At 39.3% G+C, this 67805-nt stretch overlaps 1 protein-coding gene and 1 long non-coding RNA gene across 10 annotated transcripts; both read right to left on the bottom strand.

Annotated features, from left to right (window-relative positions):
* Positions 1-11835: 11835 nt before the first annotated feature.
* LOC122553628 lies at positions 11836-19215 on the bottom strand. Of its 4 annotated transcripts, none has more exons than XR_006312777.1 (4): positions 17716-19215; positions 16672-16936; positions 13988-16010; positions 11836-13918 (listed from the first exon to the last, which is right to left on the bottom strand). It is a non-coding gene; the product is annotated as an uncharacterized LOC122553628 (long non-coding RNA). The 4 variants fall into 4 exon arrangements; XR_006312773.1 differs by having other exon boundaries at positions 11836-16010; positions 17716-17986; positions 18547-19198; XR_006312776.1 differs by adding an exon at positions 17548-17605 and having other exon boundaries at positions 11836-16010; positions 17716-19197.
* A 153-nt stretch (positions 19216-19368) lies between these two features.
* Positions 19369-38102, bottom strand: pitx2 (paired-like homeodomain 2). Of its 6 annotated transcripts, none has more exons than XM_043697683.1 (5): positions 37890-38102; positions 35280-35339; positions 33964-34098; positions 23432-23637; positions 19369-21594 (listed from the first exon to the last, which is right to left on the bottom strand). In XM_043697683.1, the coding sequence occupies exons 2-5, from the start codon at positions 35314-35316 to the stop codon at positions 21031-21033; spliced, it is 942 nt and encodes a 313-aa protein (XP_043553618.1). In that variant the 5' UTR covers positions 35317-35339; positions 37890-38102; the 3' UTR covers positions 19369-21030. The 6 variants fall into 6 exon arrangements, with proteins under 6 accessions (XP_043553618.1, XP_043553627.1, XP_043553638.1 ...); XM_043697692.1 differs by lacking the exon at positions 37890-38102 and adding an exon at positions 36815-36846; XM_043697703.1 differs by lacking the exon at positions 37890-38102 and adding an exon at positions 35774-35784.
* Between the last annotated feature and the right edge of the window lie 29703 nt (positions 38103-67805).

Genomic DNA, 67805 nt, shown 5'->3' with positions numbered 1-67805 from the left:
TCCTACCTATGTCATTGGTGCCAATGTGGACCACGACGCCTGGCTGCTCCCCCTCCCCCTTAAGGACCCGGAAAACACGATCAGAGACGTCACATACCCTTGCACCTGGGAGGCAACATACCAAACGTGAGTCTCTCTCGCCCCCACAAAACCATCTATCTGTGCCCCGAACTCCTCTCTGACCTATCACCTCCATCCCCACCCCCATTCACCTATTGTACTCCATGCTACTTTCTCCCCACCCTCACCCTCCTCTCATTTATCTCTTCACTCTACAGGCACCCTGCTTCTATTCCTGATGAAGGGCTTTTGCCCGAAACATCAATTTTCCTGCTCCTTGGATGCTGCCTGACCTGCTGTGCTTTTCCAGCACCACTCTAATCTACACCATGCTGCCAGATAACTTCAGTTATGAGGATATATTGGAGACACCGGAGCTGTTTTCCTTGGAAAGAACAAGGCTAGGACGAGACCTGATTGAAGTTTTCAAAATCATGAGTAGTTTGGACTGAATAGATAAAAAGAAACTGGTTCCTACCTTTGGGCAAATTGTAAACCAGGGCACACAGATGTAAAGTATTGGACAAAAGAAGCAAATGTGAGATGAGCAAAAACCTTTTTTTGCCAAGGAATCAATAGGATCTAGAATGCAAAGCCTGAGACTGTGGCAGAGGCAGGTTCAATTGAAGCATTCGAGAGGGCATTAGATGATTATTTAAATAGAAACAACACGCAGAGTTACAGGGAAAAAGCAGGAGCTGGCAGTAAGCCAAAATACGCAGAGAGCTGGTGCAGATATAATGGCCCAAGTGGTCTCTGCATCATAACAATTCCGAAATTCTGTGAAAAATTAAAAAGAATTCATATTTAATCGATGCTTAATTCTACACTTCAATATTATTTTGGTTTTACAGAAAATAACTGAATTTAACAGGAATAATTTTTGTATCTTTGCATGTGTCCATTTCTTTTCTCCCCCAGAGTTGTAGTATTCCCTCAGCATCTTTTCTTCACATCTGCTTTGTGGTTTAACCTAAGAAAAAGATGTCTTAATTAGTTCATGACTAGTTTCAAGCATTTGTGGTTTTATCCTACCACATTACTCTACCAGCTGTTTACTATGCTGAAACAAAGCGAGGAATAAAGTGATACATTAATGAGGTTTATTATTCTAGTCAGTATGAGTGTGTGGCAAATGAATTGAGCCAAGATCATTTCAGTACCTGGTGGATATATGCCCCCAGCAGGAACTGTCCCTAAATTCAGTTCTCCTTGGTACACAGGGCCTGAAATTGTGTTTAAGATATTACAGAGGGAGTGGGATTTCTGGAATTGTATCCTTATGCAGGCTTTGGACCAGTGTGAGTTTTGCATTGTGGCTGTGCTGGGGAGCAAGATGTTTGCACTGTACATAGCACAAGGATCATAAAATATATTTAATTTGAGGGTTCTATGAGTAAATGCAGCAATTTGTGTAATTGGCACTGAGTCATTTTGGGAAAACAAAAGAAAACATCTGTAATCAGGGGCTGTCCAAAGGTGAACATGTGATGCCCCCACTTTGCAGATGTGAAACAAGTGACTATGTGTCTAATATGGCAGATGATGACAGAGACACTAAAACAACACTATTCACCATAATGATACGAATACAAAGAGGCATCTGGATAAAGCCTGAAACAGACACTGGACGCTTTATATAAGCATATGTCCAATCCATTCCTTTTCCCAAAGTTAGGTGGCCTTGCCATCACTGGCTCTGGGCTAGGATAAGGTAAAGATAATCATGACTCAATGTGACGTATTGATCAATCTTTAAAGAGGTCAATGAAAGCCTCCATGAAAAAGATAAAATTTTCAAAAAACACTTGCCTGAGTTTATAGCTGGGAAGAGCAGGGCCATTCCTCTTAGCTCCACAGCAGATCTTAAGGCTGCTTTAGGTCTCTTTCTCCATATTTCCTCCCTCCCTAATATCCTTCTCACTTTGAACCAACTCCCAGCATTTCTCCTGATGTATTTCTTCCAAAACCCACTGAAGTATGCTAACAGAAGCAGCCAGCTCAACTATGCCCTCATTAAATTCTTGAGCTTCTACAGACGTCTATTTGGCTTGCAGTTTACAGACATGAACCTCAGGCCTGTGGATGTTATTTTCTTCCCCCAATTTCATAATTGAATTACAGTTCAAATTGCACATTACTGAAAGTGCAAAACAGTTCAATATAATTTCATACAAGATGTGGCACTCTGAGATGCCTCAACAAATTTACAATTAAATACGATGTTTTAAATTTACATTCCACAGTAATGATATTACCCAAATGGTTTCAAGCAGTTTCCAATCCCTATGCATACTATGGCTGACAGGCATTAAACAGTGTTCTTTCCCTTTTAAAACCTTTGCAGTAATTTGCCTAAGCTTTAATTCTTCCTACATCACATGGTCCTGACTTTGAAATGTGTCAGTCTGCAATACTTGGTTACTTACAACCCTTTGATTTGGAAGATCAGTAAGCTATGGGCAGACCAACAACTGTCTATCATCAAGTTAATGGTCCTCCAACACTTGTCTCAGAGTGTGTCCCTTCGAACAACTTCTAGAGCATCAAGTCCTGTTTTATAGAGCTGCTTGGGATGAAACTTGACAAAAACCGCTCAGTGTCACTTACTAAACATTCTTCGCATTCCAGAAGGAGATGAATAACTGTCCCCTTCCCATTGCTGCCACTTTAAGAGCAGCTTGCTAAAGGGTAAGACCTTTGATGTGTAGGATGGATCAGACACAAAGGGCCTTTCTCACTATTAGGCAAGCTACGTGTTGGTCACGTTTGGAACTTCTGATGATGAGGCATTTTTCAAAATAACTTTGACAGTCTGTTCAGGGAATCATCCAAAATGATCCACCATCTTCTTTTTCCATGTCTGGATTATTGTCAAATGGGTTTATGATCAAGATATTTTTCTGCATAAACTTCTTCACAAGGGACAACCTCTGGCTTCTGACTCTTTGCAGGTTGCAAATCTCAGGCCTGTAAAAAAGCCCATGTAAATTTGAATCCCATTATTCTCATGACCCTCTTTGGTAAAGTTACTAGCATTGGCAAGCTGCTTTTGTTTTGTTAAAGTAGCTTTTTAAAGGGCCTTTCAAGTAAATTTGTATGGTGCTTTACCATGAAGAGTGACGCAGTCATTAGTTGACAATTGCTTGGAAACATGATTTTTTCAATCATGATAAGAAAGCAAATGCCTTTGCTAAATTAGTTTATTTAATCCAAACCAATAATATCCTTCTTGATGTACAGCTGCCACTTTAGAATATTCCAATATTGCTGGGTGGTTCCCTGATCTCACACTACAACTTATCCAGACAATTTGCTGTTTCCTCCATTTCTCTAGTGTTTTTGCAAATTTCCTGTTTGAAATAAAGTATGTCAGAGAACACTCCTTGGAAATATTTGCCCAAAGAAAGGATGACTGAAGAAGTGAATTTAACACCTTATTTTCTCTTAGAGCAAATGAGGCTCAGGTTTCTTTATTCAAACATGCATGGGAGCTGTACACATTAAGAAAATGACATATTGCACAAATCTTTGTTACAAAACAGAGGTTTTATACTATTTTTACAGGTAGCAAACTTTCAGTTGACTTTTCCTACAAATAATAATTTCCAAGCAAAATGTTACTGTTTTCTCATCACTATCTCCACCCAGTTGTGTTCATATCATTCAAGTTCCAAGTTAGTACACATGATGGGTGGCACGGTGGCACAGCAGTTAGCACTGCTGCCTCACAGTCCCAGAGACCTGGGTTCAATTCCCACCTCAGGCGACTGACTGTGTGGAGTTTGCACATTCTCCCCGTGGGTTTCCTCCGGGTGCTCCGGTTTCCTCCCACAGTTCAAAGAAGTGCAGGTCAGGTGAATTGGCTACGCTAAATTGCCTGTAGTGTTAGGTGTAAATGTATGGTGGGTTGCGCTTCGGCAGGTTGGTGTGGAAGGGCCTGTTTCCACACTGTAAATTATCTAATCTAATCTAATCTAAAAACTATATTACCTGATTCACACACATTTCATGACATATTCATATGTACTTTGTAATCATCAGTAACCCAACACTTTCAATGGGCCAGCAACAAATGGGTGTCCAAAATCTGTTAGTTCAGAAGGAACAGATCTCAAGATCAACAAGAGAAAAGTGAATTAGGACCCCAATTTAATCAAAAGTCTCAAACACAGATGGCTATGATCACTCTGGTAAAGACAGAGAGTTTAATGTGAATGGATAAGAGGTAAAGAATGTGTGAATTTAAGAAAAATTTCCAGGTGAGTGTGCAGTTGACAAAGATGAAAGTGTGTTGTTACCATGATGACTTTTCCAACAAATGCAAGCTAAGAAGTAGAACAAGCAAGTTGCAACTCCCAAGTATCATCCAGCTCCTTAGTTAATTAGATGACTCTACTGACAACTGTGCAATTTTAGAAAATGTAGTTGTCATTACAATTATCAAATTGAGAACACATTAATTGTTAGCAACTCCCAAGCATGTCTTGCATCCAGACTAATGCCAAATTTTGCTTTTGAAGTATCCTGTTTCATAATAGATGTCTCACAATGATTTTATTTCAAATATAACTTCCATCAAGACACCGTTGCAAATGTTTCAGTTCAGTTATTGATAATTAGAATAGTCATGCATGCAATTTTAGCACATCATTTAAATTTCATTAAAAATATGTGAGGACACATTGTCTCTGTTTAATAGCAATCAAAATTTGATGACTTTACACTTTTTGTAAGAAACAGCTTTAAAAATCTTTTTTTTCTGGGCAATGCCAAAATTAGCATCTTCTGTGCTTGTGCAGCATAGCTAGTATCAGGAATGCTTCCAATACTAAATGCAATACACTTCTTTGGTTTCCATGACCAAAGTGATAGATGCCATTGTTTGCATTACATAAAAGATGGTCTTTGAAATGGTAATTTTATCATTATAAAATTCAAAATGTTTGCACAAGGGGCATGTTCCTGTAGTTTATGGCTTAAAGAGATGTGAACAAAAATATTATTGTATTGACTTTGAAGCCAATTTGATTCAATTGCAATACATCACTCAGTTTGTCCAGGGAGAGATGGAGTTCTGAAAGAGCTGGAAACTTGATCTGATGGGCATTCATTCATCACAAGAGATTGTTAGAAGCCTATTAATTATATTTAAGTTATCTTATTACAGAATAAGGATGTAATTTGCACAATGATGCACCAATGACACCAGTGCAATTAACAAAAGGAAAATGTTTTCATTCTTCAAGGGAGGTCAGCATAAATGTGACTCAGGGAACCGATATTGGATCAACTATGTTTATTACTACAGAAGAAGAGTGGTACATAACAAAATCCACAAACTCTTTCAGTCAGTGCTCACAAGCTACTGGAATTTCAGTTGTGCTAGTAGACACACTAAGATTAATCAGAGCTCATGCATGATTAATGGAAATTACTTCCAATAGTCGTCATGTACTTTCTAATACAAATTAGAATTTTTGAAAAAATATATTTTCGTTGAATAGTTACTATTCTATGTGCTTTTAGAGTAAAAATTTTGGAGTCCTGCAATTTCCATCTTCCTCAAACATTATCTCAATTAAATCAGTTTGTTACCCTATTATCTTCATGGATCCCTAACAGAAGTTGTAAGTATACAGTCCAACCTTCAAAAAGTCCACTTGGTAGCACGAATCACCTTTATTTTTCTCCCTATTTCAAGTCATTAAACATTTGAGGCCTCATTGACATCTTTATCACCTCCAAATAGAATTAAGGCATCATTCTCCTGATTGACCATTCATTCTCCACCTCCATATATACTTTGCCTAGTCCAAACCCCATTGCTATCCAAAGGAGAAAGTGAGGAGTGCAGATGCTGGAGACCAGAGTTGAAAAATGTGATGCTGGAAAAATACAGCAGGTCAGGCAGCATCCAAGGAGCAGGAGAATTGACGTTTCGGGCATGAGCCCTTCTTCACGAATCCAAATCCTGTTACACACTAGATCTCACTTGTTCATTATCTCTGCCCTGCCTGTACTATGGCAATTTCCACTTGTCCAATGCCTTAAGTCCAAAACTCCCATTCTTATATTTAAACCCCATCATAATCTCATGTCTTTCCACTTCTGTGCTCCAGCACATCAACTGCTCTGGTCAAAGAAAAAGCTTGATCCATGGAGAGGGTTCTCTGACTGCTTATTTATCTTTCATGGCCTTCTGTTATCTAGATGCCCATAGAAAGCAATTATATGATGCCTGTCTGTACATCTGAGTTATTCCACAATTAGTTAGAACCTGGTTGTAAATTCATTATTAATGCAACAAAGCTGATAAGAGAAAAAGTGAAGGAATGCAAAATCTATTTTTTTTAAGAATATGATCTTTCACCTTTAAGTTGAGAAAGATTATTTAGCTTTCTACAGCAATATTATTACTCCTGGATTATGGTTCAGCCTGCAAACTTGGGTAAAAGCCAAAAGGAGAATAATTATCACAAGCCCATATCTCATTCAGCCTTGAAACGCTAAGTACTATTATCACTTACAACAGATGTTCCCAGTCTTTCTATATTGCAAATTTCCAAGTTTCATATTTACATGACAAGTTTAGACAGATATAATTTTCTTCTAACATATCTATGTAATTAAGACACAATGATGATCCTAGAGAACCTCATTTGTACAACCAAAATGACATTGCCCAGTCTTCTCTGACTAAGTGGAAATTACTAGCCATGATTCTTTCTTTAAATCAAAAAAAGGCAAAATGTGTTAAAATACTAAATATGGGCCACAGTTTGCTGCATTGGGACATCTAAGAGCACCTATTATTAGTTAAACTTGCCCTCACATGTTCAGGTTTTCATTCTTTTGCAGAGTCAGTGCCTGAAAGTGCAGGCTGAGAACATCACAGCAAGAGAAATCGGACAATGGAGAACTTCATGGCCTGTTGTATCTCTCCTTTACTAGTCAAGTTGAAGGCTTTTGAAAGTAATAGGCCAACAGTATGAAATATTTATTAATGTTCAATAATTAAAGCCCAATGAAGTAATATGCAATATTTGTGAAAGCTCATTTTCAGTGGCAGAGAAGCTGATTGTCAGTAATTAACATGGATCACATCATCAAAATGGTACTTATACATGTAATAACTTGACTTTGTTTTCTGTTGTAAATTGAACTTATATGCATTGCACTAATGTGGCAACCCCATGCCATTCAATATGAACTTGAATTTGATGCTAAGACAGTTAAAGGCACAGTTTCTAACAGTGAGATGAAGGAAGGGAGGAATGCACTCAAAAACAAACTTAGATAACTCTGTGAGTTGGAGGAAAGAGGTTGTAGAATTGTAGGACATTACAGAATAAGAAAGTCATAAGGCCATGAATAGAGGTATGCACAAAAAATGATAAGTTTATCCTTCCAGCAATGGGAGCCATGAAGCAATATAAGTTTGTGAGGTTGGAGATGATGAAATGAGAGATGAAATGGACAGCAGGGTTATTTGTATAGGGTAAAAACAATGACTGCAGATGCTGGAAACCAGATTCTGGATCAGTGGTGCTGGAAGAGCACAGCAATTCAGGCAGCATCCGAGGACAGGCAAAATCGACGTTTCGGGCAAAAGCCCTTCATCAGGAATAAAGGCAGAGAGCCTGAAGCGTGTATCTCTCCACGCTTCAGGCTCTCTGCCTTTATTCCTGATGAAGGGCTTTTGCCCGAAACGTCGATTTTGCCTGTCCTCGGATGCTGCCTGAATTGCTGTGCTCTTCCAGGGTTATTTGTATGTTAAAGTTTGCAAAGGCTGGTGATGAAATGTCAACCAATCATTATTTCATTTAATGAGACCATAACTGATAGAAAAGGATGGCAACTTCATCAGAAAATGTGTGGAGGCAATGTTCCACCATATGGGTGAATAAGATGCTTTGAGAATTCAAAGTGCTGTGGGGAAAATCACCGGTCTCAGTCAGAGTCGAGATTCAACAACTGAGTTCATTACACAAGGAAATACCGGAGCTCCGGGAAGTGAAAGACACCAACAGAGCAGAAGTCAGCTGCGAGTCTTCTCTCGACCCGGAGCACATGTCGAGAAATTTTTATACAGTTTATGATACAACAGGTCAGTGATGAGATTATTGTCTTTGTACATGGTTTGTATATAGTAAGCGTTACAGAATCATTGATAGTTTCGATACAGTCATCGTCAGTTTCAGGGTGGACAATGTCAGTTTCAACGTCTGCACAGAATTCCATTGCTGCAGTAATGGGCGCTAATTGCTCATCTTGAGAAGGGCGGATTATTACAGCCCAGTTCATTAACATTTTGTATTGAGTCAAGTTGTTAGCATTTCTATAAGAGGTGCTGGTTGGATCCAGACACTTCAGCGGGCAGTGTTCGTTGCTCATGTGTATTCTCTTCCCCACCCGCCTTAAAGTAAATAATTGTATTGTGCTGGCATTCTGGTGGCCTCAGGCAGTGTCTGTATCTGCTCTGCTGTTTCTCTACATGCTGTGATCCGGCAGCCATCTTATGTGTCAAGTTGGCTAACTGATGGCTCAGTAGCCATCTTGTGTGTCCATGTGCTTAGTGTCACCCTGTCCCATGCCACCTCCCTCTTCAAAAGCATGTGGTTAACTTGAAACATTAGCTATAGAAGTTAAAGAAACCAATGGAGTTTGATCATTTAACAGGAGGAAATGTCAGTTCAGTTGGCTGTTACTCAGTTTGACACTATTGAAAACTACTAGCATTGAGAGTGGAGGGCTGGCAGAATTCATTGTAGGTCATTCTACACAGGGAAACTGATGATGTTTCTTTTCATAATATGGAAGGATTTGGATGAGAAAGGAGAGGGAGCCAGGAATAGAAATGAGCACATGGAAGGCACTAGAAAAGATTTACAAGAATGTTGCCAGGGTTGAAGGATTTGAGCTTTCCGGAGAGGCTGAACAGGCTGGGGCTGCTTTCCTTGGAGTGTCGGAGGCTGAGGGGTGACCTTATAGAGGTTTACAAAATCATGAGTGTCATGAATAGTCAAAGTATTTTCCCTGGAGCGGGGAGTCCAGAACTAGAGGGCATAGGCTGTAGAGGTGAGAGGGGAAAGATATAATAGAGACCTAAGGGGCAACATTTTCACGCAGAGGGTGGTACATGTATGAAATGAGCTGCCAGAGGAAGTGGTGGAGGCTAGTAGAATTGCAACATTTAAAAGGCATTTGGATGGGTATACGATTAGGAAGGCTTTGGATGGAAATGGGCTGGGTGCTGGCAGGTGGGATTAGATTGGGTTGGGATATCTGGTTGGCATGGATGGTTGGACCAAAGGGTCTGTTTCTGTGCTGTACATCTCTATGACTCTATTTTGCTCCTTCTTTCTTTTCAGAGTGAGTATTGAAAGGAAAATTGAAAGCCAAATCATAACTTGAACATTTGATTAAATTTGACTTCTCTATTATTTAACTACTGATAAAAGGTCTCACCTTCACTAGTCATATGCCTGTAGCACCATCTTCGTTATTTAATGAAAATCTTATGAAATTCTGTTTTAGCGCAAACCCAGAATTATTGCTTTTTTATGTTGCCAGATTAATGTCTTATGTATTGATATGGCATTTCTCTGTCCTCTATTTTAGTGACAAACAATTATGTTTTAAATAGGTTGATGCATCCAACACATTTGCATGCGAGCGTTGTACAATTTTACTGAACACTTGCCTATAAATGTTGTTGATGGAAATTTGTAGACACAAGTGAACCCTAGATCAGAAATTGGCTAGCTGAAAGAAGACAGAGGGTGGTGGTTGATGGGAAATGTTCATCCTAGAGCTCAGTTACCAGTGGTGTGCTGCAAGGATCTGTTTTGGGGCCACTGCTGTTTGTCATTTTTATAAGTGATCTGGATGAGGGTGTAGAAAGATGGGTTAGTAAATTTGCAGATAACACTAAGGTAGGCAGAGTTATGAATTGTGCCGAAGCATGTTGTGGGTTACAGAGGGACATAGATAAGATACAGAGCTGGGCTGAGAAGTGGCAAATGGAGTATAATGCGGAAAAGTGTGAGGTAGTTCACTTCAGAAGAAATAACAGGAATGCAGACTACTAGGCTAATGGTAAAATTCTTGGCATGTAGATGAACAGAGAGATCTTGGTGCCCTGGTGCACAAATTCCTGAAAGTTGCCACCCAGGTTGATAGGGTTGATAAGAAGGCATATGGTGTGTTGACATTTATTGGTAGAGGGATTGAGTTTCGGAGCCACGAGGTCATGCTTCAGCTGTACAAGACACTGGTAAGGCTGCACCTGGACCATTGCATGCAGTTCTGGTCACAGCATGATAGGAAGGATGTGGAAGATTTGGAAAGGGCTCGGAGTAGAATTACTAGGAAGTTGCCTGGCAAGGAAGGAATGTCTTATGAGGAAAGGCTGAGGGTACTGAGGCTGTTTTCATTGGAGAGAAGGTTGAGAGGTGACTTAATCAAGATGTATAAGGTAATCAGAAGGTTAGATGGGGGGACAGTGAGAACCTTTTCCCTCGGATGGTGATGGCTAGCATGAGGGAACTTAGCTTTAAATGGAGGGGTGATAGATTTAGGACAGACATTAGAGGTAGTTTCTTCACTCTGAGTAGTAAGAGTATGGAACAGCCTGCCTGAACAGTAATACACTTGCCGACATTAAGGGCATTGGACATTCATATGGATAATAATGGAACGGTATAGGTTAGATGGGCTTCAGATTATTTTCACAGGCCGGCACAACATCGAGGGCCAAAGGGCCTGTACTGTGCTGTAACTTTCAATGTTCTATATGCTGAATGACATTGAATTTAACAAATAGGAAATCATTTAGAAATTATGTACACCTTTTGCAAACTTACTATCATGTTCTAGAGTAAATACAGGAGCAATATGCAAAATATTATGTCTTTATTCTGGGGCAATGTCCAGACCTTAATAACTAACAGAAACAATATTTGTATTGTGTGCCACACTCCTCCAATATCCTGTTACAAGCAAGGATTAATTATCATCTCCATCGAAGCATATCTATACTACCAACAATAAACTGAGTGAATGATTTTCACTAATCTCAAAACTGCTATAATCACTCACTTCATTGAAAATATCCTTTGAAATATGTTCTCAATATGCAAATAAAGTACAGCACTAAATATGACTGCAGACCAATGGATACACACATTAGAAGGTCAATTAAGTAATGTATGTGTGAAACTGAAAGGTATGAATCTCAAGTGTCTGATTTTGAATCTTGTCTTCACTAGATTCAGTAGAGTGGCAGTTGAGAAAATTAGACCAGTCCAAATGAAAAAGATAGTCATCCTAGATCACCAGCTATGTTTAGTACCCATTGGTCCCTGTGGAGAAACAAATGTCAGTTGAAGACAGGATTTGGCTTAGTGATGATGCTTTCTGCAGTCAAATAGCCTTCAAATATTAGTAATTTGTAATCACACTGAAAATAAAGACTCTGTGGGGATTCACTTTGGGGTCATAGAATGGACATATAAACTGAAATTGTCAAGGAAAAAGAGACAAAATGAATGAATAAGGGTTGTTTATGTTTTTGCTTTAGAGTCGTATAATCCTTTTCTAATATTTTCCTGGCTGCCCTAAGCCTGAAAAAGAATGAAACAGAAAAAGTACTATTTAGCTTGAGATGTACATATCATCAATACTGAAACTTTACAAAGAGAAAGAAGTATGGATAAAAAATAATTTGTTACAAAAACAATGAAAGGTTAAGACTGATCAATTAATGTGATTTTATTTGTTGCACGAGGTGAGTTACAGAAATGAAAAGTATGAATGACTTACAGATAGGCTGGGTTTTCACAACTCCAGGGATGAACAACTATGAAAACAAACACAATTTCTTAAAATCTTGTTTGGATGGCATAAATTTGGCAATTTTAACTTCAATTTCATACCCGGACAAAGTTAGAGAAAAATTAGTTTATCATTAGTAACAGATTTGTCTAAATTATTGCTGACTTTATACCCACATTAATTCTGAACAGCCTGCTATCCATTATTTTACAAAATATCTAATCTGTGGCTGGGATACATTAATTCAACATTTGATTTTGCATGCTTACATCTGCCATATCAGCACTGCACTTAAGTAGGCATTTATCACGCATCCATGTGCACACACATTTATACACATATTAAAATCATGTTGTTGAAAGCCAACAATATAAACCAATCGCTCCACTAAAAGTGAACATACCTAAGTAAATTATATAGTAGATTTAGTGCATTACATAATACTATCTAAATTGACCCTTGTACAACCTATTCCACATCTAGCTGATAGGATTGCTTCTTTGACACCATCATGGAATTCAAACCTTTAATCTGGTCATTAGATTGTATAGGGAAAATTCATTGCAATGAATTGGCAGTCCTGCACTGACATTGCCTGTTGTATGGGAACAAATACTATGAGATATAATAGATAAAAGAAAGAAGATCCTGCTGTCATTCAGCAATCTCAGTCTATAATTGTTATTTTTGTTTTGGCCACCTAGATCCTATAGTAATTCCATTTATTTTAATTTAGAAAAACTACAGATTACAGTTTGGTTAGATTCAGAATCATGTGCCCTTCTATATACAATATAACTTAAATAAATAAAAGCTAAATAATGTGGATGCCGGTTGATCTACAATACATATAGAAACTGTTGGAAATACTCAGCAAGTCTGGCTACATCTGTGAAGATAAAAACACAGTGCTTTACATGATATTTCTTCAGAGCTGTTTAGTTTTCTTACAATATACCTGAAGTTAGTTTTCTTACAATATACCTGAAGTGTAAGGGACTTTGGACACATAACAATATGAAAGCTATAAAAGAGGGAACGGAGATTGTGTGCCAAATAATGTAGAGTTCAAATTACATTCCAATAGTCTATTTGCATTATAAAATGTGATTCCATTATAGGCTGAGAAAATCTAGAATATCAATTCAATGTAAAATCACCATTGGTTATGAACTTGATGTTCATGCTGGCAGAAGTCTTTGGATGCTGGAGAAAAAGAACTTTGATACCACTGTATGTCTGTAAGTAACAACAAGGCACTCGATGTATTGTCTCTGTGACCATGTGGTTCTGTATATGATCTTATAATGTAAAGCTAGCATCTCATTAATCACAGGGTAGCAAATGCAGAACTTAAATCTTTATAGGATCTACTGCAAAACAAATACTCATGGGATAAAGTGTTGAGAATCATTAATCTTTAGAGTTTAGCAAGAAAATTGCACAAGATTCAAGTACCCATTCTTGTTTTTCTACAAACCATTGGAACAAACTTTATTTGGCTACAAGCAGGCAATAATTGATACGAATTGATTCGATGTTCTAATTTATCATTACTGACAATAAATAATATGGAATATCTTTCCACTGGAATGTTTTTCTGTAGATTTATATTATGGAAATAATACATACAGGCAGTCTTGAAATGCATCAATTATTTAGCACCAATGTATTGTACACATAATTATCTACAAATATTTTGCAAAAAAAGTTATTAAAGGGGTCATAAAGTGTTATATTTATGAAACGAAAACTTAAAATTTATACAGTAACATTATGACTCAGTTCAAGAACAATTACATCAATCTTGCAACAACTTGCCACATTCTGCAAAGATTTGCTGTACACCAAACATTGCAAACATTGATAACACTCGCGAGAGCATTTCAACGTACAAAGACTCAGAAGATATCCTTAGCGTTTTGATGGAAGTTTCGACTTTAGTCAATGTTCACTCAGACTGTTAACACCAATTCGTTAACATTTTCGGTGAGAATGGAAAAGACAGGAAAAGGAAGATCTTCAATTTCACAAATTGTGGAGATCTGAATATTGTCCATCATGGGGTTCCAGTCTTAACCAAAGTCACCAAATGAAAACTGAAAACAGCATACTTTCCAGGCACTTTAATATCATTATTTTCTTGAAAAGGAGGATTTTTCAATTGTGTACCAACTACATCCTTTTAAGACATCCATGAGCATTCGCTAATTGATCTATATTAGGAATAATTGAACCTCATAAGAAGCTACAATAACACAGCTAGAAATGGAAAGGTTACTGAAAAGGACAAAATTGCTCAAAAATCATTAGTAGCTCTGTTGTGATAATCATTTTTGGTGTCACTTGTACTATAAGCCCAATCAGTTCTTAGCAATTAAAATTATTGATTGTCCATTTCGAAGTTGTGTTTTATTAATTGTGTAGGTCCTCCTGCTAATATCTGGATGCTGAGATCTTTCGGTTTCCGCAAAAGTTAGGTTGGGCACTGATATATATGGGCCGCCAGCCGATTATGTTGCGCGTATTGAAGAGTCAGGCGGACAAAATAGAGCAAGACGTGTTTAATTTATTCTGTAAACTCGCTCATTCACGAAATACTTGTCCGAACATTACGGCAAAACCCATTTAAGCATGTTCCAAAGCGCAATTTGTGTGTTAAGAGCAACGGTTAGAGATACGTTCATCTGTACCATGTACCCTTATCCTTTCGCTGAAAAATAAAGTTTTGATATCACTGACTCAACAGCAATAAAAACACACACACAATTAGTGGTTACGCTTTCGTAAATCATAATACAACAATCTTTTTTCATGTTAGAATAGACAGCGAGAAAAGAAGCCACTTCTGAAATGTTTTATTCTTGCCCAGAATGTATTTGTTTACAATATATCACTGCACAACAAAAGGGTGGATTGTTGACCCTTCCACAATGAAAGCTCGCCCTTATCTGTCATCTGACTCCATTATCCAATATTACGATCATTTGATATAACCTGAGCCAGTGGGTTCAAGCAGAACACAGCGACTATAAACTGTCACCCTATTTCCTCTTCGGACTTTTACATTTCCTGTGAAGATGATTTGCTAAACTGGCAATCTTATCAGAATTACAGTTCTCATTCAGTGCATGCAGCAGTTGTGTATAACGGCAATTTTACACACGCTCCGTTTTCCGATCAGGAATTTGTTGCTCTGTATTACTGGATGGCAGTGTATAGAGAAGGCCCCAGTTCACAGACTACGCGGACAAACGTTCGACAGCTTCAGCGACCTCAAGCACTGAGGCTGGAGTGTGTAACCCGACTCCTTGTTTCTTTCACTAAAGGTTACAAATTGTAACCTCAAGTAACAGCGGTACTCGTCGACTTTGCGGTTCGGACTGGGATCTCCGCTAATACTAATAAACAGCCAACAGTCCCTTCACAATGAGAGCCACCGACCGGTTTAAAGAGAGGTCAAATCACTCACAGGGCAGTGTCTGTCCGAATGTCGGTTACATAAAGGCAAAGAAGCAAGTGAGGATGCAATTCTTTCCAAAACCACGTTACCACCAAGAATAATGACGGTATACTGGTTTAGAGGGAATGGGACTCAGTCAGGCCTCGATTCCTCGGCTATCTACAAACACTTGATATAAAAAAAACCAAAAACGATCTTCTTTGGGTTCACTTTGCCTGTCCCAAGCTTCCTAAAATATGTAAGAACCTCTGGGGGAAAAAAAATATTGCTTCGATCTGATAAAGGACCGCCATTTTTTAAATGAAAAAGCTTCAATAATTTCAGAAAACAATTGCATTTATTCAAATTTGACCAGACCACGATCTCGAAAGTGAAATCGGTGCCATTCTCTTTTAAATAGAACCCTATCTCCAGTCTTCTTCAAAATTTCTAATACTGTCGTGCATTTCAAAGCGAAAGTGTTCAGGCTCCACGCTGCCCGAGCTCTTTTAAATCGATTTATTTATAAAAAAAAGAAATACAAACCGCAGGCTGTAAATATTTATCTGACTGTGGCATTAATATAAACTGCATAAGTACTGTTTGCGAGCTGGCAACATCAAGGGTATTACTGTATCAACGGTACATTCGCTCCATAACTGACGGGGCCCTGCAATACAAACACACAGATGTGTTAACAAAGGCAAGAACACCAGGAGGAATATCGCTCGCTTATTTCTGCAAACAGCGGGTAAGCATATGCTTGTGAATACCAAATGAGGAGCCGTGACGTTAAAGCACCCAGGAGTAGAACCACTTGCCGAAAGTTTATCGAAACCTCCCCCCAGCAAGAGCTTACTCTGGTTCGGCCCACTGTAATTAGCAATCTGCAACATCTTAACCTACAGCAGCTTTTTTCTTTAAATTGCGAGGCAGACAATCAATAAGCAAGAGATGCTCAAGTGGTCCTGGCGCAAAGGTGAGCCGCGAACACGGCCGCCACCAACATTGCCGCATCCGAGTGGAGAGACCCCCGAAGTCCCAATCAGACAGAGACACGTGTAGTGGCCGATAGTTCTTCAGAGGGGACACCCAACTCCTGAGCATGCCGACCATAAGGTCACTTTTGCAGTCATCAAAAGCCAGGGTTTGGGTCCCCTCACAGAAACTAAAGCACTTAAAGCAGAATTAAACCACAGAGGCCGCAAAGAATTTAATTATACCTCGCAAATCGCTCAACGTGTTTCTATCAATTCAAAATCGAATGGCAGAATCAGTCCTCGAGGAATATCTATATATTGCTGGTATCGATCACAAGAATATATGCGTACCTCTACAAAAGGATTTCTGAGTCTGCCCAGCGTGTCCTTTTGCTGAGCCACTATGTGTGTCTGTTTGACCTGTTCTCATCCTCACCGTTGTAAAGAGTTCTAATGGAATAGGCGATTGTATTCCGACGCTTTCAGTTTTTTCGACTGTTCTGCATTTTTGCAGTTGGTCCGGCTGTCGACCAGATTAGGGGAGAGGTTTTGTTTCACCTCGGAGCAAGCGGTTGCCTAACATAGTCCCGTTTCCTTGAATTGCAGTAAGCGCATCCTGAAATGAAACCGGTTTAATCACATTTTCCTAATTAAATAATATTGGCAAATTTCTCAGTGGCCTGCGGTGTGGTGGTGGGGAGGGGGGGGGGGTGGTGGTGGAGTTAGGGGAGAGGCTGCTCACTGGTTGAGAGCCAAGAACAAGGTTAACCCTTTTTAAAAATATTGATAACTACCCCAATCCCACTAAAATAAACCTCCAAATCTTTATTCTTATTAATTAGATCAAATCAAAACAAAGCTGGCGGACGGGTCTTGGACCACGCTCACACCTTGTTTGATGATCAGAATCGATAGAAATCCACAGGCGTCTCGAATTGTTCTGGATTTTTTTTTGGAACACTATTAGCAAAAGAACTGATGTGTTGAACGCTGTGCTAGAATTGATGCAGTGGCTACGATGACACAAGGAGTCAAACAGTCACTCCTGGAAGGTTACATAAAAGGCCTACTCGTACAAAACCGAGCCCTCTTTCTCCTTCGGCTTTTCCAGGAAGATGTAACATTTTATACGCCACGCGGTGTCCTGCATTTCATTAAACAAATGAACCGTTGCAATAGTCAACAAACACACACACGCACATATACACAAAATAAATTTGACCCTACCGGCTATCCAGACTGGTGCAGAGAGCAAAGCACGGTACTCCCGTTCTCGAATATTTACCTACAGGTGAACGAATTGTTATGTTCCTACAGCTAATACTAAACCAAAAGCATTTTTCCCGCAGAAACTAAATTAAAACGAACCACAACCGACGGCTTTCCTCGCACTACCTCAAAATCGTCGATGGAAAGGAGTCGGATCAAAGGTAAAAAGAATCCAGATCGAGGACACAACTTCTGCCAGTAAAGTCTCTGAGTCTCGTTTGCTGAGTGCTGTGAGCAGCAGATTGACGGCAGTGTGCTCAGTCAGACACAGCTCGGCTTGATGTGGATTGGGATGTGTATTGGATGTCCCGAAAAGCCAGACACCATTGTTCGTTCCCCACTGAGATCTCCAACTGGCGTTTCAGCGTCGGCCCTCAGTTACCGGCAGATCCCAAACCTGAATAACCGAACAAGAGAGAATGGCGAAGTAACAAGCTGTGCAAATCGACTGGATAGCAGCAGAAAAGGGGGGAAAGGCCAAATTAGCGCGCTCTGCATTCTTCCAATTTGAAACCTGACCAAACGGGTACGAATTGCAGGATGGGATCAACGAGATAAATAGAACAGAGATATGTGAAGAGAATGCTATTTTCAACTTGTGTAGGGTTTGGACAAAAAAGGGGGATCTATTTGAAATCGTCGTTTAGTAAAAATCGACTTATGTTATTCTGTGATTGTTATAATCAACACGTTTATCGATTATGCTCACAGAAGTAACCGGGAAACAGTTCGTTCGCTTCAGAATGATCTGGAAGATGCCCGCATTGTTAGCGCGTTCAAACCAGAAACGCCTGGCGATCTCCCCCGACATACTTCCAAAGGATTTTACATTTCTCTTACCCAAGGAAGGACAGCCATTGGCAGGAAAACCTTGCCTGAATCACATAGGCTGTTCAGAAAACCTTCCAAATCGCTCGTGATAGACATAATTTGGGAAACGTAATTGAATTTACTTACACCCAAAGCCTTAAAAAGTCAAAAGCCCCACAGCGAGCTCCGTTCGACTTGAACGCACACGTTTCTGATCTCGACGTAAACTGGTTTAGGCGACGTGGCGCCAAAAATAGAAACGATATTCTAAACTTCCCAGATTTCTCTTCAAACTTTTATTTCATCCATCTTGTTTTTTTTTCATCCTTTTGTTTTCCAGTGGAATTAGTGCCGGGTTTTGCCTTTTTTTTATTAACTCTGCTCACAAACTTTGAACTGTTGAAACTAAAGCTTCGGTCTGTCTGCCATTTTAATGTGTTACTGACTTCGATGTTATGTGTGTGTGTGTACGATACAAACACTTGCGATCTGACCAAAGCTGAGGTAGACAAACCTGCAAGCGGGCTTTTGGTTCGTTTCTGGGTCTCAATAGTTTGTGGTATGTCCAAAGGCACCTCATAAAAAGCGCATGTTGATTTTTTGGAGCACTTCAGTAAATTGGCGTTGTATTAATCATCCCCAAGGGTTTGAATGGCAAAGCTCTCTCAATCCACAAAACTGTCTGCGTCAGTGCTGATGAAAACTAAGCTGGAAGGTGTACTCGTCTCTTTGTCTTTGCTCTCATGAATGTCATGCTGCTTTGGAGAGTTCATATACCGTGTCTCATAAAATGTTAAAATTATCTTTGATCTCAGTCTTAAGTGGTGTCATAAAGTTCACACCTCTAACAAGGAGAGGTTGCTGTTTTAATGCAAACTTTAAAAGAAAGCTATTCGTTTTTTAAACCAAAACTTTTTAATTTTGCAGATCATATTTTCTTGCATGTTTTCAATAAAAAAACACTTCCTTTGTCGCTCTTTATGCCTGTTCTTTTATTTAACAAAAACATGCATTGTCTTTTCATGTTTCACACAGCGCACCCCCATCCGAATCAAATCATGTCATGGGCATACTACTGTATAATTTATCTTCATTTGCTCTCTCATTATAGACTCTACACGACATAATCCTGTATGATTTAATGTGCAAACAGGCCTCGCACATGAGGATGCTAGATCAACATTATTAATAACCAAACACAAACTGTCTGACCTTTAATAAGCCTAATAAAGTCGTCGAAAATGTAATCTGACCTTTGAACCCGTGATTCTGAGAAATGCATTCTGCTCAAAATGTATTACAAAACAAAAAGAAACACAATCTCGATTGTTGATTATGGACAAAACAAAAGATTTTAGGGCAGCAATTATTCTGGTTTAGACCGAATGTAAATTTCAGTAATATCTTCACAATCTTTCATCGAACTAACTTCATTGCGCTGATCATCATTATAATTTTATGTCAGCGATATTTTGGAATGTATCCATTTATTTCATTTGGTCATTAATGCATTAATTCCTAAAATATTCCTTGACAGCACATTGATCATTCGACTTTACTTAAAGTTATGATTTGAAAGTACCGGTCTTGGACTGGGTGGACAAAGTTAAAAATCCCATAAACCTTTGACTCTATAAGTTGGTTGCTTTTTTGAAACAATATGGGGGCTCCGTGAATTCAGCACATTGCTTGCAGTCGTCGGCACTAACACCCCAGCGTTGGCAATGAGCTACATGGACTGGTGTTAGTGATGAGTGTGTTACAATGTTAACTCATGATCCGATTTCCGTGACAGCGTAGAGTGGAGGCTAGTTAAAGACAACATTGTTTGTGTGTCCGATACACCATACCCTTCCCCCCAAAGTTGTACTTAACATGGATTAAACACGTCAACATAAAAACAATCCATTTAGACAAAATGGTTTTACGGTATATTTTTTCGTTTTTGGATGAGCACAACGCTTCATTTCTTTTTAGATGCAAAAGAAACACTTAAATGCTGTTTCCCATTGTATACACAGGATAAGTCGTACATGATTGCATTTTTTCGGAACATCACTGAATCTTACAACCAGAGCTACTAGATTCAAAACTGATATCCACACAGACTTTTAATAATAATATTAATTAATAATAGACAGTGTTAGAAACATACAAGGGTTGCAGTTAGTATATACATTCCCTCGCTTTTAAGCGGAAAAATCCTTCAAGCTTCCGCGTGACATGCTTTTTTTTATGTAACTTCAAAAACACTGGCGTGATATTACTAACAATTGCTTTTATAAAATTAATTTGACATTTCGATATATACACATCCGTTCCCCCAAACGTTTCCTTTTTATTATCACAATGCTGAACTTAAAAAAAACAAGCTTATATAGTGTATTAATAAAGGTGATATCCAGTCAAATAGTCGAGAATATTTTTAACGGCCAAGCGTCCCTTTATCTGATGAAAAATATTTGCAAACAGGGTGTCAAGGGAGGAAATAATACTTGCGCGTTTCCCTTAAATGGGAAAGGCGGCTCTGTGGGGTTTAGCTACACAGGTTTAGTGGTTTCGTCGGTAGTGCCCATTATATTTTAAATTATTTCTTGGAGTTCATCAGTCTGAGAAGTTTCATTTGATTCCTCACACAGGCCTGTCTACGGCATACTGGCAGGCGCTCAAATTAGACGCTGGGTTCTGAACACTGGCGTATCCGAAACTTGAATGCTGCTTGGCTTTGAGTCTAAGGCTGGCCAAGCTGGAATTGCAAGTGTCTCTATAGACGTAGGGTGGGGTTGGCGGAGCATAGGGGCAGGTTGCTGATGGGACGGCGGAGTTCAGGGACGGGTTGCTTAGGTTGTTCAAGTTATTGAGACTGTTGAGGCCAGAGCCTGGGACCCCGGTCACTGCAGAAGGGACCATGCTAGATGACATGCTCATGGAGGAGATGGAATTGGGAGAGGAGAACATGGCCTGAGAGGAGAGAGGGTTCACGTTCATTGAGTTGAAGAACGGAAAGCTCTTGGTGGAGAGCGAAGCCGATGTCAAGCCCTTGGCGGCCCAGTTGTTGTAGGAGTAGCCAGTGTACATATCATCGTAGGGTTGCATCAGGCCATTGAACTGAGGACCAAAGCCGCTCTTGCAAAGTTCCGCTTGTTGGTTGCGTTCCCTCTTCCTCCACTTGGCCCTGCGGTTTTTAAACCAAACCTGAGGAGAAAACAACAAGCAATGTTTTGAGAAATTTGCAAAGAAAGCGAAGACTCGGAACCACACATCTGAAAAATTCGTGCGCATTTATAGATTAAGTTAAAGCGCATATGAACTGGATCGAATTATTTTACCACTTCGGCAGCGAACATAGTTTATCCTTTTGGGGGCTAATAAATCAGTCAGCTACATCTGTGGTTTCTCAATCACTAGAAGTCACAAGCATTTGGTGTAACGGATATTTAAAAACTTAATGGGTACTTAATAAAAATTCACCTCATAACTAACCCATTGAGCGCTTAAATAGGAAACACAACTGCTGCAAATATGAAAAACACCACGAATGATGATGGGGGTATTTAATCGCCGAATGAATAAACCAGCGATTTCAGATGTTCTTAAGAAACACCTTCAAGCTGACCACTTAGAGATTGCAGGTAAGGGTTAAGAATAACACCATGTCCAAGTTTACCAAAATATCCAATTGATCAGCACATAGGATCAGGAAAGGGGGCGAGAAAAGCTACCCGACATTGTATTGAGAAACGGATCCTTTAGAGTGTGTTATACTGTTATAGATACTTTTTTTGTGTGTGTGAGGGGAGGAACACGCTGTGGGAGTAAACTAAGCAGTGTGACACACACGAATCCAGAATATGGTGAGCTGAAATAATTGTATAAATCTGTTTAAGCTCTATGATTGTGATATAATCGATTATGAATGCTGTGATCCTAGGGCCTGCTGTTTCTCACATTGTTTGTCATTTGAAAGGGTTTGCAGATTAATAATTCAGACATAAGGGTAGCAAGAACAGAAAGTACAGTGCGAAAGTAACAGCTAAAATTCCTTTCGCTGTGTGTTGAATGATGCAATAATGCCCTCGGAAACATATGCCAAACGGAAAACACATTACTCTTCAGTGGTGTGCCCTTTCCAAGATAGAATTTAGAAAAAAGACACCGGTGTAAATGTATTCTGAACTGATCATAGTCCAATACATTACTTAAAGATACACATGGGGTCTGTTCCTATTTTACATAGCATAGCCAGATGGCCAACTGCGCAATACATAACTTGTTTCGCTGTCACATATACAGGAATTCCACTCTTACTTCGTTGATAATGATGCCCCGCTGACACGCGACGTTCACGGGCTTCTACGGTGGTGCGCATCTATCTATCTATCTATCTATCTATCTATCTGTCTGTCTGTCTGTCTGTCTATCTATCTATCTATCTATCTATCTATCTATCTATCTATCTATCTATCTATCCAACTATCCCCGTGGAGGGGTTAACTGAAGCTTCATGAACCAGGTCAAGCATAAGGAAACCCCCTTTTGTTCCACAGTCTTTGGAATCCACATTCAGCACAGGGAGAGTCCTCAGCCGCAGTGACATTTGTGTATTGGGATGTGAAGTCAGACAAATATCACAATGGTCTGTTACCCGACTTTGTTTACACAACTGGTGTTCTACATTGACAAACTGATGTCAAACGCTATTTAGCAAGCGGCATTGTATTTTAGTGTAAAATAAACCGCGCTTTCGTTTCGAAAGAACATTACACGGTTTTTTGTACACTTAGCAATACTACAAGATAGGGTTCGAACTTTGCCTATCTCCCTAATTAATGGACGCTTTCCAGGGATGGCGGGAGGATTTGGCTGTGACAAGCTATTGTACAGTCTGTCTTGCTTCAGTCAAGATTGTATTCAGATAAGATTAAAGTTTGGTTCAGAATTCTCTTTCAAAAATTGCAAAGATGCAAAATACAGTAATTTGTTTGCTAATAGGTAAGGGAATGTAATGGGAAAGTACTGTACATTAACCTACCCGTACTCTAGCTTCAGTTAAATTGGTCCAAACTGCAATCTCTTCTCTCGTAGACATGTCTGGGTAGCGATTTCTCTGGAAAGTTGCCTCCAGTTCTTGTAGCTGCTGGCTGGTGAAATGAGTTCTCTGGCGCCTTTGTCTCTTTTTCTTTGAGGGATCGTCTGTATTTGTGTCATCATTTTTACTTTGCTGATTTTTTTCTTTTTCTGTGGGCAAAAGCAAATGGTTTCATTGGGAGTTAAACAAATAGTAGTTTACCTGAGAAAGGTAGGCGCTAATGAGAAACAGTATTCAACTTTTCGACATTTGCAAATTTAAATTGCAATTACTCATAATGAGGTAGCTACATTAAATACAACTATTTCATGCCTAAAGGATAATCGTTTATTTGTGCTCATTGCTTCATACATTTTAATTTGGACATTTGTAGAATTATTAAATATCTACTCTAAAGAAACCTGTGCAATTTATTTCCGTGTCTGAATTTATAGCCAGTCAATAGCGTGTTTTCGCAGAGTCAACAATACATAAACAAGCTGTTCACTTCATTGGTAAATGTAAATCATCTTTCCTTGTACATAACGATTAAGATACGAAGACCCCATTTAGATTGAAATATGTAAATTAGTATTTGATACGCCTACTGATAAATATATAAACAATAATTGACATACAATTTTATTGCTTGCATAGAAATCGGAAACGGAGCAATTTGTAAATATAGTATTTGCATATTTTATACATTGTCTCGTACAGAATGGCGAATAAAATAATTGGTGATGCCAAAACGCACTGCACGTTAATTTCTCTCGAAGACGCAATAAGGCAAGGCATAAAAAAGTGGCACAATGTCGATTGGGAATGATATCGAATGCGGCGTTAAGTGGGTGAAGAAGGCCTTACCTCCTACGTCAGGGCTGGAGGTGTCCGATAAAGTGTGAATCTCGAGCCGGTGCTTCGGCTCGCTCGTTCGTACCGGTTGCAAACCCGAAGCCATAGCTAATGCAGTTTGTTCCCGCACCAATTTATTGCCGCTGCTGCTGTTTCTAAGGTGGTCCAAAGTCAACGGATCTTTTGCACTGTTCATCTATAAACAAATATATGCAGCCGGGCGACGTTTCCAAGGAGGATTAAATTTCCTTGCAGCCCACCTCACACTAAAATAAAGTCCAAAGGGGAATATAATGATCAAGAGGTGTGGTGATCCAGGAACTGTTGTGCACAAACCTTCAATAAATTGTTGTACAGCTGTTCTTTAAATTGCGCTTTCAAGCTGCTGTCTTCATTAAATCAAAAATGTACCAGAGGAGAAGAAAATGGGGTTGCAATGAATGAATGGTTCCGGGCTGACACTTTGTGTATGTGTGTGTCTGACTGACAGGGATAGGTGACTGCAGATAAGGATCCCCAGGCTGCCGCTGCTCCTGCCGCAAACGCGCTCCCTGTTCACCAGTGGCTTTAAGAGCGGAGCCGCCTCTGATAACCTCGAGCGTTCCTCCTCCCGGCCAGCCTCCGCCTCCGGCATGTCACTCGACATGATTGACGTGTCCGCCCGGCCGGTCAACAGAGCGAGAGGGCGGATCTCTCGGCGAACGCTCTCACGTCACTGAACCAATCAGAGACGGAGGCACGGCACCCACACCGCCCCCTGTCTGTGACGTCACCTGTGCGAGGGTGCTGGGTTTTGAGAGTGCCCAGCATGCACCTGGAGCGCCGGTTGTTCCCTCAGCGAGATGGGGGAGCAACACCAGGGACTTCATATTTTGCACATTATCAGTGGCACCTAAAGCCCCTACCTGCCGTTCATTTGCTTAAATACCGACTTGCACAACCACCTTATAATAGCACGGAATATATTTTGAATACGGAAATCAATATCACACCAGCCAGCAAGAACAGTATGCGGTAATTGCCGATAGCTCCACGTATCAAACACCAAAATTACTTTAATTTTCGTTTTCTGTGTAACAGATCTAACCGGGACCAGATAACTTTGTTTCTTAGAAAATTGAAGTTCGATGCAAATGGCTCAATTTTCCCCATTAAACTTACTTTCCTTGATGGGCATCATACTTCTTGACAACTTGATTGAAAAAACAACCGGTGTTAGGGTTGGGGGAAAGATGGGTGGCATTGTTTCTGACTGTCTTATCACTGAGCACTTTGAGCATGCTTCTAATGTTTCGATTAGTACTCGAGATAGATTGGTAACATCAATAACGACCGAGAAGATAACCTGAGATAACACAATATTGAAAATACCTATCTCTTTCGAAGGTGCAGTATTTGCCCTTTCGTTGGAAGACATTTCAGTATTTAGTTACATTCTTGATATATTATTAATATTCACCTATTAATAAGCTGCAAACGTACTCATTTTTAAATTTACGGATCTGCATCACTTCATTGCGATGCAGTATTAGCAATCATACGGAAAACAAAAAGAAACGAAATAAAAATCTGTAATTGAATTATCGTAGTTTGCATTGAAGTTTAAGGTTGATTCCAGGTATGGTTTGTTATGCAAGGGCAATATTAATTCAAAAGATGAACTTTAAACGGTGCTATTCTCCATAACTGGCGTAATTTAATGTATAAACAATAAGATTAAATGGTTAGCTTTTGCTTATAAGTAAGTTAGATATTGGAAACACGCAGCAGATTGGTTCGCATCTAAAGGACAAAGATAGGTCAATGTTTCTGGTCTAACCATTGATAGATCATCAGCACGCTATTTAATTTCTAATTTTTCATTCTAATGTTCAAATAATATCGACGAAAGGCTTAAAGAAAATGAACCTGAAATACTCAGACATGAAATCTTTCACCCAGCGAACTACTTAAGATAAATGATACCTTATTTTGCATGCGTTATATCGTGAGTTTAAGTTCTAAAACAACCAGGAATAAGTCGAATATGAAAAAAAACGCGTTTATTTTGGAATATGAGACATTTCAAAATATCTGGTGATTTTGATTTGCAAATCTCCGCTAATAAATTAAACGTGCTTGGGTCTCAACAATGCTGGTTACTTAAATTATTTGAAATTTAGCTGACAAGAGCTGAGGACATCAATTTTGGAGGCATCTTGTTCTGTTAGACTTGGTCCAGAGGTAGCTCTTTAGCCGTGTTTGATTCAATAAGCAGAACAGATTTGTTTTCCAGCTGCAAACTCTAAAGCCAGGAAGCTCTTTTCTTAATTAACCTAACTCCTGAATGCTAGTGACGAGGCTAATAAGAGAGGATTTGTAGTGACACGAGGGCTATGACACTTCCCGCGCTCAATATCTCAATCTCCGTGTTTACAGTTTCACGAAAGCTGCGAAAAAAAACATCGCCGCGATAAATGTTTGGACGCTCTTCCTGTTTGAAAGATTATCATTAATCGCCATTCTGTTCGTTAACTGCTTCTAAAGAACATCTATCCCTGAGATTTGGCAAAGATTCTTCCCCACAGAACCGCGTGAGTTATGATGGAGAGAACGCTCTTAAATTTGTAGTGGTTTTTAATCTGATAAGACTCTAATTTGCTTAAGTCTTTTAAATAGGCTTTAAACGGGTTCTGACAGTTTTCTTATTGAATTTCTTCTAATTCCCAAATGATCATAAAGTACTGACATAAGGTAAATATTTCCTTTCTCGGGCGCTGAGTGCGACCCAGAAGGAAATGAATCAGTTCTCAGGCCGAGAACTTGTGTATAAACAGCACAACCTGGCTGGCGACTTAACATTGGATTATCATTACCTCCTCGAATTCAAGTGGCTTTGACTGCTAAAATTAATAATAAAATTAAAGTTGCGTTCTAGAGCGGTAGATGAAGAAGATCAAACTTTAACGTAAATTTTCTGAAGTTGGTAGCTATTATTGATTTAGGAAGTTGTCCAATTCTCAGTTTTACTCCATATTTCAAGAGAAAAGGAAGGTGCAGGTATTTTTTTTTTGTTCTCTGTATGGACAACGCATTATTGAGAAACTTTGCCAAAGCTCCTGGTGACGCACTGTAATCCCTATATCAGATCAGTGCAATAACGTTAACTCAGATAGGCTGGCCTTTACCGTTTCCTTGATGGGCTCTAAACTTGGCTTTTGCCTGTTTTCTCTTCATGCATATCACGACATTGGACCAGTAAAAGGGGAATTGCACGCCAGTTTTCGCGGTCGCATTAATCAATTAATTCTCGGGTACGACTGTAAACCGTACAATTCTTTCTCAATCATGTAGTTTCACTGAGTGTTTACTGCCGTTCACAAATGTTGTCACAGTTGGGGATAGGACTTCGATAAGGCCAGATTGATCCGTAAAGAAGGTCCATGCGTTAAACTCACGCGCCTTTAGATAGGGAGATGATGAGCACTCAGTAGGTTTGGTTTAATGTATACATTTAAAGGAAGAGGTGTTCTTGTAAACAAAGCAATTCGGGATTTTGACATTGACTTTCCAAGCGGAGGATCCTCGGCCATGTTTGGAAATACATGAAATCTATTCCGCATCACATGAGTGAAGTCATGTTGACTCCTAATCTAACATTGAGCGGCGGAACCGCACAGATGAGTTTAAAACATTTCAATGGCACCTGCGCATTAAAAGCAGGAAAGCCATTGACACTACCACAGGAATCCATTTAACTTTACTATTTTCAAAAGCCCACAATCCCCCAACTTCCCCTCCAGAAGTATACATTTCAGATGCATATTAACATTCGAAAATCTTATATTTGCTCTTGGAAACGTCTATTACAAAATGTGTGCTTTATCCAGCCTCAGTCTGATTCAGACTCGGGTGTAATTTAGAAACATGCCAGTTCATAGCTGAATGTTAATCGGTGAGCCCAACAAGTTTACAGCAGTTCAGCGCAGCGCCTCAAATCCCTTTCTGACTCGTGCAGTAATTTCCTGGGTCAAGCCCTATTGCCTGAAGGACAGCAACTACTTTTAACCCCGATTACAGTCTCGCTTATTTGTCAAGGACAGTTAGAAATTGTGTATGTTTCAAAGTTTTAAGATTGGATTTCTCCTCCAGACTGAGTGAATCGCTTGTAGGGTGCTCCCGTGAAGGATAGAATGGAAACGGCATCTTTGGGAGAGTGATGGCTGTTGACTTTGTCGTGAAAACTGCGAAAACATTTTTTTTTGCAATCTGCATCACTGTTTACCTGTTCGCTTGTAAACCTCCTTCACTAACAAGCAAGGAGACACTCCGCGGATTGTACATATGCTGCTAAAAATGGACGGCAAAGCTAGCCCGGTTCGTTTGATTAAAGGTCTGCGAGGTTTTTTTTGTGGCTGAAAATTGGGAAGCTAACATTCAGCATTAGTTACCATGGTTACCGTAAATCACATAAATCCAAAAAAAAGACCGGCCTATAATCTGAGTCGAAGCTTTGATTTCCCTGGTGAAATAATATTTAAAAAGGCTGTCAGCTGACAAAACAACCTTATTAATTTTCAGCGCATAAGAAGATAAAGGCAGAGAGTTTTCGTTTTAAAATGCGTGTCTTCAAACAACCATGCAAAAGATTGATAAAATGGTCCGTGTCTTTAAATTTGTCACACGGTATTATTAATACAGCCAAGTGTGCTACCGAGCATGTATGTTAATGTACAGCAACGTTTAGGAACTAATATTCCAATCCCTAATAGATTCATTAATGCAGATAAGTAAATCAGTAAGTAAATCAGAACCAAAAAAGATTTTTTTGTTGCCTGTGTGTATTTGCGTGTGTGAGCATTAGCGGTGCAATCTTTTGAATACAACAGTGCACAGCATCAAAGATTGGATTCGAAACTTGACCATTTCTTTGACAGTACAAAATGGCTATATCCAGCACAAATTGCTTTGATGTGTGTAGAATTTGCTGGTATTTTTCGTCCCATAATTTGAGAACAATCTAATTATTACTTTTGAAGATTGCACCTGGAGGTGACAATCTAACGAGAACCACTTTGTTTCATTCACTCTCTTTATCTATAAACAATTAGTTCACATCTTTTCCATGATGTCTACCTGAAAGCATGCCAAATCAAATGTCAGTTGTAACATTTTCTTTTCACAATGTATCTTGGCACCTGGAATAACAATATATGGTGTGTCTATTGTATGCAAAAATCTCTATATGACAGTTTTACATAATTACAGTAAAGTACAGTGGCACTAAATGAAAAAGTAAGTATTTTTCTGTCGAGTTATTTGGTGGTTCTAATTTTTTAAAAACATAATTGAGAGCTCAAGGAAAGACGGGAGACAACAAAAAAACTTAGATTTTACGTAGTTTCTCTACCAAAATAAAGCACCGTAAGGCATGGAACATATGTGTTATCAAACAAAATTTGACATAAAGCCATATGAAGAGTTCTTAGAGCCAATGACCAAACGTTTCATCAAACAGCTAACTTTCAATGAGTGTCTTAAAAGAGAGAACAGAGGTGGAGATGTTTTGAGAGACAGTGCTTTAGTGTATAGGCTGCTGAAGGCATGTTCATTAATGTGGTAGCTTTTGCCCGAAACGTCGATTTTCCTGCTCCTCGGATGCTGCCTGAACTGCTGCGCTTTTCCAGCACCATTCTAATCTAAAATCTGGTTTCCAGCATCTACAGTCATTGTTTTTACCTAGTACAATTGCACATGCTTAATTGGCTAGAAATAAAGGATTACACATAAGAGTAGTTTTATGGCTTGCGGATATTAAATAAAAAAATGTAATGACAAGGCCATTGAGGTAAGTGTAAAAAAAATGAGAATTTTAGAACTAAGTCATGCTTAACCAGCAGATAATGCAAATTAATGACTAGGGGATGAGGCAGGGGAGGTTGACAGGATTTGATTAGATTACGTTACAGTGTGGAAACAGGCCCTTCGGCCCAACAGGTCCACACCGACCCGGCGAAGCGCAACCCACCCATACCCCTACATTTACCCCTTACCTGACACTAGGGTCAATTTAGCATGGCCAATTCACCTAACCTGCACATTTTTTTGGAATGTGGGAGGAAACCGGAGCACCCGGAGGAAACCCACGCAGACACGAGGAGAAAGTGCAAACTCCACACAGACAGCCGCCTGAGGCGGGAATTGAAACCGGGTCTCTGGCGCTGTGAGGCAGCACTGCTAACCACTGTGCCACCGTGCCGCCCATTTGGTGAAAGTATGGCCACATGCAGCAGAGCTTTGGATGACCTTGAGTTACAAAATGTACGAAGTGCACTGCAATAGCCCACTATATTTATAACAATGGTATGAGTGAGTGGATTAACTGAAGGGACTGGAGTCAGTTGATGATTATAGAGGTGGACATTTAATGTTTTAGTTATGGTGTGGACATCTGGGGGATATGTCATGTTCGGGTCAGGTATAGAAGCAAGGTTGTCAACGGTCTTGTTTACACTCAGAGTCACTAGCTAGAGACTGTGATCGGAAGCAAAGACAAAGGCTTCTGTTCTCTCAATATTTGACTGAAGGAAATGTCTCACTTCATATAGGATTGTGCACAGGAAATTTGACAATTGAAAAACACCAGAAGAGTTGAAAGAAGTGGTAATGAGGCAGTGTTGTGTGTCATCATTTTATGTTTAAATTTTACCGCTGTAGTTTTGGGTGACAAGGGTTCGGGTGCTGCTAAGGGTAACTCGCAAATATGAAATCGGAAGTGGCTAAATATAGATGCTGAGGTGGTGTGGGAACAGGTAGAGAAGATATTGTAGGTCATTCGTTGGCTGTGACCTGATGGTTAGGAATGAAACCAAAAAAGTGCAGGGTCACACAGCTCGATTATGATGCAAAAGTTTTGGACGAAGATTGCGAGACCAACCGTATGGAAGGCTACAGACGTGTTCAGAAGAACAGGAAATGGTAAATTTTAGATAGTGAGCTATTTGTGACATAGATTAGGGTCATTTTGGTACGTGGCAGGGGCAGACATTTTCTTGGAAGGAATCAAAGTTGGAGATTGGAGATATTTATTTGTGAGGTGAGAACATCTTCTGGACGTTTGGTGAGAAAATGTATGCTGTAAGTTGATTTCTTTCAATATTGAACATTTAATGGATAAAATATGATTGAAAAAAGAAACCCAGTCCAAATCATGCATTGCTCTTTGTGCCTATACATAGAAGGGATCACAAAACTCCTCAAATAAAATTCTGGAATTAAAAAGTGAAATTGAACTGCACATCGGATCCCTCAAATGTACATTCATTTCAAAGCTTTTAGTTATCGAATTAGGATGTTTGAAGGATTGGATACGGTTGCTGGTTTTGGTTGTATTTGCACATATACATTAGAAGATTACTTCCAGAACTTGTAGTCTGTTAAGTGGATAAATTGGTGCTGTTTGGGCAGATTTGTGCTTGTTTTGTTGTCTTATACCTTGGGTTTGTTGTCTTTTTCCTATGTTGGATTACTGGGCATTCTCCAAGATGAAGAGCCATTAATTACCCATTCAGTCAATATTAGGAAGACGACAAAGCTTTTTACAAAGGATTAAGAAGATATCAAATTGTTCCATTAGTATATTCCTACTCACGAATAAGCTTTCATTATACATTTAGTTTTCCCTCGAGTCAATCTAACAACTGCTGCATATATTATACTGACTGTACAAAACAGATAGGCAGTAAACAGATCTTAAAGGGAAATAAACTTCTTTCATTGATATTTGACAATTTTTTTTAGACCTTTCCCGTCTCCCTGGCACCCACACACATGGAGGATTAGCAACACATGACGTGCTTCTCTTGTCTAAGAACCATATTACTCTTCACCTGAAACATGCTGCCGAATTCTAGTTAAAACACTTCCGTAATGAACATTTTCTATGTTAAAGCACAATTTCTACTCCCGATCATTGGGTTGCTGAAGTGAACAAATAACAATTTTAAACAGTTACAATAGGAATTGTAAATTAACTGCATTTCAGGAAAAACTGAAATATTTTAAAAGAGTTCGTAATCCACAGATAGACAAACCATCTCGAATTTCATTTTGCATTTAGAATTATTGTGCATTTTGGGTAGGCGGCACTGATGGAAGATTAAGAAAGTACAGATTTAGACAGAGGGAAATTGCATGTTTAAACAATAACATCTCATTTTGATATGTTTTCTGCAGATAATATGTATTACGGAATATAACTTGCCATCCTCAATATAATCTGAACATTTAAATGGTCTTGGACCAGTTGAACGGTAATGATAAATTTGATCATAAATCTGCGCAACATTTTCCTGTTACTTTTAAGCATCTACTTAAAAATACTTGAAGTACTTTTTAAAAAGTAGGGCAGTAGAACACTGTGTATGGAAATGTGGCGGATGTCGAAATCTTTTAGGCAACACAACACAATGAAATATGTTGTGGAATAAATCAAACTGTCAAACTTTTTTTTGATCAAAGTGAAAAAACAAATCACAGAATAAGGCATATGCAACCCTAAATTAGTAATTGAAAGGGATGCCGCACACTATCATAACACATTGTTCTTTAATCCGTTTTACTTGAAAACTGACCGCTTATATCTTGCATTTTTGTAAATTAGTGAAATGGAGTGCGTTTGAAATGCCTGTATAGACACACGGGTCCTATGAAGCTTTGGGTTGCAAATAGAAAGCTGGAAAAAGTCTGGTAAGTTTAGGGAAAACGGATAACTTATAGTGAATTATACTCCAATTGTTGGCAATAAAATAAATACTGTTCTAAATACTTTCAACTTAAAACCATGAGCCAGAGCGTAGAAACGAATATACTCGCACAGTTTTACGTATTAAAATGAAAAGGTAATCGGGTTAAACATATTTTTGCAGATTATGGGATAAAGCCCAATTGCCACATCCACACCCAGGAAACCGCACCGCGTAAAAAAGTAATAACGGGAGATGTAGTAAGCCATTTTACGTGACGAAAAAAAACTTTCATAAAGTCGAACAATTTTCTTCAGCCCATCGCTTTGTTTCAAAATATGAATACGAACATTAAGTTTTTTAAAAAATATAGCATAGTTTGCACTCATACAGGTGTACTGCTTTAACTAATAAAAATACATGCTTACAGATTATTTTCACCCTTCAAACTAGGTAAAATATACAAGAATTTGTCATTTAAAAAAAAACAAACAGCCAAATAGTGAAATAATATTCAATATTTGATGATATGTTGTTTTATGAAGGAATTTACTGTTGAGTCAAATATAAATTATTCAATAACAGGAAAAGTATATTTTTCAAAATGACTGATTTAAAGTTGGATTAAATTTGTTGCATGTAAGGAATATAGAAACCAAGGGTTCACATAGCAACCTGAACCCATTCAAATATGATACACTTTGCCTTTTGTACAGTAGAGGCCGCTCTAACACAAAGATTAGAGTAAGTGATGTGTAGTAAAGATTACTTCTGGTTTGGTTAGAGGATGTAGTGGAATTCTATTGCAAGGTTTAAAGCAGTGAACGATAATATCCACATCATTATCCGATGGTTCGGATGACGAAAATATTTCAAGACTTTAGAGATGTTAATATACGATATTTTTGTTTTGCCTACCATGTGAGTCCAGGTGATGCCTCAGGAATTTACTGTCTTTTCTACCGTTTCCAACTTCAGTTACCGAACTTAATTCAGATTTCCGCATTTCTGTGTCTTTCGTAAATAAGTATTCCACAGCAGAGGACTGCGAGGCTGAGAGGGAAACATATAAACGAAGTTCATATCGTCTGTTAATTGTCAAATAGGTACATAAAATTCAATAAGAAAGTTCTGCTCGACCGTGTGGTTTTCGGCGATTTCAAACATTACCTAGTTTAGATTGATCCGTTGATTTTCGTCAACTCCCCCTCTCAGATCGTCATGTTTTACTATTTAAAAGCTATCAGAAAGCGTGAGCACCGTCAAGCAGTCCTCGCGAAACGCATTCTTTAAATATTAGCAGCAAGGTTATTACATAATTCAGAGACTAGCTAACAGTTTGGGTAGGCGACACTGATGGAAGATTAAGAAAGTACAGATTTCTTAACCTTTCATTTTGATATGCTTTCTGCATTGACTTATTGAAACTACATTTTTAAAGACAAACATTTGTATCGAATTATTCTTGTGGGACGATGTTAATAAAGTGTGAACATATTTGATTTCAAAGGAGCATTCCCTTCCTATTGCAATGACATATGCTCTGGCCTATTTGCGTCCCATTCGCTCCCTTTTTTGTAGAGTATTGAAGTCATTGCGCAGTTCCAGCTAAGCGCAAAAAGAGTGAATCTTCAAGCTTACATGAAGAACAAAAAAAGCGAGATGTCTGCACATTCACTTCCCAGTGCTGGAGTTAATGACTTCTTCCTTCTGCCACAGCCACCTCTTGCTCTCTCCCTTGCTGCCCACTTCACTCATGTCAGCCATGACATCATCAGCAGGCGGCCCCACTGAACAGTTATTATCTTGGTGTCTTGTAGAATTTCACAAAGCCAACTCTTAAATCTATGTACTGTAAAGCAACTCGCCGACATTTATTCCAAATGTATGCATTTGCTATTTTTATAATGTTGCATTTGTCAAAAGGCTTTTTTTTTGTTATTTCCATTAAGCATTGTATCGATATTTATGTCTTCATTCGGGGACATCTCTCCTTAATGAGAGATGAGATTTGCTTCAAAAATAATTTTTGCTGACAATTACTAAAGTGAGAAGATTTTTTATGGATTGTAGTGTTAGACGGTGAACCAAGGAGAAATAGGTTCTAGTGGCCTAACACCGGAATCAAATATGACTAACTCATCTTCACGACGTGTCAGTTATCATAGGTTAAAGTTTCGACAAAAGTATTAACAGACTACATCTTTTAGCAGGGGGAAAAAGTCTTTACTCACATAATTCGACGCAGTGTTTACGGCAGTTAGAATCCATAATACCGTCAGTCAATGGTTTACCTGTAGAGAGTTGCACAAGGATTCCCGTCAGAATTCTGTCATACACGGAGGCAAACATTCTACAATAGTAATAATTTCAGCAATCTGAAAATTCAAGGTCTGGATGTGAAAAGGGACAGTCAAGGCAAACAAAAAGGAAACTAACAGAATCAAACCAAAAGCCCTAGATAGGTAGCATTGCATTTATTTCCCCACTTCATCAGCGATTAGTTTATAAAGAATGTGGCCATTTGAATTTCCAAAATATCAGACAACGTATAGACAGCGTCCTTTGTTCGATCCGTTTTACATATTTCTAATACGCACTTCATTAAAAAAGACAACAATCAACATAGTTTTAATTAATAGATAGGGTGTACGAATTGAAGATCTGATCGTAAGTCTGTATTTGTTATTTTGTCTTTGTGCGTTGCAAAATTGCATTGCTGTCTAACCTTGAGCTGGACTAAAAATGTACCAGAGAACATCAATTTTATAGCACTTTCCGCAGGAAACGCGAGTTCTTGGCAGTCGACGTCCCGTGATCAATCTCATCCCAAATCCGAGCGATTTCACACGATTTAATCTGTTTCTTGTTTTCTAAACTATAGGCGCAGGCACGGCGGCCACAAGTGCCAAAGTGCGACAGTTTGCCTGCTGGATATTTAGTGATTCCGCAGTAAAATCACAGGATTAGTGTCTGATTGAGATGTCTGTCGGTGGGATATTACAAAATTCATTATCAGAGCGGTGGACTAACTCGATATGAAGTAACGCAGATGGGATTTTATTAGCCCATGGCTTCAAATGTTTGCTTATGATAATTTTTTTAAAAATTTGCATGTCATCATCATGGTAATCGTTTTTTTTGCTGCTTTTCAAATCTATCTGGATCTAAACTCTCTCCCTTGCAACAGTGCTGGCTTTGCTACGTTGCCGAGTAGGAATAATTTTGCCAAATATTATGACAAGAGCACCAAAATGAAAGGTAATATGGTCTTCTGTTATATTTTCAGTGAAATTCGACGCATTTCTACTCAATTATTTCTGTTTTAATAAGTTAAATTCGAGCTTAGTAATTACTGTCGCACTTGGCGCCCGAGAGACTCAATAAATTAGCTCTGACTGTGCAAACTGTGTTATACACCAAACACAATTTGATAAAATAGTTAAACACCATTGATATATACGGTCATGACAAGAGGCACAATTATTATAAATAGCATCTTACGTGGCAGAACAAAATGTAACTGTCTCCACATATTTTCCAATTACTGAAAAGCCTAGTGTTACTCCAACTATCATTATAAACAATAATATCTCACTTCGGTAAGGTCCAGCCATTAAGACGACAAATCTGAGTTTTCTGAACCACAAATACAATTGCATTTCTCTCGCTCGTTAATCACAGCTAAATGCGCACCTTACTGGGTCAAGTACTTTTTTTTAAAAAAAAGGCCAGGGTCGCCATAATCATCTGCAACATATTAACTTACAACATTTCTCCTTGCATTAACTGTAGAAATGTGATTATCCCCGCACTATTTAAATCTGAATAAGCTTCGGTGCGAGACGTCAGGTTGGCGTGTGCCTTTTTTAAAAGCCTTCGTGTTTTCATTTTTCTGAATTCAACAACAAATGCATCACGGCCGGTCCTGAGATTAGAGAATTGGTGGCTTTGCAAATACTGATCTCGTGTCCTATTATGTGCAAAGAATGATTGCAAATGACAGTTTAACCAATTGACTGGGCTTTTCGGCGTTTGGTTGCATTATTGGGTAGTGATTTGTCAGGTTTAAAACGCATAAGTGAAATCAGGTGAGAGCAAAGGTAGGATGGTATGCTATTTATTAACTCCAGCCAATAACGACATTTTTAAGATCAATTGTAATGGCTAAGACTGTCTTAATATAAATTAAGAGTCGATCATAAGCAATGCAATGGACAAATGATATGACTTTATGAAAGTGCATTTTGCAGCTATCGTGCACAAACAAGTACATACACCTTGCAAAGCCATCGTTTCTTGATCAGCAAACATAGCACGCAACCGACTTCGAAGGTGGCCGGATTTCAGAGGTGCAGTTAATATTGAAATAACCTGGCCCACGTTACACTTCGCTGCGAAAAGACAAGGCAGGCCTGTCCACCGTGACCGCCCTACTGATGTTGGTCTGTGAGCTCACAGGGGATCTGTGACAATTTCCCAAAGTTTGTACTTTCTTTACTAAAACAACATGACCGGGAGAAAGAAGAAAAAAAAGTCGCAGAATCTTACCGACAGCAGCCACTGGGGGACAGGGCAGTTGTTAACAGAAAGACCCATCTTTCTTAAAACTAGACTCTTCCTTCCCCGCCACCCCTTCCTGTCCTATACTGTAGCTGTCAGAGGGCAGGAGCCGCCGCAAAGTGAACCCGTAGAACTAATCACCGATTTGACTGTGCGAGGCTATGTAGCGAGCAGTAAAATGGTGATCGGAGTTACAAATCATACACACGGGGCGCCGGGAAAGTGGAACGAATTCTCAGACTTGCATTATCTCACATCTGATGAAGGGCGACTCGACTTACCAGACAGAAGCTGAGGGCTTCGGTTTTTGGTGCGTGGGGTTCTCTGTTTTGTAACAGTCCTGCAGACGGCAGATGCAAGCTTGAAAGATTATACAACATAAAATCAACTAATGCTTCCGCTTGATCCGCTTAGGTTTCTCGCTCTCTCTATCGAGATTCTTTAGGATCTGTTTCTCTGTCTATTTTAGAAAGACGTGACGTCAGGAAAGATTCCAATATATCACAGGAAGAGAGAGGGAGAGGGAGTGGGGGAAACTGAGTCTTTCACGAGAGCGGGCGAGCCTGTGGGAGTTTAGACTTAAACTCCCCAAAACAGCACAGCGCTCCGCTGTCATTAGATTCCACTTTTAAAGAAAGGTGCAGTAAACAAACAAGACAAAACCCTTTCACACACACTTCACATTCGTTTGAGAATCAAAGTTTCTATAGGTACAAAAGTGGCGGAGAGGGAGGAATCCAGCGGTTTTGATTAATAGTAATTAACATAAAACACCACGTATGCTGGTACATTGGGTTTTGTTTTAAAATGTCGCCTCTGTTTGCTTCTGAATAATCCACCTCATCCCGGCCCCCAATCTTGTTCTGCACCACACAGATATCTAAATGCGGTTGGTGTAATGTGATTTATATGTTGCAATTTCACTCAGTGTCCGTAGCCATGTTAACAGTTGGAATGATACCACCTAAAATAAATATAACGTTGGAATGAATTACAGTGTATGTTCTTTTGCAAGGCCAATAGTAGAAACCCTGGGAGAAGTTCGTCTTTATCTCTCCTGCCACGTAGGTTTTTTTTACCTGGATGCTATGCATGCTGACTTTAGCCTGTCAGTAAATACAAATGATTGACAATCTCAACGTTAGGATTCGGAAAAAAAAGTACGCAATTGGCCAGGTACAATTTTCTTTCGACAGCTGGAAGCAAATGGACAGAAATTTACTTTGAGAACGATCATTTCTTATAAATGTCCAGACCTGAGTGTGCAATGTCGCAATTAGTCTGCACATTACAAAGGAAAGGGTATATGCGTGTGTGTGTGTGTGTGTTGGGGGAGGGGGGTGGGGGCGGTCGGAATAAAAACTTGCTTTTCCTGGCTTGTCTAAAGAACGAATTTTAGCAAAAGTTCAGAGGCTTTTAATTCTCATTAGTATTTTCCAACAGGATTATAGATCGGAAAAAAGAGCGGTTCACTGTATCATTGCATCTTTCCTGGAACAGCGCAGATGTAATGAAGGACGTTCTATTGATAGCGAGGATGTTTGGAATGCTTACCAACAACAAAAAAGTGAATAACAGATATTGTTGAAGCATCTTTGATAAAAGCGAAAAAGGAACAAAAATGAATCAATTTAATTACCATTGCTTAGTTAAAGCAAATTTACAATCTTGTTTTTTTTCTTGTTTTCTCACTGACCAGCTATCCCGCCATTCTGCCATACGGGTTTCATTCGATTCGCCTGTGCAGCTTAAGTGAGCATCTGTTGTAAAATGCAAATGTACCACAGAGAAACATAAGATACAGAATGCTTCTTATTCGGGTCTCGAGTGTGTCGAAGGAGCTATACATACGTTTCGCTGCTTTAATCCTTCTTTTACATTTTTAGTCATACCCCCATTAAGCAACTAATTAATGCCTTTAATCACCAGGGGATAAAACATTAGACAGGCCGCTGGAGGAAAGGGGATTTCTGGTAAAGCTAGACATCCCAACATAATTAGGGCCAGTAAAGTAGTGGCGCTTTATGTACCCTTTTCAGACGTGGACCACTGCCTCTTTACAAGATGTATAACACCAGAAATCGCCGAAATAAAGGGTCTTCATGCTACGTACAACTGGAAATGCTGCTAAACCAGAGGCGTTCCCCCTCTTACAACTGGCCCCCTCCCCACCTCACAAACCCCGCCTGAGTTAAATACGCTTAAATTTATGGATATATTATGTTAACTAAGAGACGCCTCGCTAATTGTTAAACACAAATTGCGGAAAATAGTAACTTTCTGGGATTAAGGTCCATACTGAAGTTAAATCCGCATGCATTTTCATGGATATCACGGTTTTACATTGATGGGCATTTCAACTTCTGGAGCAAATTCCATTAAAATCCAATAGAATAATCATTGTAGCTAAGACGGTGGTGCACCACTATAACCCCGCAAATATTGTCTGAATAAACCGTCGCGCATCAAACTCCAGTACCCTATCTAAATGCTGCTTTTGATTTATCATTGAGTTTGAACACAGAAATCAAGCAAGAGAGGGTTCTTCAGATACACATTTGCTACTGCCGTGCAGTAAATCATTTCAAACTGGACAATAAAGCTCAGGTTCAAAATTATTCTTCCGGAACGCCCACGGTTTACATAACGGAAACCCGAGCCTGTCAAGTCCATCCGTACACATTATATTCATTAATATTTTAAAGTCGAATTATTCCTGATTGTCTACATTGTTTCCAGCACCCTTTTGAACCGCACACCTAACAAGGATGCTCAGCATCATTGGCTACGCGCCACATTGCATAATTAAAAAAAACACAAAAGAGGACTCCAGAGAACCGCAAATATTGCACATTTTCTGTTAATTGAGGATTTACCTTCATCAGGAGACTCCAGAAGCACTTCTTTCGCAGGGAGAAAGTGCAGAGGAATCCGCCAACTTCAGAAAAGGCTGGGGATGTGAGATGTGTAGCCTCGAGGGGTAGCGATCAAACCCTTTCATTTGAAGGAGTTATCGATTTGCTGTGTTGTCATCTTTGGCGACGCAAAGGACACTTGAAAAGAATTTCTGATAGGACTCTCCGAGGGACGAGGTGACCCGACGTCTCACGAAATTCTTAATTACCATATCAACTACTCAAAACATGATCTTCAGACAAGGATGGAGTTAGAAGTTATTAATGTCCTGCCTTCCATCATTCAAATGAAACTTTATATTCTTTTACATTTGACAAGTTTCAGCAGATATACATACATTTTGTGTTACTACGTTGGCAACTGAATGTGTGCGCACTGTCGCTCAGTCCACTGTCTATGTTTACACTATTGTCGTTTTCTTTAAGAACGTTAATTGGGATGGACCATGAACTTATGGAAATTCATGTAAATCTTATGAACAGCATGCTGTGGAGCAGCGATTTACTTTATTTGAATGCAAAATCTCTTTCTGACAGACTAATAAAGTCTGTGAATCCAGAACTGATGGAAGCTACTTCTGTTCCACATAGAATAACAAGCAACCCCTCTTTGTACTTTACAGATAAACACATAAGGTGGGGCTGTCTCACATAACTTGGGTCGCTATTAACATAATGTGAATATCTAATTATATTTTCTTCATGAAAAAAACTTTGCTTACAATGAGCAGGTTTGGGATATTACGCCAATTCAATGCAAACGAAACGCATTATCATGTTAGAATGATATGTTAATAAATGGATTGATGTTATGATCTGTTACAGGTTACTCGAGTTGAAGTAATCAAGGGAAGAGGTAGTGCATGAGCTTTTGCTGAACACTTGATTGCGCTTATACCTGAACTTCGACGATCTGATATTTTAATCGCACGAGTCGTTTAATTTTTGTAATTTTAAAAAAGTTAATAAAATGTATATTGGCAGTTCTGTTTTAGAATATGAGGTACCGGTATATCTTTTTTGTGGGCTTTGATGCAAAGTGTGCATTTCCTAATCGAACTGAAGGAGCTTTCCATGAAACATTTCAGACTAGAGAATTGAGACTGTAGCAGGCTGCTCCAGCTTAAATTCGGCAGAGTAACTTTTATAGACTGATAAGAATGTTGTTCCCGGTCCAGCAGTATTACTGTCATCTTTGATTGATTTTATTTTGGAATGCGCCAAGGTAGATTGATTTTTTTTTTGTTTTGTTTTTATCGAGAGGCATTTCCAACCTAATCACACCCAATTGTACACATACAGCTATTCAGGTTTTGAAAAATGGTGTAAATGTAGAAAGAAAATAAAACTTTCAGCAACTGATACTAATGTAGTTCGGCACCCACCTTCTTTAATAATTGTGGAAACGGAATAGCGAACACAATACGGCGTGCATTGCGCGGAGCGGAGGCATGTTTAATTCAGGAACTGTAAGGAGATTTAATTTAGTAAAACTGAGGCAGCTATCAGGTCGGTAATTTCGAATTCTCGGTCTTCGGTTTGTACGATATTTATCCCAAACGATGCTGACGCTGTCGGGGCCTTTCTAACAATGGTTCGAAAGCAATAATCTCTGGTCCGTGGAATTGAACATTTTCGTCTAATTCCTAGGACGCACCCTAATGAACATAAGTATCGATCTAAAATCTGGGGTAAGTCACTTGCAATATCATTTCAATGTACTCCAAAGCATAAACTTAAAAAAAACTTCTGAAAATGAGGGGAAATAGTTTGCCCTTCTCAGATCTGGGCTTTTTTTTTGTTTATAGCACAAAGATACATACTTATATAAATCACATCAACTGGAGTTGGACAGCAATTATCCGTAGCTTACGTTTTCTTTACAAAATACATTTTTTAAAGCTCTAAAATATTATTTCTCATTTGTTTCAGTTCTCTGATAAAGTAGTATGCTGGCCTTTAAATATTTAATTCGAAATAATATCCATGCTGATTCACCAATGGAATTGGCTTATTGTTTTAGACTTGTGGCTTTGTCTGGCGAAGGCATATCAATGCTTAACACAAAACCATTTTGGAAAATACCCAAGTAAATATAATATAATTTCATATTAATTCTGATAGCTCGGTACAAAGGTTTACAGTGCAGCTTGACCACCAGACGTTTCAAAGTACACGAAATGATATCCTGCCTGAAAAATAATGTTTTCAACTTGTTAGAATAATACGCTTTTTATATTCTGTCACTGAAACAATTTATATAATTATCCCTCATTAGACAAGACAAACATCCTGCATGTCGCGGTCATTTTATTTATACGAACATCGAAAAGAGTAGGGCGGGGGTATATGTGCCTCTATAGTTGGGCAAACATCAGGTAAGTCGATACATTTGAAACAATTATTTTGAAATAGGCTGCACAGCTTCATGTGTGTTATTTTTTGTGGCTATAGAATTTCTCAAGTACATTGTATTGCACCTTCTGTGAGACGTACATATAAACAGCATTGTTGTTCAGTTCAGTTCTCCAGTACCTTTCCACCATACAGATAAATAGAGGTCATTTGATGCACATTACTGCATATTTCACCTTACATTGAACTGGACAACAATGAGTATTTGAGTATTGCGGAAACGCATTTGCAAGCATTTCAATATTTTGACATCAATTAAGCTCCCAACCTTATGATAACGCACATTGCTAAACGTTTGACTCAATGATAGATATACAACTAAGAAGAATCCACGAAAATTCGTTTTCTGTATGGTTAGGTAAGGAGGGAATTGAAACATTAACGAGAATCGATGGAGATACAAATCTGATGGAAAATAAAAATGATCAACAAATTGGCAGGATACAGGAATAGTTGATAAAAATATTTCTTTCTTCATGATGCCACGCATAAAAACATAACAATTTCGTGTTACCAGGAATGAGAATATTCTATTTTTGAAATTTCAATTCACAACTTCTATCAGAAGTGCTTTTATCAACAAGTTCTCCTCTCAGCATGGGTGTGGTAAACATCAAAATTCCAGTATGTCCATTCAATATGTTCATAGTTGCCATGTTATTGTACATTGTTTGTGTTAGCTTTGCCTTATTTGGTAGTACAAAAATGAATCAGCAGGGTGTTGACTCAAGCATCATGCTAATGCTAATATACAAAAAAACTGCGGATGGTGGAAATCTGAAACAAACCAGAAATTGCTGGAGAAACTAGACAGGTCTGGCAGTATCTGACGACAGAGAGCAGAGTTAATGCTTCGGGTCCAGTGACCCTTCTTCAGGGAACTAGAAAGGTCACTGGGCGAGAAACGTTAACCTTGTTTTCTCTCCATAGATGCTGTCAGACCTCCTTTGTTTCTTCAGCAACTTATGTTTCATTATAGGATTTGAACGCAAATTAAAAAGTTGATGTTCTAGCCCAGTTTTGACACAATGTTGTATTGTGAGATGTGCTGTCTTTCAGAGGAGATTTTAAACCATCTCCTTTTTTAGTTGCATGTAAAAGATCTCGAAACGCTATGTTAAAAAATAGACGAGTTACTCTGGTGTTCTGTCAACCAAAACTCTTCACAAAAACAGATTATCTGGCCATTATCACATCGTGTTTGCAACGCATTATCGTGGACATAATCTCGGAACTCCTTCCCTTACGGCATTGTGGGGCAAATGGACTGCAGCAGTTCAAGAAGATAGCTCACCACCATCTTCTCAAGGGCAAATAGGGATGGGCATTAAATGCTGGCCCAGCAAGCGCTGCTAACATCTCATGAGTGCTTATATAAAAAAGGCTGCTGTTTTCCTACAGCACAATAGTGACTGCACTTTCATAAACAGTTCTTTGTGTTTGTAAAGTTCCGCAATATCCTGAGATCGTGAGAGGGGCTATAGGAATACATGCCTTTCTTTATTCCTCCATCGCTGTGTTTAAGCTTTACATAGCAGTTATTACATTTCAGTACTACTGCAGATATGCGCCAATTTCATAACTGCAGGAAAATGAATTGTTGGTATTGGATTCCACCTTCGAGTAAAGCGGCATCAAAATGGCCTGATGAGTACCTGGGAATTAAATACCTTCACAGGCCATGCATTCCATAGATGGAGAAGTGAAGCTGAAAAATGTGTTGTTGGAAAAGCCTAGCAGGTCAGGCAGCATCCAAGGAGCAGGAGAATCGATGTTTCGGGCATAAGCGCTTTTCCAGCAACACATTCTTCAGCTCTGATCTCCAGCATCTGCAGTCCTCACTTTCTCCTAATAGATGGAGAAGTGCCTTACTGTGTTTCATTTATGGATTCACAAGATAATTTATATGTGATAGTGGCAAGGAAGAGAATTGCAAATGTTTTGTATTTTTAAGTTTCCACACATAGCCAAATTGCACCTAACACAGCATCCTTCTCTGTTCGGGTCGCTGCAGTCAGTCAGCATTCAGCTGAGAAACAACCGAGGAAACATCTTACACTCGCCTAACGCAAACTCATACAAATAAAATGCGCAAAAAGGTTGCACAACGCAGTGACCATAGAGATGAAGTCCCGGACATATTGGTTCTGATTTTATTTTGAAATACAGTAAGTGAAAGTTTGAGTCCCCCAGCACCAAACGCTCACTTTGGCGCCATTTTTCGAGTCGGTCTTGGCTGAGGCGGTTCCGGAAATCTTCACAGTTGCTGCAAAGATCTCCCCGCGAAAGTTATCTTGTATCAACAACATTCCGCACTCTCCATAAGAAGGATTGCATTTCCTCTGAATGTTGAAGTAATGTGGGAAGCACTTTCCTGTCGAAGGTTGCCAGGTGCGCGTTTTCCTAATATATTTTCTTTTGACAAATTCTACCTGAAAATGACAGAACCTGTGTTACACTTGAGCAACTCCCCATACCCTCTATGAGTGATAATTTAGGGGGAAATTACATGGTCACTGCAGGACCTTTTATTTGTTGTTTGACCGAATCCTCAGAGTTTGCAGGACATGTCCACCGCATATCTGATGGCATGCTTTAGACTTGCATTGAAGAGCACATGAAAAGGTTGTTATTGGGCTATTATCCTTGCATTGAAGTGGAAGAATTTCAGCTGAGTATCAACGTAAAAATGTCAGCATAAATCAGTTTGAGGATTTGATGTTACGGCAGGAGTGTGTGATCAGCTTCAGAAAACAGTACCCATAACCAGGTGTCTGCTGCATGTATACTTTAACTTGTTTCAAAGCCAGCAGCTGAGAAATGCTCTAGCACTTGATCACCTTGAGCCAACTCCATCAAGGCGGTGGTTACTTGCAAAAAATAAAGGATACATTTAATCATCTTTTAGATCTGTTCTAATTAGTTAATGGCTTGGTGCCATACCATCTCAAATATTCCCTCCAGCTTTAGAATCCAGAAGATATTCATCTGTTTTGGCACCTCCATTCCTCTAATAATAAGTGACCTTCACCCTTTCTTGAACCACTGTAATGTTGTCTGAAACCAATCCACATGGTGTCTTTTCAACTTTCAAAGACCAACCAAAATCAAGTTCTTTGCTGATGTTTTCACTCCAACCAACTCCAACTTCATTTACTCTTTGTCGCTCAACATCCACCTGTTTCTGTGATTCCCTGCAGCTTTGGTATGTGTGCTGTTGATGTCCTCACAGATTGAAGACATTTAGAAATCACTGAATTGATGTGAACTTCCAGTATATACATTTATCCTCACTGTGTGTAACTTTTAATGATATACTATGTCATAACTATATACAACTTTTCTGGCCCTAATTTTATTTTGTGTAGTAAGAAATATCTTTGTTCCATGATTAATTACAGAGAATAATAAAACAATTCTTTGTTTTATACTTTAATTGCACACATACATTTCAATCTTTATCCTGCTTTCAGTAACCTTTAAAACATGAAAGATAAAGTCTACTTGTTAATTCCCAGTTTGTGAGAATCTGTGAGAACTCTTCAATATGGTTGGCTGTTTGTCTTGCTGGATCATATCCTAATTGCCAGATGTCAGAGATTGTCATAATGGGTGAAAGAATGAAACTTACATTTGGAAAGGTGAAATCTGTGCCATGAAGTTCTCTAGATCTTTAAACACAGCAACGGATGTGGGTCACTTTGCTGCCATCTTCAAAATCCAGGCCTCAGCACGCCCTTTGTTATTGCAAGAATCTCACTCTTCCAGGTAAACCAGTCTACCCTGTATTTGTTGCTTGTGTGTTACTCGAATATGAATATGCTCATGACTTAATTTCCTGAGTGGCTAATTTTAATGTTTCACAGTGATCAGTCGCTAGTATTTTTTCCCTAACATTTTTATTATATAGTACTTCTCATACAAAGCCATAATTTACACAGAAACTTTGGAAATCTTCCAATTCCCGTTTGAATAGCATGTCCCTTGGTACAGCTGACATTTTTGTTTTGCAATAAGACTTTGAAGCTTGCTGTAATCAAATATATTCTGACATACCAGGTAATTTGCATATGTGTGGATTTGAATTCAAATACAGCATTTTAACAGTTTGTATGCACATTTTTGCTGTCCAGTTTGCAGTGGACATGTCATAGTAATATAATTGAACATTTTTTTTCAATTATATTTACTTTTTACTATTTTGAGTTTTTACAAATCACAGAATACTAGTTAGTGTCCGTAGTAATAAGGATAAGAAACCTAATTGCAAAATTAATTCAGAAATTCTTCCACTTCAACGCAAGGATCATAGCACAATAAAACCTTTACATGTGCTCTTCAATGCAAGCCGAAAGCATGCCATCAGATATGCGGTGGACATGTCATAGTAATATAATTGAAAATTTTTTTCAATTACATTTACTTTTTACTATTTTGAGTTTTTACAAATCACAGGATACTAGTTAGTGTCCATAGTAATAAGGATAGGAGACCTAATTGCAAAATTAATTCAGTGAAGCTGGTCATGAGTTAATAATGTTGTAAAGTAACCTTTGCAATTCTTATACATGAAATGTACTGTGTAGTTTATATGAACATATATGCCAGTCAGACAAAATGCATTATTTATGTAGAGACTTGGAGTACCTGTACAATCTTATTTGTTGTTGAGAATATTTAGCTATTAACATCTAACTGTAGCCTCAGTGACTATATACATTAAATAGGTTTTGTTTGAAACAGTAGATATTTAATTATATTAATAAATGAAGTTCAGAGGTGTGAATGTAACAGAAGTTTAAAAGAGAAGTTATCATTAATGTTATAGTAAATTGTTTAAAGTTCCAGTTCTGAAGAAGAGTCATAAGAGGTGTTAACTGTGTATGTTTTGCTCTCTCTCTCTCTCTCTCTCTCTCTCCATCCCCCACCATCTTTTTCCTGGATGCTACTGTGCCAGCTAAGTTTCTCCAGCATTTTCTGTTTTTAATTCAGGTTTCCATCATCTGCAATATTTTATTTGGAGGCTGTTTAAAAGTTTACTCTGACTGCAATTGTATGTCATGCATTGCATAATAATATCAATGATTTATGTTTTAAATACTTGCATGGAAAATTTAGCATCAATAAGGTAAAATGAAGAAGTGTTGGTTAATTTTGATCTGAATTTCTCATACCTCCCTTGCATTTCAGGAAGGGAAAATTCTTATGTAAAATAATATTCCAGTTGGAGTAAGTGAAGCATCAGCTGCTATACATCTGCGACATATATATGTCCATGTTTTTTTTTGCAGATCTAAAGTATGACGTATTTCATGTCTCTTCTGTCTCCAATTTTGTGTTGTTTGCATTTGTTTGCCATCTCTTTCTTACTTTGCCTTGACATTTGCGTGATATTTATTGCTTCTTCAAATGATTTGGTGTTTCTTTTATTATTGTTGTTACTTTATCCCCTTATGGTTTTGACTATTCAGTATTCTTTTCATTTCTGTTGCCTTTCTCCCCACCCCAACTCTCTTCAATTTGTTTTGCATTTACCTCTATCAATGTTGCCCTTACCATTTTAAACTCTTCTGTTGTCTTCCTTTGGCATTAATCTTTTCTCCCTTCTACACCTTGTTGGATTCCAAGCGATTCCTCTATCAGAGGAGGAAAGGTGAAGAAAAATAAATAATGAAATTAGAGAGGTGGGGAACATCCTAAGTTAATATCAGAGCAAACACATACAATGTTTGAAATTAACGCAAATGAAGCAAATGTGCAGAATGGACTTTTATAATGAAAATCTATGGAAAACATGGATAAGAGGGGAATAAAGAAACGAAACAAGACTATTCTGATTAAGGAATAGACAAATCTGTAATCAAGTATAACCCATATAAAACAAATGAAAGGAAACAGAAAAAATCTAAAAAAAAATTACAAATGAATTATGAATTGATTTAATTAACATATACAATTTTATGGTACAGAAGGCTTATGCCAGTTGACAATCAAGAAATGTAAAATGCACAGTAAAAGGAGCAAATAGATTTTGATATAATTTTGTAGAGTCAACAATTTATATATACATTAGGTACTGAAATTCTTTGTTCTTTAATTCATAATCACTGCGACAAAATTATTAAAGTAGTTGTCTTTTTTTGATTTGAGCTTAAATTTCTTCTAAAAAATATATAATGAGCGCTGACTAAATAACTTTGTTTTGACCATTGACAGATTAGAAGTAAGATGCAAAATATGATATCTATTAGTAAGTGTGTAGAGAACTGTTACTTTTTGGGAAAAAAACAAAGATGATCATGAATCACAATGATAGGTCTGACTATAGAATGCTTCCAGCATAATATTTGGCATTAAAAAAAATTAATAGTGCTCTCTTCATGAACACTGCATATCCCAATGCACTTTATGTCTGATTAAGTGTTTTTGAAAAGTACTCACTGCTAAAACAAATTTTATAGGCAAATTAAGACAAGTAGAAAAAAATTATGTCCACATTTTGATGTATGAATCTTAAAAAACATTGCTATGTCAGTGAAGAAATAAATTCATTAATTATGCTAATTGGAATAACATGATCACATCACTCAATTAAAATGTGGGACTGGCTATTTGTCACAGACTCTAGATCCAACCTAGTTTTGTAAAAGTGTATGTATCTTCAGGTTGTTTGTAGATTTCTTGAGACAATAAGTTATTTTTAATCTTTCCTATCATATACATGCCTTCAGGCGATGATGTTGATAGGCAGGTGCATATATAAGCTTTTGAACCTCATTAGCAAATTAATTACATTAAATTTTAATGCAAAGAATGAATTATGTGAATAATATGTAATTTGCAGATGTCATTCAGGCCAAATAAAAGACTTTGCTATTATACATGACACATGAATCATCAACATGGGTGGAATACATATGATTATGTAAAGGATAAATGTCAATAAATTATAATTTAGCACAAACAAATGTTATTTGAAAAGAGAAATATTTTTGTAAGATGTACTTAGGTAATGTTCAACTAAGCACAATTAAAATTGATGTTCAAAAATTTCACAAATATATGGAATCATCAGATGCAAAACAGCAAATGGGGCCATTTGACCCATTGTGACTGTGTTGGTTCTTTGAAGGAGATATTCAAAACTTAGCACTTGTGTGCTCTTTCCCCATAACCCTGCAAGTTTTTTGACTTCAAGGATTTATTAGTTTCTCTTTTGAAAGTTATTGAATTTGTTTTTTGCATTGCATTCCAAATTGTAGCAAATTGCTGCTTGTGAAAAAAATCTCCTCATGTTGTACTGATTCTTTTGCCGAATACCTTAAATCTGTGCCCTTTGGTTACCTATCCTTCTGACACTGGGAAACATTTCTACTTAAAGTCTACCAAAATACTCCAGATGGAATGTTCCCAAGTCTTGAATGACATGGGCTATTGTGAGAAATTTGGGAGAATTGGGTGTGAAGCTTGGTGAGGCTCTTCCACACTATGAACAACAAATTGCATTTTCCAAATAGGTTTTTTGCGTGTTGAGTTGAGAATTTCACTAGGGAGTGGTGAGAGACCTATTCATAAGGATTGTCGTTCACTGTCAACCTCATTAGTATTTAATTTTTACTTATTAATATGCAGTTGCCTATTCGCTGACATGCCAGATAGAGAATCCTACATGAATGTCAGTTCAGGTACATGATTACTTCAGCTTGCTACTTAGTCCTCCAGTTTTCCATTGGGCACCTGGCACCAACATCTCAACGCTTCATGGGTAGTGACCAAATGCAACCCACATCATTGCTGGCATCCAATGTATGCCAGTCTGCCTGTGGTATCAAGGCACATCTCCGACCCATTTACAATACACTTCCGGAATTTAATGCTGCACTTTGGAGCATAGTTGCTGCTATCATTGGAAATTTGCGGCAAGGTTGTTATCGTGTCTGGACAAACAGGACTTATATACTTAATGGTAAGGTCCTAGGGAGTGTTGCTGAACAAAGAGACCTTGGAGTGCAGGTTCATAGCTCCTTGAAAGTGGAGTCGCAGGTAGATATGATAGCGAAGAAGGCGTTTGGTATGCTTTCCTTTATTGGTCAGAGTATTGAGTACAGGAGTTGGGAGGTCATGTTGCAGCTGTACAGGACATTGGTTAGGCCACTGTTGGAATATTGCGTGCAATTCTGGTCTCCTTCCTATCGGAAGATGTTGTGAAACTTGAAAGGGTTAACTTTTTCATGCAGAGGGTGATACGTGTATGGAATGAGCTGCCAGAGGAAGTGGTGGAGGCTGGTACAAATGGAACATTTAAGAGACATTTGGATGGATATATGAATAGGAAGGGTTTGGAGGGATATGGGCCGGGTGCTGGCAGGTGGGACTAGATTGGGTTGGGATATCTGGTCGGCATGGACGGGTTGGACCAAAGGGTCTGTTTAAGCAACTATCTCACAGATTGAACTAGGCTGCATTTCAGAGCTGCTTGTTTACTTACTTAGTGCTCATGCACTTAGCATCTACCAGAATGCTAACAGCTTCTCTGACTGGCCTTTTTGCCCTTTGCCCCTTCAGCACAGTTTTAAGACTCACAGGAGTTCTGTCTTGCTTTGCTGCTTAGTGCAGAAACAAAGGCAGACAGCTTGTCGTACTGGTCAGCAGTTATCTGTCATGCGGGTAGACATGTTGCTGGTGGCACAGTGCTATATCAATCTCACACAGACAGCATGTACTGGAAGTTGATACATCAAGCACTTACTACATTTGCATCAACCAAATGGCCGCTTCTCAACATCTAGGGCAGTAGTCCAGTCATGTGAATGGGGAGCTGCTATTAGTTAGAGGGGCCCCAGTGCAAGGACAGCATCCCTGAACAATCCAAGGGCCTGAGCATGGTCAGATATCCATATGGTGGTCTGGATCGGGGGGGTCTGGATCACTAAACTCCAGGGAGTGGGCGATCTTCAGTCCTGCAGGTCCAGTGCAATTAGTCAAGTAATTAATATATACCAGTTCAGAGATGCACTGTGATCAGTCAGGGGTCTGCCTGTCCAAGTCTGTGGAGCAAGATCAAGCCTGGGTGTAGATGGAATAATTGTTGCAGTGAGGAGATGGTGAGGACTCAAAACAGGAATTGTAGGCAGTGGCTTGGGATGTAGTTGGTACAACAGTGAAGGCAGATTTGATATATAAGAGGAGAGCTGGTAATGCAGTGGGAGGCTATGGAATGTTACAAGGGCTGGATAGGAATGATTAGCGGTCAGCATCATGATTGGCCTTTATAAGGGACTGTACAACTCAATGGTGGGTCATGGCCAAATTGTAGTTTTAGGATTCGGGGGTAAGGATGAGAGTTGAGTTGTAGTTTGAGATGATGGGTGGAAACATATGGGGTGTTCAGTGGCGAAGAGCTGTCCAGGGAGTGCTGGGTAGAAAGGACCATGGAAATTTGGCTTTTGTAGAGGGGAAATCTCATGACAAAGTTGAGCCTTGCATCTATTGTGTCCAGCATGATTTGTGTTGCCATCTGGGGCAATTTTGCACTTGCAGGGTGCATGTTTAAGTCATTTGTAATCATATCATTGTGCATGAGAACTGCATGCTGTGTACATGCATGGGGTGTAAATGCTGGTCACAAGCAATGTTAACCATGTATTTGGCTCTTGCAAATTGAAGATGGACATGCCTGTAAAGCAGAAGTGACCTTAAAAGTGGCAACTACAGGTAACAAAACATGTTTTCCAAGGGTGCACAGCGACACAGAGCTAATTCCCTGTTAACCTGATTTGTAAATATAAGATTTTCTTGTACGCCATGATGTCTTCTGAGGGTGATATGAAGGTAGGTGGAAAGAAATTTAAGTCCTCATGTAGCACGTGGATGCTCCTATACCTTTTTGCCACATGATTAGTGGTGCATTCATTGGAATAAGGTGTAGTGTCAAAGTAGCAAAATTAGTTGATGCATGACTGTCTTTGTCAGAATAGCCTATGACCCACTGGATGAAGGAGTCTGCAAAGTCATTGTGTAGTGTAATGAAGAGTAGTGAATGCTGACTGCTCAAATTGATAATGATATTTTCAGTTTCCTTTGGTCTCCACTAGGTTCATAGCAAGTATGACTGATGGATCCCACCAGAAGCTAAGGTTACTTTTGCTGTTGTTGTGATGCAGCAAAGTTGCAGAGAAAAGGAGGAAGAACAGATGGGCTTGCAAGCCCAGCAGCAGAAAAACCTCTAGTGGATACAGAACAGCCTCCAAATGAAGAAGTTGCAGCTAACGGGTCCCTTAGGGTGCACAGAAGACACTGTAGGTCAAAGTCTTTTGTTCTCAAAGCCATTTCCTCGGGATGAGCAAGATGCAGTATGGGAGCAGATGTAAGATGTCCCAGGAATGTGCTTACTGAACCATGTCAACTGCTGGAGGGGCATCTGTTACCTGAAGGAGTGGTGACCAGCCTATCCTATTTGCTGATAGCTGCATCAAACGTTTTGCAATTAGTTCCCTCACAATCTCGTTTCTCCATTGGAGGTCAGTGTTACAGCCCATAGAGTCATGATTTGGAGTCATTGCTGGCTTTTGCCAGGTGCAGTGTTAAGTAGACTGAACACATATCATGTTGAGAAGGCCATATCATAACCCAACTGAATTTATCAGTAGAAGAGAATTATGTTCCATCAGTGTGCAAGTGATCTGTGATTTTCCATTCTATTTTCTAGACCTTTGCGACTGGTACCTTATGAGCTACCAAGATGTCTATATCCTTGATAACTCCTGTGTTCTTGTTGTGTTTAAGTGTCCAAATGCCTCACAAGGATGGCCATTGGGAGACCAGGACTACCCATGATAAACATGGCTGATAACTTCTCTTTGCAACCCCTGACTGAGATGGAGCACTGATACAATGCAGCCCATTCTTCATGGTGGGACATGGTGGACCAGGCAATAAGTCTGTTAAAGATGTGAATCTGCTGCTTAGATAGGTCTGGTGGGTTCTGGCAGTATATTTCAAACTGAGAGTGCTACATAATTGTACAATGCTATGTAATTTCAACCAACAAAGAGGTGATGAGGGATGCTGATTAAGTGGGAAACGGGGAGCAATCTTCTGAGAAGGAAGATGAGGACATTGAGCAGGAAGAACATCACCTTGTACATGATGGAGAATAGCTGCGGACAGAGTGTCTCATACAAACAGGGAAATAAAACAATGCAGTTTAAAGTTCTTGAATTCATAGAGATGTACAGCATGGAAACAGACCCTTCGGTCCAACCCGTCCATGCCGACCAGATATCCCAACTCAACCTAGTCCCACCGGCCAGCACCCGTCCCATATCCCTCCAAAACCTTCCTATTCATATACCCTTCCAAATACCTCTTAAATGTTGCAATTTTACCAGCCTCCACCATTTCCTCTGGCAGCTCATTCCATTCACGTACCACCCCCCTGTAGCTCAGATCCTCCAACCCTGGCAACATCCTTGTAAATCTTTTCTGAACCCTTTCAAGTTTCACAACATCTTTCCGATAGGAAGGAGACCAGAATTGCATGCAATATTCCAACTGTGCCTAACCAATGTCCTGTACAGCCGCAAATGACCTCCCAACTCCTGTACTCAATAATCTGACCAATGAAAGAAAGCATGCCAAACGCCTTCTTCACTATCCTATCTACCTGCGACTCCACTTTCAAGGAGCTATGAACCTGCACTCCAAGGTCTCTTTGTTTAGCAACACTTCCTAGGACCTTACCATAAAGTGTATAAGTCCTGCTAAGATTTGCTTTCCCAAAGTGCAGCACCCACATTTATCTGAATTAAACTCCATCTGCCACTTCTCTGCCAATTTGGTCAAGATCCTGTTGTAATCTGAAGTAACCCTGTTCGCTGTCCACTACACCTCCAATTTTGGTGTCATCTGCAAAATTACTAACTGTATCTCTTATGCTCGCATCGATTTCATTTATATAAATGACAAAAAGTAGAGGACCCAGCACCGATCCTTGTGGCACTCCACTGGTCACAGGCCTCCAGTCTAAAAAACAACCCTCCACCACCAGCCTCTGTCTTCTACTTTTGAGCCAGTTCTGTATCCAAATGGCTAGTTCTCCCTGTATTCCGTGAGATCTAACCTTGCTAATCAGTCTCCCATGGGGAACCTTGTTGAATGCCTTACTGAAGTCCATATAGATCACATCTACCACTCTGGCCTCATCAATCCTCTTTGCTACTTCCTCAAAAAACTCAATCAAGTTTGTAAGACATGATTTTCCACACACAAAGCCACGTTGACTATCCCTAATCAGTCCTTGCCTTTCCAAATACATGTACATCCTGTCCCTCAGGATTCCCTCCAACACTGATGTCAGGCTCACTGGTCTATAGTTCCCTGACTTGTCCTTACCACCCTTCTTAAACAGTAGCACCACGTTAGCCAACCTCCAATCTTCCGGCACCTCACCTGTGACTATCGTTGATACAAATATCTCAGCAAGAGACCCAGCAATCACTTCTCTAGCTTCGCACAGAGTTCTCTGGTACACCTGATCAGGTCCTGGAGATTTATCCACCTTTACCCATTTCAAGACATCCAGCACTTCCTCCTCTGTAATATGAACATTGTGCAAGATGTCTCCATCTATTTTCCTACAGTCTATATCTTCCGTATCCTTTTCCACAGTAAATACTAATGTAAAATACTCATTTAGTATCTCTCCCACTTTCTGCGGCTCCACGCAAAAGCTGCTTTGCTGAACTTTGAGGGGCTCTATTCTCTCTCTAGTTATCCTTTTGTCCTTAATATATTTGTAAAAACTCTTTGGATTCTCCTTAATTTTATTTGCCAAAGCTGTCTTATGTCCCCTGTTTGCCCTCCTGATTTCCCTCTTAAGTATACTCCTACTGCTTTTATATGGATTCACTCGATCTATCCTTACATATGCTACCTTCTTTTTCTTAACCAAACCTTTAATTTCCTTCATCATCCAGCATTCCCTATACCTACCAGCCTTTCCTTTCACCCTGACAGGAATATACTTTCTCTGGATTGTTATTATCTCATTTCTGAAGGCTACCCATTTTCCAGCCATCCCTTTACCTGCGAACATCTGCCCCCTAATCAGCTTTCAAATGTTCTTGCCTAATACCATCAAAATTGGCCTTTCTCCAATTTAGAACTTCAACTTTTAGATCTGGCCTATCCTTTTCCATCACTATTTTAAGTCTAATAGAAATTTGGTTGCTGGCCCCAAAGTGCTCCCCCACTGATACCTCAGTCACCTGCCCTGCCTTATTTCCTAAGAATAGGTCAGGTTTTGCACCTTCTCTCCTAGGTACATCCACATACTGAATCAGAAAATTGTCTTGTACACACTTAACAAATTCCTCTCCATCTAAACCTTTAACATTATGGCAGTCCCAGTCTATGTTTGGAAAGTTAAAATCCTCTACCATAACCACCCCATTATTCTTACAGATAGCTGAGATCTCCTTACAAGTTTGTTTCTCAATTTCCCTCTGACTATCAGGGGGTCTATAATACAATCCCAATAAGTTGATCATCCCTTTCTTATTTCTCAGTTTCACCCAAATAACTTCCCTGGATATATTTCTGGGAATATCTTCCCTCAGCATAGCTGTAATGCTAACTTATCAAAAATGCCACCCCCCCTCCTCTCTTGTCCTCCTTTCTATCCATCCTGTAGCATTTGTATTCTGGAACATTAAGTTGCCAGTCCTGTCCATCCCTGAGCCATGTTTGTGTAATTGCTATGATATCCCAGTCCCATGTTCCTAACCATGCCCTGAGTTCATCTGCCTTCCCTGTGAGGCCCTTTGCATTGAAATAAATGCAGTTAAATTTATTAGTCCTACCTTGTCCCTGCCTGCCCTGACTGTTTGACCCGCTTCTGTTCTCAACTGTACCTGTCTCAGATTGATCCCTTTCCTCACTATCTCTCTGGGTTCCACCCCCCCCCAACCTTACTAGTTTAAATCCTCCTGAGCAGCTCTCACAAATTTCCCAGCCAGTATATTAGTCCGCTTCCAATTTAGGTGCAATCCGTCCTTCTTGTTCAGGTCACTTCTACCCCAAAGAGATTCCAATGATCCAAAAATGTGGATCCTTCTCCCACACACCAGCTCCTCATCTGCTGTATCCTCCTATTCCTGCCCTCACTAGCTCGTAGCACCGGGAGTAATCCAGATATTACTACTCTCGAGGACCTCCTTTTTAAATTTCTGCCTAACTCCCTGTAATCTCCCTTCAGAATCTCAACCTTTTACCTTGCAATGTCATTGGTTCCAATGTGGACAATGATCTCTTGCTGGCCCCTCCCCCGTGAGAACATTCTGCACCCTCTGAGACATCCTTGATCCTGGCACCAGGGAAGCAACACACCATTCTGCTTTTTCACTGTTGGCCGCAAAATCTTCTGTCTGTACCTTGGACTAGAGAATTCCCTAACACAACTGGTCTCTTGGAACCTGACATACCCCTCATTGCATTAGAGCCAGTCTCAATACTAGAGATTTGGCTGTTCGTGCTACATTCCCCTGAGAATCCATCACCCACTACGTTTTCCAAAACAGCATATCTGTTTGAAATGGGTATATCCACAAAAGACTCCTGCGCTAGCTGCCTACCTCTCTTACCTTTCCTGGAGTTAGCCCATCTATGTGATTGTATCTGAGACTTTCCCCCCTACCTATAGCTGCCATCCGTCACATACTGTTGCTGTTGTAAATTCCTCATTGCTTCTAACTGTCTCTCCAACCGATCTATTCGATCTGATAAGATTCGCATCCAACAGCATTTATTGCAAGTATAATCCGCAGTAGCCCTTAAACTCTCTTTAAACTTCCACATCTGACAAGATGTACATATCACTCTATGAAAGGCCATGTTTGCTCCTTAACAATCTACAGGCCCAGAAAATAACACAGTCTTATTCCTCTATAAACACTGCCCTAGGTTAAATCAACAGTTATGGCTTATATTTTAAGTTTAATCAAGAGACATATCTCCAAAAACATATAATCAAGCAAGAACCTACTCTACTCACTACTGCAAATTCTCTGTAGGCCACACTTAAAACAATGATTAACTTGTCTGATTCTGTGCTGTGAACTTCGCCCAACAGTTCTTCCAAGATCAGTTGTGAATTTCATTGTTTGTTAATTTTCCCAGATGCACTCCAATGTCCACGATACATGAATTCAAACAGCAAAGGCAGTAACTATGCAGGTTCTCTTTCTCTCTCTCTCCTGCAATAACTTCACTATGTGCTTCCTTTGTCTGTTCTTCTCCCTTTTAAAACTGCTGTTGTTTTGAATTTTTTTTCCCAAAGTTCCAAAACAATGCAACAGCATATAAAACAGTAATTGCTGCTCCTGGAATTTGAGGAAATCACCTCCAGCAACTAAAATACCTCAAAAGGAGCAGCTGTTACAGCCAGAAATTTTTCCCATCCTCCCTTGACATAAGAGAGTAAAAGATAAATTCATGATTGTTTAGCTGGACATTTGCATTTTTTTCTCCTTTTTCCATTTCCCCCCCTACCTTTAGCAGTGGCAAAATTTGTAGAATTTTGGTGTTTTTAGTGAATTGTTGTTTCCCAAATTGCTTTTCTGTCAGGTACTGACTTCAGAGATTGAGAGAAACAAGATGAGAGAGAGAGGGAGAGCAAGAGTTTCACGTTCTATTGTTATCAATCCATATTTCCTTCTTTCCCTGCTCTGTTGAACAAACTGCTGAAATTTGCTCATTTGTGTGCTTCTGAGTCTCGCTCCATTGTCTTTCTAAGCTGAATACTCTACAGATAACCTTTCCATCCATCTTACAATATAGATCCAACTGTTTTGGTGTTGGTTCAATTGCCTGGTTGCAATTTCTTTGTTTGAAATGGAAATTTCAGTGCTGTCTGTTCAGTGAATTCAGTTTTGTTTCTCCAGATTTCCTCAATTTGGGGTCAGGTGATCACAGCAGCAAGTTTACAATTGTATTTATCCTGTTTGGGAAAGATATTGATTTGCATTCAGTGCAGTGAAAACTAGCTGAGGACAAAGCCACTGCACATGTCAATAAAGCAGCTCTTCCAGCCAAATATCACCTAACATGAAAAATATTATCTCAGGAAAGAAAATAGAGTTCCTCCCATGAAGTAAGAGAGAACATAACGTTTTCTTTCCATCTAAAAAAACTTAGCATTTAAATTGAAAACAGCTTATTCTTTTGCTTCTAGTTACAAAAAGCCTTTTTTACTAACTGATAAAGCTTGCTGGTGTACAATGAGTGCTATATACAATGTAATGCCAATTAGCAGACAGTAATGGAAACAATTTAGTAGCACAAAATGCTTTCAACTTCTTGGCTAAAGGAATTGTGAATATCTGCTTTCTATTTATACTGTTTCACCAGCTGATGAGAATAAATTATGTTGTATATTTGTATATCTGTTTTAGTGCTAATATATCTTTTTTTCTCTGTGAACTAAATACAACATGATTTTACTATTTTCTAATAAAACATTGACAAGTTCTCTGCACATTGCATTGAATTATTCTTCTGGCTGGCAGATAAAAGAAAAACAGATGCACATATTTAGCTTATCATTTGGAATAATAAATGCCTTCTTTTTGCATACGATTTTCTATGTAAGGTCACACAGACTATCATTTGAAAATATTGATCGATATACAACTTTCGATCCTGCTGATATAAATCATCTGTAGATATCTTAATTTGGTAATCATATCATTGTTACTATTATTAATTTTATATGCATTAATAAACATGCAAAATATTATATATTAAGACCATAAGACATAGGAGCGGAAGTAAGGCCATTCGGCCCATCAAGTCCACTCCGCCATTCAATCATGGCTGATGGGCATTTCAACTCCACTTACCCGCATTCTCCCCGTAGCCCTATACGGCAGTAATATATAATACTGTGATAAGAATAATTTGTCCTAAATTTTGTGGTTATGAATAAAGTGTTGGTACTTGAAGAAAGCTGCTGATAAAGCTCTGTGGCATGGATTTCAACTGTCACAACATTAATTTAATTCTGGCACCAGCGATAAAGGAATTGGCATCTCCAGCAGTAGCGATTGCATCAGTCAGCTTAAGAAGTTGATCACATTTTTAATCATTTAGGGAATGTGGGCATCACTCGCTAAACCAGCATTTATTACCCATTCCTAATTGCCCTTGAGAAGACAGTGGTTTACTAACTTAGTGAACTGCTGCAGTCATTGGAGTTCAGGTGCACTTATAATCCTACTAGGGAGAGAATTTCAGGATTTTGACTTAGTGACAGTGAAGAAACTGTATATAATTTCAAGTCAGGCAGGTAACTTGGAAGGTAACTTGTAGGTGACAGTGTTCCCATTTATCTGTTACTCTCGATCCTTTAGGTGATGGAGGTTGTGAGATGGAAGGTGTTGCTTAAAGAGCCAAGGTAAATTTTTGCATTGCATCTTCTAGTTAGTAAGCATTGCTGTCGGTTGGTGGTGAACGGAGTCACTATAGAAGGTATGGATAAGGTATGAGTCAAGTGGGCTCCTTTGTCCTGGATAGTATCAAACCTCTTGAGTATTGTTGGAGCGGTACCCGTTCAGACAAGTGAAGTGTATTCCATCACACTTCTGACTTGTGTTTGTAGATAGTGTACAAGCTTTGGGGATTTAGAAGGTAATTTATTCTTCATAGTATTCCTAGCCTCTGACCTCTTTTGTAACCATACTATTTATATGGCTAGTCCAGTTCAGTTTCTGGTCAGTGGTAATCCCTTGATGACAGAGGGGATTCAGGAATGGTAGTAGCATTAGGCATGCAGACTTACAGTACAGAAAAAAGCCCATCACATCCATGCAGGTCAAAAATAACATTCTTATTCCATTTTCCAGTTTTGGTGCATACCCTTGTATGCCTTGATATGGCAATTAGCACATCTAAATATTTCTTAAATTTTATGAACGTTTCTCTCTGTACAGGTAGTGAGTTCCAAATTCCCACCACCATCTCGGTGAAAAAAGGTTTTCTTCACATCTTCTGCTCCTTACGTTAAATCCATATTCCTTGGAAAGTGTCAAGGGAAGTGTCTTCCTGTCTACCTGTCTACCCAAACTGTACTTGTCATAATTTTCTCAATCATGTTCTCTCTCAATCTCTACTCTAAGGAAAACAACCCTGTATATGCGATCTGTCCTCATAACTGAAACTCTCCAGTCCAAGCAGCATCCTGGTAAACTTCCTTTGCACCCTCTCCAGTACTGTCACATCCCTCCTATAATGTGGATTCCAGAACTGCATTCAGTAATGTTGCTGTGGCCTAACCGACATTTTATATAGTTCCAGCATAACCACTCTGCTCTTAAACTCTTGCCTCAGCTAGTAAAGTTCAGAATACCATATGCATTCTTAACACTTTACCCACCTGATCTGATACCATAGGGAACAATGGACATGCACATTAAGGTTCCTTTGATCCTTGGTGCTTCTCAGGGTCATATCAGTCATCATGTGTTCCTTGCCTTGTTTGACATGCCCAAGTGCATCATCTACATTTACCTGGATTGAATTCTATTTGCCACTGATTAGCGATCTGACCAGCCTGTCTTTATCCTCTATTACGTGCCAATTGCATTTTGTGTCGGCTATTTGGCATGCAAGTAATCTGTGGTTTAGCCTCAGCAAGTTGACACTTCATTTTTAGGAGTGACTGGTGCTGCTCCTGGCATGATCTCCAACACTCTTCATTGAACCAGTGTTTACCTAAGAGTTACTGGACTCAAAAAATTAACTCTGGTTTCTTCCCACACCTGCTGAGTTTCACCAGTGAGTTCTGTTTTGATTTTAGTCTCCCAGCTTGATGGTACTGGTAGAGTGAGGGAAATGCTGGGCCCTGGAGTTACAGACAGTATGCTGTCTGTAACTTAATGCTGGGCACTGGAGTTACTTAAAATTCTGTTGTTTCTGACGGTCCACAATGTCTCATGGATGCCCAACTTTGAATTACTAGATTTATTTTGAAGTTAGTCCCATTTAACACTGTGGTAGTGCCATATATTCTGATGGCTGGTTTTCTTAGGGTGAAGATGGAACCTTTGCTTGGAAATGACTGAGTGGTGATCACCCTTAACAATACTGTCATGGACAGATAAATCTGCGACGGTAGTTTGGTGAGGACAAATTTAGATAGGTTTTCTCCTCCCTCACCACTGGCTGCAGAACCAGTCAAACATTTTTATCCCTTAGGTTTCAATTAATAGTTAACATTTTTCTACACTGGATTAGTGGTGCTGGAAGAGCACAGCAGTTCAGGCAGCATCCAAGGAGCTTCGAAATCAACGTTTCGGGCAAAAGCCCTTCATCAGGAATAAAGGCAGTGAGCCTGGAGCGTGGAGAGATAAGCTAGAGGAGGGTGGGGGTGGGGAGAAAGTAACATAGAGTACAATGGGTGAGTGGGGGAGGAGATGAAGGTGATAGGTCAGGGAGGAGAGGGTGGAATGAATAGGTGGAAAAGGAGATGGACTGGTCATGGGGACAGTGCTGAGCTGCAAGTTTAGAACTAGGGTGAGGTGGGGAAGGGGAAATGAGGAAACTGTTGAAGTCCACATTGATGCCCTGTCAGTCACACGCCAGCTTAGTAACCATACTGAAACAGTTTGCTAGGTGTGTGACTAGTTCTTGAGGTTAAGTCTTCAGTATTATTGCTGGAATCTTGTCAGGCCACATAGTCTTTGCAATATCTAATGTCTTCAGTTGTTTCATGGTATCATGTTGAGAGAATGCTAAAATTCTTAAATGGAGACAAGGATAATCACTCACTCCTTAATTCTCTCTGATGATTATTGCAAATGCTTCAGCTTGTGTTTTTCACTGATGTGCTGCTTCTTCCATTGATGAGGATGGGGATGTGTATTGGGGCCCCTTCGTCCAGTGAGTTGTTTATTTGTCCTCCACCATTCATGACTGGACATAGTAGGACAGCAGAGCTTAGATCTTAACCACTTATTTGGTGTGGGTCCACTTAGCTCTGTTTATCAGACTGTCAATAGCCCACTCTCCAGCACCATCTTAAAACACAGAAATAAACCAAAACATAGAATATAAAGATAGAAAAACAAAGAAATAAAACTCAACTTTACAGTCCTTCTTGTTAGGTGCTCAGCTGTGGACCTGGAATCAGCCACGAGTCCCCTCATTGCACTGCTGGATCAAAGATTGTCACTCTTCAGCGCCATCTCACCTCCAGTGATGCTGCCGCCACCATGATTCCCTGCTAGACATCCATCATGTCACTGCATCCTGCACCGGCTACCACAAAGCATCTGCTCTGGACCCACCCTGCCAATGCCACGGGGTCACGTACTGGCCCCAACATCGCCTTTGCCGCCACCTTCATAAGTCTGTGCTGGATGCAGTTGCCACAGGAAACCCAAACGCACTTCTGATGCCTCAGCTACAAGTCCATGCTGTGCTTACCTTGCTGCCGCTAATGCCTTTGCTGCAACCAAGCTCTTCACGAGATATGTAAAAAGAAAAGAAACAAGAAAAGAGAAAAAAAGCAAAGCGGATGGAGTGAATGAACCCTGGGGTCAGGAGCTGTGCTCTGCTGTCATCTTGGATAATCCACAGAAATGCTCCCTCCATCTTTCAATTATACTCTTGTTATTCCAGTCTATGTTCCTTCCTTCATTTGTCCCATGCCCAGTGGCACATGAGGCAGACAGAGTATGTACTTAAGTTTGTTTCATTGGCTAGTTAGCTCTTGGAATACATCTCCACTGGTTGCCAGAGGCTAATGCTTGAGGAGCACCACTCTGCAACAAACCTGGCTGACCAGGGGACTCTCACACTCTTATTGCTTCCCATAGGTATATCTGAAGGTTTTACAGGCAGGTAATGAGATTTGAGCTATAGGGAGAGGCTGAATAGGCTGGGGCTGCTTTCCCTGGAGCATCAGAGGCTGAGGGATGACCTTATGGAGGTTTATGAAATCATGAGGGGCATGGATAGGTAAAGTCTCTTCCGAAGGGTGGAGGATTCCAGAACTAGAGGGCATGGTTTAGGGTGAGAGGGGAAAGGTATAAAAGAGACCTAAGGGGCAACATTTTCCACGCAGAGGGTGGTATGTGTATGGAATATGTGTATGCCAGAGGAAGTGGTGGAGGCTGGTACAATTGCAACATTTAAAAGGCATCTGGATGGGTATATGAATAGGAAGGGTTTGGAGGGATATGGGCCGGGTGCTGACAGATGGGACTAGATTGGGTTGGGATATCTGGTCGGCATGGACAAATTGGACTGAAGAGTCTGTTTCCATGCTGTACATCTCTATGACACTATAACTCTAGTGCTGAAGTGGAACTTTAACCTAGAGCTTCTGGCTCAGAAGTTGGAATGCTACTCAATGCACCACAAGTTCTCCAACCCAGATTCACATTATTTAAACTTGCAGTATCCAAGATGATTTAATGCTCAGTCCTGCCCTTTTTTTCCATTATTACCAAAACGACATGTTGTAATGAGGTCATCCACACTGGCTGTTCACTAAGACTATTTATCACATTTCTTGAATTTACATATATGCACTATCAACCTGTGTTAGACCCCAGAAGAGGCCTTTGGGCCCATTAGGTCATCACTGACTCTAAATCTACACCTGTCCCATGCTTCAGCACTAGCTCCATAGCCCTGAATGTTATGATATTTCAGGTGCTCATCCAAATACTTTTTAAAGGTTGTGAGGTTTCCTCTTCAATTCCCCTCACAAGCAATGCATCCCAGATTCCCACTACTCTCTGGGTAGGTGAAAACAATTTTCCCCAAACCACCTCTTATCCTCTTGCCTTTCACCTTAAAATTATGGGAACAGCTACTTTCTGTTCACATTGTCAGTGCCCCTCATAATCTTATACACCTCAATCAGGTCCTCCCTTTGCCTTTTCTGCTCTAAAGAAAACAACCTGAGCTTATCCAGCTGCTCTTCATAGCTAAACCTCTCCATCCCAGGCAGCTTTATGGTGAATCACCTCTACACCCCCTCCAGTGCACCCCCACCACTAAGCCAATTTGGATCTAACTTGTCAAATTGCTCTGGATCCCATGTATATGTAAAGTTGTTTTGAAGTTCTGTTCAGCATTAAATTTGGTGGATAGATATGATATGGACCAAGGAAAAATATTTGTTTTTTAATGAGGATGCAGATCCAGATTAAGGTATTGTATTTTTTAAAGGATTCCTTAACATTGCGAGAGAGACTATTTGTTTGGGCTGCTGTGGACTCTTTTAGTTGTTCTGGTGAGATTTGTCAAAGCTGTCAAATGTAGGCAGAATTTTCTGAGCAGGTTGTTGGATGAGGACATGTCTCCTCAGTGAGTCTGTTAAGAAAACTATTTCTTTTGATAGTTTTGTACTTACAAAATATTGAGTAGATAAGGAATCACCTCAAGGAAAGGCTGCATAATGGTAGTAACATTCACTTGAATTCTTGCATCGGGTTTTTTGTGAATTTTGTGAATTAAAACAGAAGATTAAGTCATGCCGGCAGTGACAAATATTATTAAGAACTGGTACTTGATTTAATATTTCCAGTCTATTTTGCTTTATAGTGCTTCTATACTTGCTGTATGTTATAGAATTTGATTGGAATCTTGGCAGATTTAATAAATGAGCATCAATTCTCTATTTTTAAGAGCAAATAAAACCAGTATATCTTAAGTTTAATTAACATTCTCAGACTTTTACATAGAATTTCTGCATTGAAAGATAACAAGGAGGAAAGAATAGGCATGATTCATTTGCCAACATAAACTTAAAATGGATTGTTTTGCCTGGTTTGTCAAAACATTAACACGTTTATTGGCACGCGATTTAGAATTCTTGTTGATATTTTGTGTCTTACATACCCAATCCTAAATACTTTCATTGAGTTCTAAATGTCTTGCTATTTGAAGATCAGTTTGGGCATATTCATGTGTGAATAAAGAACAGATGAATGTGTATGGATGATATTCTTGTGTTTAGTGCTCAAGAACGTTGCATGCAAGACTTTTCCACATTGAGTGTTGGGTAACATTTCGTACTCTGTTATTCTGTTTTTACATTTGGAATTTAATAGTATAATAATAAGTAAAAGTCAACAAAATTTATTTTTGCTTTGTACCACACATGATTTCAACTCCATGCAGTATGTTTCATATTACGTGAAAATGATGTCATAATTGAAAACAGATGGTTTACAAGAGGAAAATTGATTCAGTGACATCACTGGAACCACTGTACAATTGATGCCACAAAATAGTTAACACTGAATGTTACTGGTTACCTCTAATTCTTACTATTTTAATTTGGTATGCAACATGCAGTAAAGATGGAATTATTTGAAGTATGCCACTATGTTGTCCAGAATACAAGGCGCCATGAAAAATCTCTGGTTTGCTATGAATGCTTATCAAATCTGTGGTAACCAACTTGAATTGATGCTGTTCTTTGATTTTTTTTTTAGAAAAGATGTTCTAAGGCACATCATAGAAAATAGGAAAGCATAGAAAATAGGTGTAAGAGTAGGCCATTAAGCCCTTTGAGTCTGCACAATCGGTGGACATTTGGAAAATGAGTATAGGAAGAATTAGCTGTGATAACTAAAAACTTGCAAAAAGAGATAGATTTAGACAACATTTTTGAAAGGGAAAATGTGACTTGGAGGGAAATGGGAGTGTTTAAGAACAGAATTTTAGGTGATCATCATTAATGTTTTTGTGAAGTAACTGCACAGAGGCCAGGGTCCCGTCACCAGATCACCTTTTATTTACAGAGTCAGTCCTGAACTGAAGAGGTTCTAATATCCTGGTTATATTGGTCAGCCAAGACTTTGCAGATTGGCAAAGGTTAACAACTCTCATCAAGACCCTTGTAGTTAATGAGGTCCACCTGGTTCCAATCACTATACGTTATCAACAATAATGGGGAAAGCAGAGGTGAAAAGTTTGGAGTTAGAAGAAGGACATTCAGGTGTGGAAGAGGGGAATGTAAGGCTGGAGAAGTTTCGGAAATCTATATACACTACATGAACCCCTTTACCCTCTTCCACCTGTTTGGTCACCTTCTCAAATGACTCAATAAGTTTTGTGAGGCACGACCTACCCTTCATAAGACCGTGTTGACTATTCCTGATCAACTTAGAATGTGAAGAAAATTTGCACAGTTGAAAAGAAAGTGCAAGGATTTTAAATTTATAGTGTTGGGTATTATACATCATAAATTGGTGAGGATGGAGGCAGTATAGGATAGGATAAGTGCAGCAATAATAGAGAAAAGAGGATGGAAAGAGAACAATGCAAGAACAGAATGGCATCACATCATAAAGTGAAAAATGTAGACATGATACTTTAATATTTCTGTGGCTGAAGTGGAGCCACAGATAGGCAATATTGCCAAAGAACAATGAGCAACCGTGGAAAGGAAAATGTGTCTGAAACATATTGCATCAATAATGGTGACCATCAATTATCATTAAAGTGTCCTATTTGTTTCACTAATGCCCTTTAGAGAAGAAAATCTGCTGTCCTACATGTGACTTCAGACCCACAGTAAAAGCTGTTGACCAATAACTGTCTTCTCAAATGGCCCAGCCAGTCATTCAGTTCAAGGGCAATTAGGAATGGGTAACAAGTTGCCAGTGACATCCATTTTTTGAAAAAGAAATGAAAAAGATTCCGATGTTGTTACACTTAGCATTTGAAGGCTATAACCACATGATCTGTAGGTTCTCAGGTTACAAAACAAGCCTCCAGGCACAATAATTCCACTAAAATAAGGGAGTATGACTTAAGTTAAGATATAAATATAAATTTCAGGGAGATTTT

The sequence above is a fragment of the Chiloscyllium plagiosum genome, chromosome 1 (genome assembly GCF_004010195.1).
Source record: "Chiloscyllium plagiosum isolate BGI_BamShark_2017 chromosome 1, ASM401019v2, whole genome shotgun sequence".
In the NCBI taxonomy this organism is placed as follows: Eukaryota; Metazoa; Chordata; class Chondrichthyes; order Orectolobiformes; family Hemiscylliidae; genus Chiloscyllium; species Chiloscyllium plagiosum.
This window is presented reverse-complemented; position numbering and strand designations above follow the sequence as displayed.

Excerpts from the sequence above, each read along its gene's own strand:
- pitx2 (XM_043697673.1), bottom strand. The coding sequence starts at position 24,518 with ATGAACAGTGCAAAAGATCCGTTGACTTTGGACCACCTTAGAAACAGC. Across the intron at positions 23,638-24,334 it reads CTCCAGCCCTGACGTAGGAG|AAAAAGAAAAAAATCAGCAA; the intron begins GTAAGGCCTTCT and ends TTTTGCCCACAG. Across the intron at positions 21,595-23,431 it reads TAACTGAAGCTAGAGTACGG|GTTTGGTTTAAAAACCGCAG; the intron begins GTAGGTTAATGT and ends TTTTCTCCTCAG.